The 72,089-nt window shown below is 40.4% G+C and overlaps 2 protein-coding genes across 2 annotated transcripts; both read left to right on the top strand.

The window, feature by feature from the left end:
- The first annotated feature begins 9,339 nt into the window (after positions 1-9,339).
- CD5L (CD5 molecule like) lies at positions 9,340-22,866 on the top strand. The gene is made up of 8 exons (XM_087419161.1): positions 9,340-9,438; positions 11,957-11,983; positions 14,833-15,153; positions 16,490-16,810; positions 18,080-18,400; positions 19,541-19,852; positions 20,386-20,706; positions 21,909-22,866. The coding sequence occupies exons 1-8, from the start codon at positions 9,411-9,413 to the stop codon at positions 21,920-21,922; spliced, it is 1,665 nt and encodes a 554-aa protein (XP_087275287.1). The 5' UTR covers positions 9,340-9,410; the 3' UTR covers positions 21,923-22,866.
- A 16,856-nt stretch (positions 22,867-39,722) lies between these two features.
- On the top strand, positions 39,723-53,358 carry FCRL1 (Fc receptor like 1). Its single transcript, XM_087441248.1, has 11 exons — positions 39,723-39,753; positions 43,709-43,729; positions 46,072-46,335; positions 47,518-47,805; positions 47,969-48,247; positions 48,588-48,704; positions 49,962-49,989; positions 51,024-51,106; positions 51,327-51,398; positions 51,991-52,022; positions 52,957-53,358. Exons 1-11 carry the CDS (start codon positions 39,723-39,725, stop codon positions 53,026-53,028), a joined length of 1,287 nt encoding a protein of 428 aa, XP_087297374.1. The 3' UTR covers positions 53,029-53,358.
- The last annotated feature ends 18,731 nt before the right edge of the window (positions 53,359-72,089 follow it).

Raw genomic sequence — 72,089 nt, forward strand, 5'->3', positions numbered from 1 at the left:
ACTTAATATTGTTAAAATGCCAATGCCACCCAAAGCAATCTACAGATTCAATGTAGTCCCTATCAGAATCCCAATGGCATTTTTTTTTATAATTTTATTTATTTTTTTTCCCCCCAAACCCCAGTAGATAGTTGTATGTTATAGCTGCACATCCGTCTAGTTGGTGTACGTGGGACCGGGCCTCAGCATGGCTGGAGAAGCCGTGTGTCGGTGAGCTCCCGGGGTTCCGAACCCAGGCCGCCAGTAGCGGAGCGTGCGCACTTAACCGCTAAGCCACGGGGCCGGCCCCCAATGGCATTTTTTACAGAAGTAGAAAAAACAATTCTAAAATTCATATGGAATCACAAAAGACCACAAATTGCCAAAGCAATTTTGAGAGAAGAATAAAACTTGAGGCATCCCACTTCCTAATTTCAAAATATATTATTAAAGCTACAGTAATTAAAACAGTGTAGTGCTGGCATTAGATAGACATATACACCAATGGAACAGAATAGGGAGGCCAGAAATAAGTCCACACATATACAGTCAATTATCTTGACAAGGGTGCCAAGAATACACAATGGGAAAAGGTTAGTCTCTTCAACAAATGGTGTTGGGAAAATTGGATATCCACATGCAAAAGAATGAAATTGGACACTTATCATAACTATACACAAAAATCAACTCAAAGTAGATGAAAGACTTAAATATAAGACTAAAACTGTAAAACTCCTAGAAGAAAACATAGGGGAAAATCTTCATGACATTGATCTTGGCAATGGTTTCATGGATATGATATCAAAAGCATTGGCAACAAAAACAAAAATAAGCAAGTGGGACTACATCAAGCTGAAAAGTTTCAGTACGACAAAGAAATCAGTCAGCAAAATGAAAAGTCAGCCAATGGAATGCGAGAAATTATTTGCAAACCATGTATTTGGTAAGGAGTTAACCTCCAAAATATAGAAGGTTAATTTCCTACAACTTAACAGTAAAAAAATCTAATAACCCAATTAAAACATGGTTTAAGAACTTGAATAGATATTTCTCCAAAGAAGACATGTAAATAACCAAGAAATATATAAAAAGATGATCAACATCACTAATGATGAGGGAAATGCAAATCAAAACCACAAAGAGATATCACCTCACAACTGTCAGGATGGCTATCATCAAAACAATAAAGACAACAAGTGTTGCTGAGAATGTAGAGAAACTGAACCTTTGTACAGTGTTGGTGGGAAGGCAAAATGGTGCAGGCACTATGGAAAACAGTATGGAGGTTCCTCAAAAAATTAAAAATAGAACTATCATTTAATCCAGCAATCCCACTTCTGAGAATATCATATCCAAGGAATTGAAGTTAATATCTCGAAGAGATATCTGCACTCCCATGTTCATAGCAGCATTATTTGCAATAGCCAAGATAACGGAAACAACCTAAATATCTATTGACAGATGGTTGGATAAAGAAAATGTGGTATATACATACAATGGAATATTGTTCAGCCTTAAAAAAGAAGGAAATCCTGCCCTTGCAACATCATGGATGGACCAGGAGAACATTATACTAAGTGAAATAGGCCAGACACAGGAGGACAAACACTGCATATCCCACTTTTACAAGGAATCCAAAATAGTCAAACTCATAGAACCAAAGAGTAAAATAGTGGTTACCAGGGGTTACGGGAAGGGGAAATAGAGAGGTGTCAGTCAAAGGGCACAATGTTTCAGTTATGCAAGATAAACAAGTTCTGGAGATCTACTATACAACATAGGACATATAGTTAGCAATATTGTATTGTGTACTTAAAATTTTGCTAAGAGGGTAAATCTTATGTTATGTGCTCTTACCACAAAAGAATAAATAAATAAATAAAGAGGGCAGGAGAAAATTTTTGGAGGTGACGGATGAGTTTATGGCCTTGATGTGAATGGTTTCACAGGTACATACTTATCTCCAAACTTATCAAAATGTATACATTAAGTATGTACAGCTTTTTGTATATCAGTCATACCTCAATAAAATAGTTGAAAAGATTTATAAGATAATATGTATTTCTTTTAATGATAAAATTTTTAAAAACTGCTAAAAATAATATGTCTCAAATAAACTTTCTTTCATTCTTTAAAACAAAAAAGATTGGTGTAAATACACAGAGGAGTCTGGAAGAAGTGGAATTCAGATAGGATGAAAACAGAAAGTATTATATCGATGAAACTGATTAGGGAGAAACACTATTTTCTTAGCAAGGAAAGACTGAAATTAAGCACTAGAAACTACTACAACATGTAACATGTCTCAATCCTCAAGAAGATCCCTATTTGCTCTTTTACTTTTTCTAACGTGCCCTTGTATTGAACAGTTAATTCTGGAGTAATCAGAACCGAGCTTTTTAAACATGAGAGTGACTGTCTCACATAAGGTCTAGATTTAGTATAAAGTCATCCAGGAAACCCATTTGGGGGCACAGGTGGGGCTTGGGCAATTAAAATTAATAGTCTATATACACCATGACCCAGTGGTGTCTATACCAAGAATTTGAGGATGGTTTGATATTGGAAAATATATTAACGTAATTCACCATATTAATAGGTTTAAGGAAATTAAATATGAATATTTTCACAGATGCTGAAAAAGTCTCTGATGAAATTCAACACCCGTTCTTCATAGAAATCTCCTGAGAAAATAGGGATTTATGGATACTCCTTTGATATGTTAAAATACATTTACCTAAATTCTAAGGCCAGGATCTTATTTAATGCGGAAACATTAGAGGTAATCTCACTAAAGTCAGAAACAAGGCAAGAATGCCCACTATTTCCACCTATTTAAAATTGTTCTGGAGGTATTATCCAATGTAGTTCAAATAGAGGAAACAGAGGTAAAAGAAGAAAATAAGAAACAAAATTATTGATATTTATAGATAAATTTATAGTGTATCTGGAAAACACTGGAGAATAAATAAAACTAACTCAAACAATAAAATCATTCAAGAAGGTAATAAGATATGAAATTAATCTGGAAATCAATAACACTTATATACTCAATGAAAATTTGTTAGAAGAAATAATAGATGAAAAAAACTTAAACAGCAATAAGAACATGAAATACTTAGGAATTAACAGGAAATGTTCAAAATCTATACGAACAAAAATCTAAAACACTCCTGAAGTCACAAAAGTAGACTTGAGCAAGTGGAAAGACATCCTTATATTTGGTTAGGCTGTCTCATCATTGAGCTAGACAAGCGGGTACTGAAGTTCATAGGAGGAGAAGGGAAGACTCTTGCTTACAGTAGAATGATAAATGCTAAGTGGCAAAAGTTCAGGGAGTGCCGGAGTTGGAAAATCGCCATTTTGTTATCCTGATGGTAAAGATTGTTTCAGGCAATCAATGGAGTAAATCTGGGATGAAATTTTGATATGGGGAGCAGAATACTTGCTTGGTCTTAAAGTGTCTCCTCATAAACTGCATATTAAGTGCAAGGGGAAAATGTTACTTTAGAGACAAGAAATTAGAAAACACTTTGACTGGATGATGAAAATTGACATCACCAGTGAAGGACAGATGAACATCATGAGCCTAAATGTGTGGTATCCTGAGGATGCAGCATCACTTTTGTAGTTTTCTGGCTGGGAATTCATGTGAAACAGCAGACAGATCCAAAACAAGAAATATTCTTAAAAAAAAAAAAAAGAGGTAAGTGAACAGTAGTTCCTTAAAAGTGGCCATGATATGAAACAGAAAAAAAAAAAAAAAAAGCTTTAGAATGTTCCAGATTGAAGGAGACTAAACAGACATAACAGTTAAATGACTATAGACTGCAACCCCCACTGGATCCTGGAGGGAAAAAGTGCTATAAAACACATTATTGGGTCTATTAACACAATTACAATACCAGCAATAGATGTGAGATAACTATCATCTCTTTATTCCATGTCCAATCTTTTTTTAAGAAGAGATGGCATATTTCAGCTGATAAAAGAGAAGTGAGGATCCTGAGAAAAAGAAACTGAGACCCCTGCACAGACAACGTGGAACAAACTATGTGGACATACAGAAGAGGATCCGTAGACACTGAAGAAGATACATCAGGACTGGATAGAACAGAAACAGTTCTCTTGGTCACACAGATGAAGGAAAATAATCATGTCTTTGGTGAGGAAGGATTGGAATTTAACAGTACAATCTCCCCTTGGCTAAGTAGTAAGCACACATGAGTAAACTGTGCATGTGACTCATTACGGAACTCTGATTTCACCATCAGGATAATGTGTTTCGTGGTGAGGCAGCATAGTGCAGTGATGTCCAGTAACCCCTGGGGCACTTCCCAATCTGGAACCAACTCCTCAGACAGCTCCTCTTGCTCTCTTCCCCTGGGCCCTGTACTGAACCATTTATTCTTATGTTACCAGAAAATAGGGGCTTTTTCACACGGGAGTGCCTTTCATAAGACTTAGGTTTAGGATCGGGGATGTCCAGGGAACTAGCTTTGGGGCACAGAAGAACTAACTAAGGCTAATTAGCATTAAGAGGTAAGCTGGCCTCCTCTGCTTGGTGCTTATCTAAGGAGTCATCCTGTAAACAACTTGCTTTGCTGTCACATTTGATTTCCCGTTTAAAAGAGGAACATGAAAGTGGCTTAACCAAGATTAAATTAGTTAAATATGTGTTTAATAAAAGGCAGAAATGAAAACTGATCATTCTAGCAAAAAAGGTATAAATCCTGTTCAATGAAACTATGCCAAATGGTCAAAGTATTTTTTGCCTAAGGTCACATGACTATTAAGTCTGAGTTGGAATTGTAGCAGGTCCACCTGCCTTCAAAGCAAATGCTCTTAGCCTCTGCACTGTAATGCCTCTTTGTAAGGGTGGTTCCAGGAAAGTCCAGAAAAACACAGGTTGAAGTTCCAGGGCAGAGCACACCGGGGACATAGTTTTACTGGACAGCCAGGGCCAATATTACTGCCAGCAGGACATGCACAGCCAGGCAGGATGCAGACAGGCCTACAGCGTTTCCTCCCTGTGGATTCCACTCCTTTGGCTCCCATCACTGGTCCTCTTTCCTCTTGGATTTCTCATTTCTGGTGCCTGAAGCATGAGAGGCCATTATGGCTTTGTCTTGCCCTGAGGGAAGCCACAGCCCAGGTGTCCTGCCTGTCCCTCAGCATGCACAAGGGCCCTCAGACTCACAGGGGTTGCTGCTGGTATTTTAACGAGTCTTTAGGATCTTTTTTCTGATCGTGTTTAGAATGTTTTTGAGACTCGATGACAAAAAAAAAATTAATAATAACCAACCATAAATAATGGAATATCTATGAAAAAGGCCATGTGAATAAACACCTGTAGTTATAGTCCATGTTCTCTGGGACAAACTATTCTGTCTTTAGGTTTTTCTCATGATCAGTTGGAAAAAAATAATTTCCTGTAGTATGTATATGTGGGTCTTGTTATTTCCTCAGGAACTCCGCAAAACAATTTTATTGTAAATGCCAGAAGACTGTGCTAGTGCTCCCTCAAGCCGCAGTCCTGGATCTATTCCTTATTTTGAGCTCCTTCTCCATCCTGGTCACTGTAGGGGAGGGAGACAGATAAACAAAGGAGAAAAACAGAAGGGAATCAATGGTGTTATTTACAGGTGTTTGCAGAGGTACGCAGAAAAGAGCAGCCAAACCCACCAGAATCCTGTTTTCTAGAACAATTATTACAGAAAGGCATCCCAAGAGATCCCTAGTCATTCTGGCAACCATCTCAGAATGTCAGTTCTTCCACCCAGGAAGCACACACACTGGTGACTCTCACCTGTGGGCTCAGTCCCACTCAGTTCCAAAGTCAATTCTATGTAAGATAGGTGTACATTAAAAACCTCATCCCACTAAAGGTGACTGGAACGAGTCTTCCTGGAAAAATAATCTATCCCATTGTTAGGGTGGTGGACCCCTGATTGACTCGGCACTCTATTAGCTCTTCATATCTTCCTCTGATTATGAAAACCCCAGATAGACAGAATACATATTTCCTAACAGTTTTTCCTCTTGGAGACCCTATGACCTCTATCCCCTGGCCCATACAAGACAATATGGACATAATTGACAAGAGATGGTGTTCTGATGGTTAAAAGACTCAGTGATGCTCTTTGGCTGCCAGTATAATCATTCATTCCTTCACAGAGTCAACAATCATTTATTGCCAACCAAACACTGGGAATAACTCAGGGGGAACAACTCAGATGGTTTCCTATTCTCATAGAGACCACTAATAATTGATATACTCAATTATTTGTCAGATGGGTTTCACCTTGATGCCAAACCAGCAGAACATGTAGCTCATCCTTCATTAGAGTACCCCACAGAGTGCCTTCTATGCTCTTATATGTTACATATTGATGTCCTCCAGACAATTATCTACTTCCACACAGCTTTGGACTTTCCCGCCTCCTGCATGCCACCCCATCTCCCTCATCTGGATAAGCCTCTTACTGATAACCTCTTCTCAATTCCCTAAACTTCTCAGCTTCTGAAACTTCCACCTTCACTCTCTTTCAATCCCCTGACTTGGGACTTGTTACTGTCCAGAACTTCTTTTCCTCTAAACTGTAAATATGCCTCTCCAAATCTCTGGACACTTTCCATCTCTTGAACTTTCTAACACTTTCCTTTCCCCCAGCCCGTCCTCAGTGAGATCCCCTTTCCTACAACTTATTTTTGTTTTCACTTTTTATCAGCCCATTTCCTCATCTTCTCTAAGTCTTGTAAGCCACTTGAGTTGCTCTCTCAGCTTGAATCCCTGGCTTTATTAATCTCCCAGCATACTTTCCTTACAAGTCTCCAACTCTGAATCAATCAGGCTGATAATCTCACACTCAACCCTCTGACTGCAGCTTGAGGGAACCTCACAACTGGGCACGTTGGTGCCACTTACAAATGCAGGTTTTCAACTCAGTGCTGAAAAATAGTCACATTACTTGTCTTTATCCAGGTCCCTGTTCCTCTCAGTGATTATTTCAGACCTCTACCACTTTTCAGAAGTTCCCTGTCCAACCCAGCCTCCCTGGCTCCTGTTAAGCAACTTATTCCCCGTTTTACCGCCAAAACACTGAGACTGTGAGGTGTAGTCTTCTACTTTCCACCTATCTTGCTGACATTTATCTTTATTCACTCTCTGTGATAGTTTTACCTTCCAGAAATCTGGGGATCATCTTAAACCACTAATTACCCCTCATGTCACATCCAAAGAGCAAAGTCTTCTTATAGATTCTACAATTAATTATCTCTCCTACTCATTTCCTCCCCTCAACACACCTCACCACCCTGTCAGTTCAGACCCTCCTCTGCACTCTCTGGACTGGTGCAGTGGTCTCTTCATGAGTCTCCCTGGCTCCAGAATTCCCCCATTCCTATTTCTCCTCCACACTGCAGTCAGAACACGCACTTTAAAATGCATAACATCCTACAGCGTCTTTTTGTGCCCTGGAAACAATGCCCTTCTGACTGAGAAAGCTGCCTTTTCCTTTTTTCATGTTCTTGACTCTGTCAACAAAATAATATATTGGGAGAAAGCTTTTGTCTTTATTTTTTCTGTCCTTTTCTTTCACTCGATTTCCACATGGGATGGGGAGAAATAGATCTTAATATTGAGGCCTGAGCTCTCTGATGAATTTGTCTGTCCACAGGCCACATGAAGTCTTCTCCTCTAAGTAAACTCAGTGCAGCAGGTCTGGCTCCTGAAGGCTGAAGGTAAATGCATAAGATCTTGGATCTCAGCTGCAATCTAATGTAGCTTCATCAACAATAATGCTGATATTTTGAGCCTTTTCTGGATTCTGTGTCTGTTACTGCATCATTTCAGAATCTGGAGAGGGAAGGATGTGAGTAATTTGCATTTACAAACCCATTTATAATAGACCCTCCATCAGCTGGATCCTGTTCATACCTTCGTATCATCCAGTGTCTGTACCTTTCAACAACAATAGCTCCTGACACCTGACCAACAAGCTGGCTGTGATTCAGCCATTCCAAAATACCTGTTGTTGCTTAAGTGGGGAATGCTGTTTCATTTGTCTGCATATGCATAGCAAAGCCTTTTCCCATTCTGATTCTCCATTCTACTTTTCCTTTAACTCCTGCTCAAATGTCATCATCTCTGTGAAGTCTCTGATTATCTCCAAGAAGAGGTGACCGTTTCCTCCACTGAGTTCCCAAAGTTTCTTATACTCTCTTCTCTTACAGTTGTTTTCACATGCCATTAAAATTATTAGACCATACCCTTCTAGTACGCCAAACTATCCCTTATTCCTCAATGTACTTCCTCCACCCATCACATTCACCTGGCACTCATGGCTGCTGAAAACTTTTTACTGAATACAATGATAAGCAAATAAGGAAATACAGGATTATAAATGAATGCCTATAATGAACCAAGCTTTATGAGGAGCGACCTGAATATAACAGAGAAGCTAAGACGTTTCATTGTAGAGGAAAAATTGCCCTGCTTGAAACAGTAGGGAGTGATGTTAGCATATGTGGTTGAGTACTCGAGTAGTCTGGAATTGAATAGCTCTGAAGCATAGCTATTCTTAATAGCAAGGCAGGGGGCCTGGGAATACTGAGGGTCTTGCTGCTTAATTTCTGTCCATGATATCTTAGACCTAAGAATGACTTGATTTCATTACCACAGGGACCTGTTCCTACTCAGCATCCAAAGATGGGCATTCACCAGGAAAAGCACTGAAAAAGAGCAGATCCTTATACTAGGCTCTCTGATTAGCAATGGAAAAGCTGATTTGAAGGAAATAAAGCCAGCCCTGGATGCAGACATTGACACCTTGACTCTGAATTGTGGTTGTGACACTGGATTATGGTGCCTCCAAAGGCAACTCTGGATTTATTCTATGGTCTCTGGTTTCTATATTCTCTAGGCACTTCCATCTGGAGTGAAGGAATCAAAATTGGCCTATTGCCCTCATGAACCATACATGGAAGTCAAGCATTGCCTGAACTTCCTAGCGTGAAATGGCCCCATTGTTGGTACCCACCTTTCCTTGTAGGAGCTCTTTCCCCTGTTTACATAGTGAAGGGACTGAAGCAGAAATGGATGGAGCTGAGATTACAGCAGAACCGAGTCATAACAACATAACATAAAAACTTGGGTTTGTTTTGTTGTTGTTTTCTTTTGCTTTCAGCATCTTTATGCCAGTTCCAGCCACCTCCCTTCCTCTGGTGATATGCTGAGTTCAGCAAGTCCAGCTCTATTAGTTCTGCCCCCTGAGCTGATTGGTTTCTGGTCATCTGGTAAGGCTTCTGCAGCAGACAGGATCTGTCTGCTTCCCTCCTCTCAGCACACTTGCAGCCAAAGCTGAATATTGCTGTTCTGGGGCCTCCTTCCAGCCTTAATTTTCAGCTCATCATCTTCAGCTGCCTGAGTCATGGCTTTACTAACGTCCTTGATCCTTGGTGAGTATCTCTGCCCCTGTTGGTTTAGGCTTCAGAGTACTCTGGAAGTTTGACCAGGAGAATCCTCTCCCTGCCCACCTGGTGCAGATTCAGTTATCTTGCAAGGAGATGTTTCTCTCTGCTCTGCCCTTTTTCTATATCTAGCAACTAAACCCAAAAAGTCACTTAATATATACCCAATTTATAATCAACTTTACCAGATTTTTTCTATTTCCCTATATTTCCATTGAACAAATTTATAATAGTTTATCCCATTTCCCTTTTTACACTAATTTCCCTAAATGTACTATTTATAAAAAGGCAAATAAATGGACCATGGGTAGCAGCAAGTATAGCAAGAAAAGGAAGTAGAACTGTAAGACAAACACCCTTATTGATCATATTGTTCAGTTTCCTCTCAAAAGTGTTTCATATGTTTCCTCCAGTTTTTATTACCTAGATTAATTTAGAGTAAGTGGGAATTTAGAGTCAAAGAGACCTGGGTTTCAATCCTTGTTCTTTGACTTCTTAGCTGTCTGAATTTTTAAGTTATCATCTTTCTCTGAAATCTTGTTCTCATCTATGAAATGAAGGTAATATGATGTTCCTCAGATGTTAGGAGTCTTTTCACAAGATAACTAACTTAGGGCATCTAACAATGACTGCTGTGTTCCTTCCCTAATCAATCACATCCATTTTTATCGTCTTGAGGATCCAGTGCATCACTGAAGCCCACATGCGTTGCTCAGTCGGGCACCTATGTGTTCCGTGTGGGGTGCTGGCCATATTCTTAAACATCTATCCATCCCCTGTATCACCTAACAGCTAGTCTCGCCCATCATGAATGTACTGTTGAATCTCCCAGGCTTACCTTCAGTCCCAGCTCCTTCATGAAGCCTTTCTGGTCTCTGTTACCCATAGTTATCTACTCTGCTACAGAGCTTTCAAGTCACTTTGGGGTTATATCGCTTCACATATCAGGCTTGACAAGTTCAGTTTCCTTTGCATGTACAAATGTTTTGTGTTTCTTTACTAGACATGTGGGGTGTTATGTATAACATAACCTTGAGTTTTAGATGGTTGCAGACAAGGTCTTACTGAGTCTGGCACTGGCCGCATCCTTAAGATTAAGGGCATGGGGTTAGTAAGAAATTATTTGGAAACCAAAAGAAGAAAATATTTCAGGAGAAGCCACTGAAATACTGTACTTGGATCTGCCTGAAAAGTTCTAGGCTGGAGGTGCAAAGATATTAGCTCCTCCAGAAATATCCTATAAATTGGGGTGGTGGGGGATGACGAGTTCTGCAGTTTAAAATGCCCAGGCCTCAAGGACCAGTGACAATCACAAGGCTCAGGACTCTACAGCACTAGGAGGGAGCCTAATGGACAGAGGAGTAGATTCATGTAGAAATCCTGTTGGAAGAAACTCTGTTTTGAAGATGTGCTAGCAGGTGCTTAAACCTGAAGGTTTGAAACTAAATGTAGAACTGCTTTCTGACCTGTTGACCAGGGGTCAGCAAACTACTGCCCACAAGCAAAGAATGGTTTTAACATTTTTAAATGGTAGAAAAAAAATCAAACGAAGAGTGATATTTTGTGACACATGAAAATTACATGAAGTCTAAATTTCAGTGTCCATAAATATAGGTTTATTGGAACATGGCCATGCTCATGCATTTACATATATATAGCTGCTCTCAAGCTACAATGGTGGGGTTGAGTAGCCATAACAGGGACCACATGGTCCATAAAGCCTAAAATATTTATGATCTGGCCCTTTACAGAAAAAGTTTGCTGGCCCTGATTTATTTATTTATTTATTTATTTATTTATTTATTTATTTATTTATTTATTTATTTTTGTGAGGAAGATCAGCCTTGAGCTAACATCCATGCTAATCCTCCTCTTTTTGTTGAGGAAGACCAGCTCTGAGCTAACATCTATTGCCAATCCTCCTCCTTTTTTTTTTCCCCACAAAGACCCAGTAGATAGTTGTATGTCATAGTTGCACATCCTTCTAGTTGCTGTTGCTGGCCCTGATTTAAATGTAATACCAGTGAACACAGACAAATCTTGCCCTTTTCCCCTACTCTCTGTGCTGCCCTCTATGACATCTTAATGTTCCCTCACCAGTGCATCCTCCTGGTGGCCTCCAGTATGCTTTCCCGTTGAGTCTAGAGGCTGTATCACCACACTTCTGCTTCAGGCAGTAATCACCAATCAGTCTAATTGACTAGAATAGAAAATCAAATCTATCCAAGCCTGGGGGTAGAGCCAATATCAAATGTAAAGGGAACATGATGGGTCAGTTAGCTGTGATAGGATTGGTGTTTGTGGTTCTTAGCCAGTGTCCACGTGTCCTCCGAGGCTGGTCATTCCAGAAGGAGAGGTCCCAACAGGAATGACTTTGGAGGCTATGTATCTACCACTCTAACTGTCCCATGAAGTTTGGCAAAGGCTTTCTAGAGAGTTATGTTTTTTGAACAAAGGCTTGGAAATTGACTACATAATCTCACTCACTTCCTTCTTTTTTCCTCAGCCATTTGCACCGGACTTGGCCTCATAGGTAAGATTTTTGGGGATCCTGAGAGGGAGGCCTCCAAGCTATGGAGAGCGGAAATTTTGAAGCTTCCTGGGCCATGGAGAGAAGCTCTGGTTGAAAACAGCCCCAGTAGATTTCCTTCCTGGTTTCCCAACCCCCCTACTCAGTCTTATGTGGGTGGATTTTCACCTCCAGAACCTAGAAGGAATTTGGGTGGTTTATCCTGCAAGTGGATCCCTCTCCACTTGGCCTCTGTGGCCCAAGACTCTTGGCCACCTCCAAGTATCAGATTGCTTTGTTTCAGGCTCAGAAGGTACCTTACCCCCTGGGGGCATATTTGGGAAATAAACTTCCTTTTGCCCTGCAGGGTTCTACCACTTCCAGGTCCCTCTGTCAGCCATAATGGCACCTTTGAACTAGAAATGTATCTGCTTCTGGGCAGCACAAGGCTTCATCAGCAGAATTCAGGCTGGATTTCAGCCACCACTGGCCATCTCTGCAAGGAGTCTTTGAGTAATGCACAAACTGCTCAACCAAGGAGAAAATGAGGCTGCACGGACAGAATGAATCTGTGGGAGAGGAAGACTATAATGGCCCAAACTCAAGGGAGTTGGTTATGGATTATCAGTTTCTTTTACATTATCCCTTCAGTTGACTCTGTCTCTTGATGGTAGAGGCTTTATCAGAGAGGGGAAGCTATAAACTCTGCTATGGATGTGGAGGATCCTACACCTTGCTGGGTGCAATTTGATTCCTTAAGGAGTGCTGCTTCTTGGTTCTCGGTCCAACACTCAGATTACTTGGTCTTTTTTCTCTGGCCTCCAGGGCTGTCCTTCACTGCTGGTTCAGGGGGACAACTGCTCTCTTTACAGCCTTCTCACATCCCAGGATGTTGCTGCTCCACCCCTGGGTCACTCTCTCAAGCCCTCAACTAATAAAGTAGGCTAAAGGCACTGCCTAGGACACAGCTGCCCTGATGAGCCTCTCTACTCTTCTCTCTAGCTTTCAAATCTTTTCTCAGCTCTTCTCTCTCCTCAAGCTGGATTTCTTTTATACTTATTATGTGTTTCTTTTTTACATATTTCTTCTTTCCTAGGAGGTGTTCTAGTCCTCCACTCCACAGAAGATGAAAACTCATTTAAAGCCAGAGTTTTATAGTTCAAAATAAAATAAAATAACCTGGGAATGCTCCTGATAGCTAATATTTCCTGGAGTACACAATAATCCCTATCCAAACTCTAACCTTAGTTACAATGACCCAACAGTTATTTCTAGGTGACTCCTCTTGAATTATATTTGTACTCTGGTATATACATCTTTAACTTAGATGTGCAAAAATGGAAACTTCTTTTAGTTTTTTATAGGTATATTTTAATTTCTATCTCTAGCCTCCATTCCTCATATTGCTTCCCCCAAAAAAAATTATGGAAGAAAAACAGAGAAACAAAACAAATGATCAAACTAAACATAAACTTCTCAGTGCAGTTTAAAATCAGCCAGGTCAGAGTTTTCTCCCTCAAGCTCTTCTTCTAGGGTTGATTCCAAATTCTAGGGAGTTTGTGCAGAGTTGAGACAAGGTAGGCAGTGGGAAATCTGGTCCTCAGAAGTCATAATTCATCCATGCAGGCATCTGGGTCAACTCATGTGGTCCATGTTGTCATACGTTATACTCTTTATATCCCAATAGACCACAGTCCACCAGACCAAATGTGGCCCCTCGAGGTGCACCAGACTTCTCTCAGTCAACTGACCCAATTCATGGAAGCCTGGCAAATTTAGCTCTTCAATATCATTACATCACTCTGGGGCTGCAGGAGACTTGGTGGGATTGCCTCAAGCCTATTAAATATAATCTCCTGAGGGCAACAATACTGACTATCTTGTTCATCACTGTTCCCCGAATTCATAAAACAATACCTGATATGTAGTATGTGTTCAACAAAAGTGTGATGTTTGATGGGCTCTTCCCTGGTCTCCCTACAGATCTATCTCTACTCTACTTCTTTTTCTTGGTGGAAGGGAGAGAATTTCTGTTAGTCTTTTTCACCCCCAGAGTTGTAGTCTGGAAGTAGTAACAAATCCTGGATTATTCAGAACATATCTGGAGGCCCTGTGGACTCCCCTCCTATCCTCAATGCCTAGAATTTTCTAGATTAAGTATTGGGGTTCTGAGGCTCTGAGGTTCTGACTCTTCCCTTGACCAGTGCTCTCTGTATTTGTTCTGAGTTGAGTTCTTGGAGGTTGGAAAATGTCATAGGAAGCACCAAGGATGGGTAGGAGTAGATCATTGATATTGGGACAGAGAGAGAGAAATAGAGTCAGGTTGTTCAGCCCAAATTATATCGAGACATTCTGCCTCCATCTGGCTGCCATGGGGAGAGACAACAGCACGAAGAAGAAAGAACACAAGAGCTATCATCTCTACACTCGTGTTCTAACCTGAGGCTCCCACTATCTGACAGTGTGACCATATGACCTTCACATTCATGAGGATCATTTTCCTCATCTGTGAAATCGTGGGGTGAACTTGATGATCCCTGTAGGTCCTTCCAATTCTGACCACCAGAGATTCTAAGAACTGCTGGATGTTCAACCAAACTCTTTCTCCTAATTTTCAAATTCAAAAGCCAGCAGTCACATCTAGGTGTCTTCAAGTGGAGTTCTTGGTAGGATACAATTAAGAGTATTGCAACCAGAACTCAGAGATGGGGTCCTGAAGCTCTTCTGTCTTTGCCTTTTGATACTTCCTTACTCATCCCCCAAGTTTTCACACCCTCTGTGAATTGTGAAAGAGTTCCAAGATGACTGAGTACATGCTTGAGTACTCTCTGGGCTCCTCCCAGATCTCCAGCCGATGTTCCATTTCTTTGCAGAAACTTCATTCAGAGTGCGACTGGTGGGAGGCCGCCACCGCTGTGAAGGGCGAGTGGAGGTGGAACAGAAAGGTGGCTGGGGTGCCGTGTGTGATGATGGCTGGGACCTGAAAGACGTGGCTGTGGTATGCCGAGAGCTGGGCTGTGGAGAAGCCAAGGGGACTCCCAGTGGTATTCTATACAAACCATCAACAGAAGAAGAGCAAAAAATCCTCATCCAAAACGTCAGTTGCACTGGGACAGAGGATACACTTTCTCAATGTGAGCATGAAGATGTTTTTAGTAGCTCATACAGTGAGGCTGCAGGGGCTTTGTGTGAAGGTGAGTATGCAGGGCTCAAGTGCTATCTGCCAATTGTTCATACCCCACATGACCACTGTTGTTTGTCTTTATTCTCCACCATGGACTTTCATACAAGGGCTAAATAGCCCCTCATCCTTCACATCTCTCACTTTCTCAATTGTGGGCCCTGGACACAAACATTATCCTCACCTAGAATCGTAATCCTTCTTGGGTGACCTAATGCTTTTTTCTTAGTTTCAAACTATATGAGAACCTGTTTTTCTTCTGTACACACATACAAACATGCACAGATTCATCAACCAGTAAATATTTGATAAATAGTGTAACCTGTATCTGGAGCTTGGGGTGGAGTTCTGGGAAAGAAATGAGCTTGCAAAGTATAAGGTATGCTCTTACAGTTCTCAAGGAGTCCAGCGTCTAGTTACGTAGAAAGAGATGCTCATAGGAAACCAACACAACACAACTATATATATATATATATATATATATATATATATATATATATATATATATATATGTATTATACACAAAAATATATGTATATATAGTGTTGTTGTATTCCTTTACTCTCTTCATGTATTTGCTTTCTATATATTAATAATTTCTCCCCTCTCTGTGTACACTTTAACCTCATTAGACTGTGATTTGGTTGAGAGACTGGTCCACATATTCTCTTTGCCAGCCCAGTTTGTTACCAAGGAAACAATCACTTCTGAGTTGGGTTCTTGGATGTGGGAAAATATCATAGGAAGCAGCAAGGATGGTAGGGGTAGATCATTGATATTGGGAGAGAGAGGGTCAGGCTGTTCAGGCCAAATTATAACAAGACACTCTGCCTCCATCCGGCTGCCATGGGCAGAGACAATATCATGAAGAAGAAAGAACAAAACCGATATTATCTCTACACTCGTGTTCTGACCTGAGCCTTCCACGATTTGACAGTGGGACCATAAGAACTTCATTTTCATGAGGATAACTTTCTTTATCTGTGAAATCGTGGGGTGGACATGACGATCCCTGTAGGTCTTTCCAATTCTGACCACCAGAGATTCTAAAAACGGCTAGGTGTTCAACGATGCTCTTTTTCCTAATTTTCAAACTCAAAAGCCAGCAGTCATATCTAGGTGTCCTGAAGTGGAGTTCTTGGTAGGGTACAATTAAGAGTATTGCAAAACCAGAACTCAGAGATGGGGTCCTGAAGCTCTTCTCTCCTTCCCTTTTGCTCCCTCCTTTCTCATGCCCCAAGTTTTCACACCCTCTGTGAATGGTGTAAGAGTTCCAAGATGACCGAGTACATGCTTGAGTACTCTCTGGGCTCCTCCCAAATCTCCAGCGATGTTCCATTTCTTTGCAGAACCTTCATTCAGAGTGCGACTGGTGGGAGGCCACCACCGCTGCGAAGGACGAGTGGAGGTGGTACAGAAAGGTGGCTGGGGTGCCGTGTGTGATGATGGCTGGGACCTGAATGACGTGGCCGTGGTATGCCGAGAGCTGGGCTGTGGAGAAGCCAAGGGGACACCCAGTGGTATTCTATATAAACCATCAAGAGAAGAAGAGCAAAAAATCCTCATCCAAGACGTCAGTTGCACTGGGACAGAGGATACATTGTCTCAATGTGAGAGGGAAGATAATTTTAGTTGCTCATACAGTGAGGCTGCAGGAGCTTTGTGTGAACGTGAGTATGCAGGGCTCAAGGGCTATCTACCAGCTGTTCATACCCTACATGACCACTCTTGTTCGTCTTTATTCTACACCATGGACTTTCTACAAGGGCTAATTGGCTCCCTGTCCTTCACATCTCGCACTTACTCAACTGTGGGCTCTGGAGACAAACATTATCCTCACCTAGAATCGTTACTCCTTCTTGGTTGAACTAATGCTTTTTTCTTTGTTTCAATCTATAGGAGAACCTGTTTTTCTTCTTTACACACATACGAGCACGCACAATCCATGAACCACTAAATATTTGTTAAATAGTGTACCCTATATCTGGAGCTTGGGGTGGAGTTATGGGGAAGAAATGAGCTTGCAAAGTGTAAGGTATGCTTTTACCATTCTCAGGGAGTCCACCGTCTAGTTACGTAGACAAGAGATGCTCATAGAGAACCAACACAACACAACTATATACATATATAGTGTTGTTGTATTCCTTTGCTCTCTTCACATATTTGCTTTCTATGTATTAATAATTTCTCCCCTCTCTGTGTACACTTTCTCCCTCATTAGACTGCGATTTGGTTGAGAGACTGGTCCACATCTTCTCTTGGCCAGCACAGTTTGTTAACAAGGAAACAATCACTTCTGAGTTGGGTTCTAGGATGTGGTAAAATATCATAGGATGCAGCAAGGAAGGTAGGGGTAGATCATTGATATTGGGAGAGAGAGGGTCAGGCTGTTCAGGCCAAATTATAACAAGACACTCTGCCTCCATCCGGCTGCCATGGGCAGAGACAATATCATGAAGAAGAAAGAACAAAACCGATATTATCTCTACACTCGTGTTCTGACCTGAGCCTTCCACGATTTGACAGTGGGACCATATGACCTTCACTTTCATGAGGATCATTTTCCTCATCTGTGAAATTGTGGGGTGGACTTGACGATCCCTGTAGGTCCTTCCATCTCTGACCACCAGAGATTCTAAAAACGGCTAGGTGTTCAACGATGCTCTTTCTCCTAATTTTCAAACTCAAAAGCCAGCAGTCATATCGAGGTGTCTTGAAGTGGAGTTCTTGGTAGGATACAATTAAGAGTATTGCAAGACCAGGACTCAGAGATGGGGTCCTGAAGCTCTTCTCTCCTTCCCTTTTGATCCCTCCGTTCTCACGCCCCAAGTTTTCACACCCTCTGTGAATGGTGGAACAGTTCCAAGATGTTTGAGTACCTGCTTGAGCACTCTCTGGGCTCCTCCTAGATCTCCAGCCGATGTTCCATTTCTTTGCAGAACCTTCATTCAGAGTGCGACTGGTGGGAGGCCGCCACCGCTGCGAAGGGCGGGTGGAGGTGGAACATGAAGGTGGCTGGGGTGCCGTGTGTGATGATGGCTGGGACATGAAAGACGTGGGTGTGGTATGCCGAGAGCTTGGCTGTGGAGAAGCCAAGGGGACACCCAGTGGTATTCTATATAAACCATCAACAGAAGAAGAGAAAAAAATCCTCATCCAAAAGGTCAATTGCAATGGGATGGAACATCAACTGTCTCAATGTGAGCTTCAAGATGCTTTGGATTGCTCATACAGTAAGGTTGCAAGAGCGTCGTGTGAAAGTAAGTATGGCAGGGCTCAAGGACTATCTGCCAACTCTTCATACCCCACATGACCACTCTTGTTTTTCTTTGTTCCCCACCAAGGACTTTCACACAAGGGCTAATTGGCTCCTTGTCCTTCACATCTCATGCTTACTCAACTGTGGGCTCTGGAGACAAACATTTTCCTCCCCTAGAATCGTGACTCCCGCTTGGTTGATCTAATGCTTTTTTCTTAGTTTCAATCTATATGAGAACCTGCTTTTCTTCTTTACGCACTTACAAACATTCAACAGATCCATCAACCTCTAAATACTTGTTAAATAGTGTACCCTATATCTGGAGGTTGTGGTGGAGTTATGGGAAAGAAATGTGCTTGCAAAGTATAAGGTATGCTTTTACAATTCTCAAGGAGTCCACCATCTAGTTAGGTAGACAAGAGATGCTCATAGGAAACCAACACAGCACAACTATATATATATATAATGTTGTTGTAGTCCTTTCCTCTCTTCGTATATGTATTATATGTATGTATTAATAATTTTTCTATGTATTAATAATTTCTATGTATTAATAATTTCTCCCCTCTCTGTGTACACTTTCTCCCTCATTAGAGTGTGATTTGATTGAGACACTGGTCCACCTCTTCTCTTTGTCAGTCCAGTGTGTTACCAAGGAAACAATCACTAAATCTTTGCGCCCTGACACTGAGGTCTCATTCCTATTTCTTAGAAAGATTGAGAGTGTGGAGTACTAACCTGGGATACTTGGGTGATAATGCTGAAATTGAGCCAAAAATTTTTGGTCTTGGACCCATCACGTATGTTATTATTGTATTTTATTATTGTTTTTTTAAATCTATGCAATGCCTCTACCTGCCTCTTATGAGGAACAAATGAGAATTTGAATGTGAAAATAATTTGGAAAATAACAGATTCCACAGAAATAATTAATGATTCCACTTGGAACTATGAAATAACATTCACTTCATTGATTCACTAATCCATTCTTTTAACAAGCATCTGTTAGTCAGTGCTGAGTACTCTAGTATACATTGCACTAAAGACAAAGAACAGAGAGATGTGTACATTGGGCATGTGTACATTTTCTGGGAAGTCTGTGATCTTGTAGGAAACAGACACTTTCTCTTTCTTTTCCCAGAGAGCGTTAGGCTGGCTGGTGGCCCTGGGCGCTGCAAGGGGCGAGTGGAGGTGAAGTACCACGGGCAGTGGGGCACAGTGTGCAAAACAGGTTGGAGCCTCTCAGACGCGAAGGTGGTGTGCCGTGAGCTGGATTGTGGGAGGGCCATACTGACCCATAGCTGCTGCAAGGAAAATATCCGGGGCCAAGGGCCCATCTGGTTGAGCAATGTGTCATGCTCAGGAAAAGAAGAACAGCTTCAGGACTGCCCTTCTGGGCTTTGGGGGAAGAACAACTGCACCCATGATGAGGACATGTGTGTCGAATGTGAAGGTAATGCCTATGAGCCAAGAGACTTGGTTCATTCATAAATTTGATTAAATGGAATTCCATTCAACCAATGTTTACAAGAACTACTCATGCATCAAGTGACCATGACAGAGTTACTTAATTGTGCCAATCATCAATTCTCTTGTTTTTAAAATAGAGAAGATAATATCTGCCTTAGTATCTGAAAATGCTTTAAACACTTTATCAAAGTGAACTATTGTTATATTGAATTCTATAGAATAGAGGCAAGGCACAACATTCCATGTACTTGTTGAATTCAGCTTTTAAAAACCACTAGATAGTCACTTATAAATATTAGATTTTTGTAAAATGGATGGGAAAATGAAAAGATCTTAGTTAGGGAATGGACCTGGACCACACGGATTGGAACCTAGAGAAGGGGCTATAATCACAGAAACACCAGAGGAGAGTTTCAAAAGTGCTGATGGGATTTGAATGAGGATGTGGGGGATGATCTTATTTTTTCTTCTTTCCATGCTTCTCTCCATCCCCTGACTTCCTCCTCTGCCCTGCAGAAATCTTTGACTTGAGGCTGGTAGGAGGAAACAACAGCTGCTCTGGGAGACTGCAGGTGCTGCACAAGGGCGAATGGGGCACTGTCTGTGATGATGGCTGGGGAGAAATGGAGGCCCAGGTGGTGTGCAAGCAACTGGGCTGTGGAGAGTCCCTTTTTCCATCTGTCAAAGCCCGGAGAAGCTTTGGCCCTGGGGTTGGCCGCATCTGGCTGGATGATGTTCATTGCTCAGGGGAGGAGAGGTCCCTGGAGCAGTGCAGGCACAGGTTCTGGGGATATCACAACTGCAACCACAAGGAAGATGTGGCTGTAATCTGTTCAGGTAAGTCTTGTAGATGGAGTTCATGAGGACTGGCGTGGAGGGCAGTGAGGAAGGGGTGGTGAGGGTGAACTCTGGGATGAGGGTAGCTCTACCAGTCCCATATAGCTGTCCACAGTAGTCACCTACTTTACGTGCGCTTCAAGGGATATAATCGAGGTGTTCTGGTAATGAATAGAATAATAATTTAAAAACCCATACCATACAGTTATTGAATGTGAGAGCAAGAGGGGTTTTGAAAATTATTGGATCAACATCCTTATATGAAACACGAAGAAAGTGAGAGTCAGAAAAAATAAGCGACTTGTGAAAAACATAAAAATTGCCGTCAAATGATAGAGTAGAACTAAAATGACCAGTCTTGACTTTTAACTGAGGGTTAGTTCTGTTAGAAGACCCCAACCCTCAAACCCTAATTTTAAACTATGGAAGATTGTTTCATGCCGTTCTATCTGTTGTCACTCCCCAGATTTTAAATTAATCTGTGGGCATGAGGCTGGGGTAGCGGGCTCTTTGGGAATGCCCATGAGACAGTCTTTTCAGAGAGGCCAGGATACCAGCCCTGAACTGTAGACCTCTTCAAGGAAGAAGCCTTCTCCCAACTTGAGCCAGGAAATGCAAGTGCAGCCCCTGGGTGGCTGACTCAAGAGAGCCACAGGTCTGAAGTCCAGCTTCGTAGTCAGGGTAGGAAGCTGGCTGTGCAGGGCTACTTGGTTAAACACCCAGCTATGGAACTAGGTCAGAGCTGATAGTTGACCAAGGATGTGAGGAGCAGCTAATACCCAGAAAAGGAGGGATTTAGTGACAGAAGACTAGAGTTTGAGCCCTGCTGTTGCTATTTTGAGGTTATGTAATCTTAGATAGTCACTTAACTGCTCAGGACCACAGTGTTTTCATCTGCAAAATAGGGAAACGCTTGTCTCATTTGTCTTGAAGAATTTTGTGATTGTGTGAGGATAAGATGCATTAATATATGTGAATACTGTTTGTGATTCACATGGAAGCTGGTGAATAAGTCCCTAGAATACTGCGCCAGATTCTGACTTGGCTCCCACTGCTGTGGAATGTGTGCGTGATTAGGCTCTGGGAGGGTCTCTTCCCTATTCTGGGATCCACTCTTCTTTCTTAGCCTCTTTGAGCTTGAATGAAATAACCCCTTTTTGGCATTTCCCTGTCCTTACTGTACATTCTTCTTCTCTTTACAGAAAAGCAGCCTTGATGCTTGACCTGACCCCTATGGGCCCTGAGTGTCCTTTACTTTCTCATGGGCCCTAATTGGCCCAGCATGAGCTCTGGTCCTGTAGGCTTTAGCCACAACTCCCTCAGCCCTTCAGCAGGAGTCTGAACACTGTGCCTAGGCCTTGCTCTCAGAGCCAAGCACCCCCATCATTGCCTGGAGATATGAGTTGTTGAATTCTCTCTTGCTGGAGAAGATGAGCTCCCAGTCACCCTCTCCTCACTACTGACCACTTGGCATTTATTCTGGCCTCTCCTGCCTCTTCCTAACCAGCTTTGGATCCCCAGGCCTGTTACTGTGACTAGTATAGGCCATTACCGAGGCTAGGTCTACGTCCGTAAGCAGACAATGAAAGGAATATCTGAAAGTAAATGTGGGTAGACAATTACAAGGAACTTGGGGGAAAGCTTAGAGTCTTTTTGAACTCTTTTTCTCAAGTTTCGGGTGATCACAGCAACTAATAACAGCTCATTACTCTCCTATTCCTTGGTGAGAGTAGACTCTTCTTTCCGGAGCAGAGTAGTATCCTGTAATCCTAGACTTTTTCATGACATTTGGAAAAAGATGTTGTGCTCCCTGAATGCCCACAACAAAATATCTTTTTTGGCCATGTGCATACAACTTGCAAACATAATTGGCATTTAACAAGAAGAATCTCACAAGTGCATTTTAATTTATCCAAGGAAAAATGTATTGGCTATGGGGCTGCCACTGGGAGAAGGGAAAGGAAGAGGCAGAAAGAGTTTGAGGATGTCCAAAGTTGTGCCTCATGCTAACCAGATAATATCATTCTCATTTTATCAACTCAGACTTTGGGATCTGCAAGTCTGAGGCAAGACAGAATGATACTAAGGAGAGAATCAAGACTTAATGCTAAAAATCGACAACTTTAGACTCTGTGGCTGAGTACCTGTAACATGCCTACATTAATGCTGTCTAATAAAGTAGATCTCACAGTCTCCACAGTTGCCGCTCTGTGTGATATGCTCTTTCTGCCCACAGGGAAGCAGGTGTGTCAGCTACGCAGCGACGGCCTTTTAGGCAGGATTAGGTAGAAGAGAACCTGCCAGGAGACACAACCATATGTTGGTTGTATAGTTCTCTAGTCTGGACGTAGAACTCTCTCACTGTCTGTTTTCTAGCATGGGAAAATAAGCAGAGAAATCTAACTTCATAGAAGAGAAGAAAATTCCTTAACAGACATTTGGGGATCTACTCTGTCTACTCAAAGAGATTTTGCTTTTCTCTGATCAGTTCTCACAGGTCTTCCAGATGTACCCCACAGACTAATATCCTGTTGCCCCTACCACATATTACCTGGAATCTAGAGGCCTGCTGAACTGCCTTGATTGAGTCATTGAAAAGCTTTTTTATCCTGAGAGAGTAGAACAGGGTTGGAATTTCACAAAAGAAAATTTGATATCCCCTTAAGTTCTATATTAAAATTTCTTTTGTAAAATTCTAACCCAGTAAAACCTCTGAGAACCAATCAGATAAAAGTAATAGCTCTTGGAGGAGATGGGGTGAATCCCACTCTGAAAGCAAGACCTGACAATAGCCTCATAGTGCTAGCAAGTCCAATATGATTACGTCATTGAAGGAGAGGAAATCGAGAAGCTGAAAGACAAAGTTAGCATGGGCTGGTTAGCACTGTCCATAGAAGACGATTTCCTGACTAAGAATATGGCTGTTTAATCTTGACAGCCAAAGATAAAATAGTACATCAGAGCTGAAGAGATTATTAGCATGGTGTCAGAGACTGCCGGTGCTCACAAATACTCATGTTTGCTTCTTCCTCCTGGTCATGCCACTAGTCTCTCCCAGGTTTCTCTTAGATGATACCCCAGCCATCTCTCCCGGCCCCTCCTTGGCAAGGCAGTCCAGTAAACTTGAGCTCTGCATTCAGGGGGAATATTGCCCACTGGGTAGGTTAGGGTTTGTGAGCTGGCATATGCCTTGTCCTCCAAGAGCCTCTCCTGTGACCCTCTCCCCACACTTGCCCAGGTCCGGATCCCAAATTGCCCTGAACTGCTCGGCATGTGCATGCGCAGTGTGCACCCTTTCAGCCATCCTGGGGCAGCCAGGGCCCTCCAGGCATGTGGAGCTGGGGCTCGGCCCCACCACCTGCATAGTCTCCAGTGTGGAGGGAACTCACCTCCCAAAAATCACCCTGAGGTGGCAACTACAAATTGGTGACAGACAGTCCCCATTTGGACTTGCTGCCTGAGGAGGTCCCGGGATTCTCCAGCAACCAGGGGTCCCAGGTGTCCCTTACTAGATGATACCCCAGCCAGCCTGCCTTGCCCTGCCCTGGCATGGCAGTTCAGTATCTTTCAGCTCTGCCTGCAGGGGGAGTATGCACTTTTGTGACGATTAGGGCTTGAAATTAGGCAGACGCCTAGTGTTCTCAAGATCCTGCTCCTGTGACCTGCTCTCTTCTGACCTGTGTTCTGTTCCAGGTCCCTGGCTACAGTGAACTGCACTGTATATGCACATGCTGTTTGTACCCCTTCAGCTGGCCTTGGGGTGCAGGGGCCCTTCAGGCCAGTGGTACTGGTGCCTGCCCCAACCACCTTCATAGTCTCCATTATGCAGGGGGCCCACCCAGTGAAGGTCACCCTAAGGTGGCAGCTGCAAATTGGCAACAGTCAGTCCCCATTTGGCCTTGATGCCTGATAGAGTTCCAGGCTTCTTTGGCAACCAGGGCTCCCAGGCGTCTATTTTCAGAAGATATCCCAGCCAGCCTTCTCAGCCTTGCCCTAGCAGGGCAGTCCAGCAACCTTGAGCCCTGCATTCCGGGGGAACATTGCCCATTGGGTAGGTTAGGGCTTGAGATTTTGCACACACTTTGTCCCCTGAGAGCCCCTCCAGTGACCCGGCCACTCCCCACACTTGCCAGGGTCCAGATTTCTAGCTACAATAAACTGCATGGCCCTCGCATGTGCAGTGTGCACCCCGCAGCTGGCCTTGGCCACCATGGTCCTCCAATCTTGTGGAGTTCGGGCCGGTCCCCAACCACCTGCATAGCCTCCAGGGTGGAGGGATCCCATTTGTCAAAAATCATTCTGAATCAGCAATTTTCAACTGGCCACATTCAGTCCGCATTTTGACTTGCTGCATGATGGGGTCCTGAGCTTCTCCAGCAACCAAGGCTCCTAGGTGTCTCTTATTGGCCAGCCTTCTGGGCCCCTCCTTGGCAAGGCAGTTGAATAACTTTCAGCTCTGCCTTCAGTGGGGAGTATTCCCCATTGGGTAGGTAGGGCTTGTGATTTGGCAGAAAGTTTTACCCAAACATCCCGGTCCTGTCACCCGGCATCTCCTGACAATTGCCCTGTTCCAAATACTTGGCTACCTTGAGCTGGCCGGGCCGCGCATGCACACTATCCACGCTGTTAATCAGCCTGCGGCAGCTGGATTCTTCAGGCCTGTGGAGCTGAGCCCTGGTCCTAAATACCTCCAGTCTTCAGTGTGGTGGGGGTAGCCCCCCCCGCCCCCGAAAATCACCCTAAGGTGGTTGCTACAAATTGGCAACAGTCAGTTCCCATTTGGACTTGCTGCCTGACGGGGTCCCAGGATTCTCCAGCTCCCAAGCTTTTATTAGATTATCATCATGGGCCTCAAGCCAGTCAGCGAGCCCGGCTCTGGCAAGGCAGGACAGACTCCTGCTGCTCTGTCTTCAGAAGGAATATGTGCCTTTGTGTAGATTAGCGTTTGGAATTAGGCTGATGCATTGTGTCTCCAATATCCTGCTCCTGTGAAAAGGCCTCTCCCAACCAGTGCTGTGTTCCAGGTCCCTGGAACTGTGCAGTAGGTGCACGCACAGTACACACACCTTCAGCCATCCTTGGGCGGTAAAGCCCTCCAGGCCTGTGGACCTGTGGCCCGGCCCCAACCACCTCCATAGTCTCCAGTGTGGAGGGGCCCACCTGTTGAAAATTGCCCCGATGCAGCAGCTGTAAATTGGTGACAGTCTATCTATTTGGACTTGCTACATGACAGTGTCCTGAGCTTCTTCAGCAACCACGGGTCCTAGGTGTCTCTTGCATGTAAGTGGGGCCATGAGGCCAGTTCTCATAATGAAAGTGATTTATGACAACTTCACATCAAGGCAGTTAATGACAATTTGCCTTCTCCATTCTGTTTCTCTCCCTATCTGCTGGCTTGTTAGAGAAGACCCCAAGGACGTAGGGGAAGGCAGCACCAGAAGATGGGAGGAGCCTGGATCTTTGAATGTCTAGATGGACCCTGAGTCTCTCACCCATACTCTGCTGACACTGTCATGCATAAGAAATAAACATTATTTGTATTATGCCACTGAGGTGTTGGGTGGTTTATTTACAGCAGTTAGCTTATATTACTAACACAGACATAGTTAGTTTTTAAAAAATCAATTGCATTGCTTCAAAGCTCACCATAAAACTTTCTGATGATTATTTGACTTCCTCAATAGCCTCTAAATATCGAATATTCCATGCTAATAATGAAATGTGAGACCTGGCCCACTCATAATTTTAGTTTTACTATACATTATTATATTTTATTTTAATATTGATTTTTGACAGTCTTCTGAGCCCTTTTGTTTCTCAAAACTATACCCAACACGTCCATGGAGAGTTCCTTGCAGGCATTTTAAGTGTGCATATTTTAAGACTTTGTTTTTTTTAAGAGCTGTTTTAGGTTCACAGCAAAATTGAGAGGAAGATACAGAGATTTCCCATATACCTCGTGCCCCCACACATGCATAGCCTCCCCATTATCAACATCCCCCACAAAAGTAGTACATTCGTTACAATCAATGAACCTACATTGACGTACCGTTATCCTCCAAATTCCATAGTTTACATTAGAGTTCACTCTTGGTGTTGTTCTATGGATTTGGGCAAATTTATGAACATGTATCTATGAATATAGTATTATACAGGGTAGTTCCACTACCCTAAAAATCCTCTGTGGTCTGCCTATTTATCCCTCACTCCCCCCTAACCCCTCACAGCCACTGATCCTTTCACTGTCTTCATAGTTTTACCTTTTCTAGAAAGTCATATAATTGGAATCATACAGTATAATACCTTCTCAAGTTGGCTTCTTTCATTTAGTAATATGCATTTAAGTTTCCTCCATGTCTTTTCATGGTTTGATAGCTCATTTCTTTTTAGTTCTGAATAATATTCTGTTGTCTGGATGTACCACAGTTTATTTGTCCATTCACCTACTGAAGGATGTCTTTGTTGCTTCCAAGTTTTGACAATCATGAATAAAGCTGCTATAAACATCTGTGTGCAGACTTTTGTGTGGATATAAGTTTTCAACTCCTTTGGGTAAATGCTAAGGTGCATTTTTCAACAACACAATCCTGCTCTCCTGGCCACAGTTGATTAGTACCAAGAGTGGGCATCTGTCCCAAGGTGAATCAGTCAGCCCTTCCCAGGTGATGGGAACTGTGATAGAAAGTAGATTAGTTTCTCCAAGTAACTATACTTGTAACAGGTTAACCCAGGAGCTATGTATGACCATTTTCCATATACCATGTGGATCAGAGAACGAGAGGAAGTTGTTCCACAGAGATACAGGAAATGAATGAAACAGATGCACAGAGAGGAACATAGATGAGAGACATAGTGAGAACCAAGACTGAATTTTCAATTTCTGGTTCTTGTCTTTTCCTGGAGTCCAACTGCATTCCTGGTCTTGGGTTCTGTGATAAACCACTGTATGTTTACAATATATATACATATTTTATATTTTAATGAATTATCTCATTGGTTTTTATAATTCTAACCAAAATAACCCTAACCAATTTTCTCATTTTAAATTAATAAAGTGATAATTTACCCATCTTGTGTAACGTTGGTTAGATAAGCCCATTTATTAGTAATGAATAACCCTCATTGCATAAAATCAAGTTTATGGATCTGAAAAGATAAGTACCAGGACTTATCACAGAGGTACCACTACAATACATTACCCTTGAGTGGTCCTGGTTGGATGGATGACCAATCAATCTGTTTATATAGGTGACGTTTATAGCTCATGCTCTTCTTACTAAAACACAGATGAATTGAGGTGACCTTATCAAGATGGCGACATAGGTCATTCCAGACTCAGTCTCACTCACAAGAAGACCAGCTGTCAACTACCCATAGATAAGATATCATTGTGAAAAACCCAGAGCCTGTGGATGAGGATGAAAAAACCCTGGGTCTCAGAGACTGAGAAGGACTGCATTAGAAAGGTAAGAGGAGTAATTTCACTTTAACTGCATTGCCCCTCCCCTAGGCTGGCACAGCACCATACCAAGAGGGCTCCTCTGGCCCTACGGTTTCTTCAGTACGAAAAGAGAGTCCAGGGTGGAAATCCAGCTCTCCAACATTGCAGGTTGCTTCCCAGGGGGTCACTCAAGTCTTGCCTCATGGGAATCACTGAGGGAATCTACAGGGTTTGACCACTGGGGATCAGATAGAGACTGGGAAGTGGGGTGAGCTTATAGCAACCAGTGCTTGGATATTGGCAGACTGCATTCCTGCTTGCAGTCACTCCCAAGTAGAGATCTTAACCAGTGGCTCTGCCCATCTGCAGAGCTGAGTCAATGGCCCTGTCTGGCCAGGAAGCTTAGTTGGAAGTTCTGCCTGATTTAGGGCCCCACACAATGAGCCATATCAGCTGTGGAGTCTGTTTTACAGCCCTGGCAAGGAACAAAATTTGAAGCCCCACCCAAATGGCCAGCATACCCTCTGGTCCAGCCCAACCAGGAGAACCCAGGCAGCCACAGAGCCATCCTACAGCCACACTTGAGCAGGGAGCCAAGCCAACAGTCCTGCCCAGCTGTTGAGCATAGGCTCTGGCCCTATGTAACTAGGGAGCCTAAATAGTGACCCTGGGCAGCCTCAGAGCCCAGACAGTAACCCAGCTAAATCACAGAGCATAGCCTGCAGCTCCACCAGACCAGGGAGCACTGAGAGTGATCCCTGCCATCTTCAGAGCACAATCTCCAGCCTCACCCAACTGCAGGATAAAGCTGGAGGCCCTGCCTGACCGGAGAGCTTGACCAGTGACCTCACCAAACAGCAGAGCACAGCCAGTGGCCTACCTGATTACAAAGCCCAGCCTGTGATCCTGCCTAATCACAGAGTCCAACCAATGGCACCTCTAGGCCAAGGAACACAGCCCTTGACCTCGCCCAATCAAAGGTGATTGTAGAGGCCAGTTAGTGGCCTGACCTGATTGTGGAGCACAGCCAGAAGCTCTGTTCGACCAGGGAGTCCACCTAGTGGCCCTGTTTGAAAGCAAAGCCTAACCAGCAGACCCACCCAACTGCAGAGCCCAGCCAGTGGCACCTCCCTGATCTCAGAGCACAGGCAGTGGCATTGCCAACTAGAGACCCCAGAAGCAAGCCCCACCTGCTAGCAGATGTTAGCAGCTCACGCATCCAGTATCTGAGCTGACTGAGGAATGTCTTTCCCTGCCAAAGTGAACCTTTAAAGTCTGTAAAAGGGGACTACTTACTCAAATATGCAGATAACAGTGCAAGGATAAAAGGTTCACAAGAATCAGGTAAACATGATACCACTGAAGGAATCTAATGAAGTCCCAATAACTGACTCTAAAGAAACAGAGATCTATGAACTGTCTGACAAAGAATTCAGAACAATCCTCTTAAAGAAGTTCACTGAACTACAAAAACACACAGATAGCCAACTAAATGAAATTAAGAAAACAATTCATGAACAAAATAACTTCAACAAAGAAATAGAAACCATAAAAAAAAATCCTAGAGCTGAAAAATACAATGACTACACTGAATAATTCAATAGAGAGCTTCAATAGTAGACTTGACCAAGTAGAAGAAAGAATCAGTGACCTCAAAGATAGATCCTTTGAAATTATCTAGTCAGAGGAGCAAAAAGAAAAAAGGACAAAAAAGAGAACAAACTAAGCCTAAATTTATCAGAAGGAAGAAAATAACAAAGAGTAGAACAAAAATAAATAAAATAGGAAATAGGAAGACAATAGAAAAGATTAATAAAACCGAGTGTTGGTTTTTTGAAAAGATAAACAAAATTGACAAACCTTTATGTAGACTAAGCAAGAAAAAAAGAGAGAGGACTCAAATAAAGAAAATTATAATTGAAAGAAGGGATAATACAATTGATACACATAAATACAAAGGATAATAAGAGACTATTATGAACAATTATATTCTAACAAATTGGCCAACCTAGAAGAAATGGATAAATTCCTCAAAACATACAACATACCAAGACTGAATTATGAAGAAATAGAAAATCTAAATACCAATAATGAATAAGGAGACTGAATCAATAATCAAAAACTTCCTGACAAAACCTCTCAAGACCATATGGTTTCACTGGTGAATTCTACCAAACATTTAAAGAATTAACTCCAATCCTTCTGAAACTCATCCAAAATATAGAAGAGGAGGGAACACTCCTCATTTTATGAGGCCAGCATTACCCAGACACTAAACGCAGAAAAGGACACCACAAGAAAAGAAAATCTTGAGAAAGAAGAACAAAGCTGGAGGCATCACACTTACTGATTTAAAACTATATTACTGAGCTATTGTAATCAAAACAGTATAGTACTGGCATAAAAAAAAAAAAAAAGACCAGTGGAGTAGAATCAAGAACTCAAAAATAAATCCATGCATATTCGATCAAATAATAGTTGACAAAGGGGCCAAGACTACCCAAAGCAGAAAGGATAGTCTCTTCAATAATTGGTGTTGGAAAACTGGGTATTCACATGCAAAATAATGAAACTGGACCTCTATCTTACACTACATGCAAAAATCAACTCAAAATGAATGAAAGACTTGAACTTAAGACCTGAAAGTGTAAAACTCCTAGAAGAAAACATGGGGGAAAATCTTCTTGACAGTAGTTTTAGCAATAAATTTTTGTATATGATACCAAAAGCACAAAGCACAAGCAACAAAAGCAAAAATAAGCAGGTAGGCCTACACAAGGCTAGGAACTTCTGCACAGCAAAAGGAATAATCAACAAAATGAAAAGACAACCTATGGAATGGAAGAAAATATCTGCAAACTATATATCTGATAGGGGACTGATACACAAAATGTATAAAGAATTTATACAACTCAATAGCAAAAAACACAATAATCCAATTAAAAATGGGCAAAGGATCCAAATAGATGTTTTTCCAAAGAACATATGCAAATTACCAACAGGCTCATGAAAAGATGCTCCACACCACTAATCATCAAGGAAATGCAAATCAAAACCACAATGAGATATCACCTCACATTTGTTGAACGGCTATTATCAAAAATACAAGAAATAACAAGTGCTGGCGAGGGTGTGGAGAAAAAGGAACTCTTGTACACTGATGGTTGGAAAGTAAATTGGTACAGCTACTATGGAAAACAGTGTGGAGGTTCCTCAAGGAAAATAAAAATAGAGCTACCATATGATCCAGCAATTCTTCTTCTAGGTGTGTCTCCAACGAAACTGAAATCACTATCTTAAAGAGACATCTGTACCTCCATGTTCATTGCAGCATTATTTACAACAACTAAGACAAGGAAACAACTGAAGCATCCACTAACCGATTATTACTAAAAAATGTGAGATACGTATATATACAAATATATACACAAAATGGAATATTATTTAGCTATAAAAAAAGAAACCCTACCATTTGCAGCAACATGGATGGACTTTGAGGGCATTATGCTAAGTGAAATAAGTCAGACGGAAAGACAAATACTGTATGTTCTCACTTATATGTGAAGCCTAAAAAAGATGAACTCATAGAAACAGGGAGTAGATTGGTGGTTTCCAGGCATGGGAGGGGATGAGGAGAATAGATGAAGGTACTTAAAGGGTACAAACTTCCAGGTATAAGATCAATAAGTTCTGGGGATATAATGTACAGCATGGTGACTGTAGTTAACAATACTATATTGTATACTTAAAAGTTTCTAAGAGAGTAGATTTTAAAAGTTCTTACCACATTAAAAAAATGGTAATTAAGTGAGGCGATGGATGTATTAATTAACCTTATTGTGGTAATCATTTCATAATATATACATGTATCAAATCATTACATTGTACACCTTTAACTTGCACAATGTTGTATGTCAGTTATATCTCAATAAATTTGAAAAAAATCTTAAAAAAACTCCAGATTAATTAAAGATCAATGAAAGTGGTTATAGAAGATAGGCAACTCTGACAGCCAATCATACGTTCTGCTTCTTATGTTGGAAACACTCTTCTTCGACTTTTCTACCTGGTGAACTTTCAATCATTCTTAAAGGCTCATTTCTCTTTCAAAATGTAACTTATATCAGTTCATAACCCTGTTTAAAGGCCTTTGAGAGCTTCCCATTGCACATAATTTAAATGCATACTTCTTTTTTGTCCTGAATGGCTGTGCATGATCTGGCCCCCATTTAAACTTCCAATCTCATTTCATGCTATTCTTTTCATCTAACAGCACATTCCAGCCATGTGGGCTTTCCTCAAACAAACCAAATTTGCTGAGCCTGGGGAAGTTGTCCAGAGGAATAGGTTTTGGGGGAGAGGAGCTATCAGGAGTTTTGTTTTGGTTGTTTTGAGTCTAAGATGCCTTTTATATTTCCATGTGGAGATGTTGAGTAAAAATTTAGGGGAGAGGTCTGGGCTTCAGACATAATCTGGGAAATCATTGCATACACAAGGTATTTAAAAACATGAGACTGGAGGACTTCAGTCACAAGAAAATGAGTGAGGACTGAAAAAAGAGATGAGATTCAAGAACTGAACCTCAGGGCACCACAACATTTAGCTTGAATTCCCCTGAAACAAGGATTTATGTGAAGATTTTCAACTGGATGGTAATCCCAGGAAACACTTGTGAGGGATTGAAGAAAATAAGTGGGAAAGGGAGATAATTCATCAAAGTGATTACTAATGAGCTGGTTACTGCTATGGGCAACTGGGTCTCCATCCCACTGGGAGTCTTCTAAGGAACTGTGTAGAAACCACTTCACAATTGTCTCCCCAAGGGATGGGGAAGCTGGGGTATTTATCTACTAACTCCTATATCCTATTGGATTGAAGTTGTTCCTGTTGGTGTTAAATCCTGTATACAGATTTGAGCAACCTCCTGAGAACCAGTGAAAGCCATAGGTAGAAAAGTCAAGAAATATGTGCACTTGAGATGGAAAGCTGTCAATGTGTACAAGAACTATCCACCACACATGTAGGACACAGTGAAGTAGGAGTAAACATGAGCCTGTGGTATCTTGGAAGCCAATTGAAGAAAGTGTTTCAAGAAGGAGACATAAATTAACTGTGCTGATAGGTCAAATAAGATGACTGAGAATTCACTACTGGGTTCTACATCATGGGGTCCACTGTCCATAGATGCAAAACAGAAATACTCCCCTTCGAGGTTCTGCTATCTTCCTAGGGCATTGCAAGGGCATAGGACACAAGTTGCTGCCTCATATAGAAGTCAGAGCCACCCACTTCCCTGGTTTTGTGGAATTTATCACCCTCTTTCTTCCATTTACTTCTCCCTTCCTTCCTTCTGCCATGGAAGGTTAATTTGAGTTATTCAGTGGAGTGGTTGAGGCAGAAGCCAAATGTGAATGGTTTGAGAAGGGAATGAAATTGAGGAAGGGGTAATAAAGCTAGTGATAAAAGAACTGGCTGTAATGATGACACTTTTAGCTACTCTACCTATGGGACTTTGCAAATAAGTGACTATTGTCCTCTGGCGCTGCCTTATGCTGTGTACCCAAATACTTCAGGTTGAGGTCTGTCTTGGTCATTTTTCTCCCCCTTAATGTTTTCTCTAAAACTGCCTTTGCATGAGTTTAGGGGAACATAATCCATAAATAATGGATTTTCTACCCTCCACCCTATCTCTCAGGTCTGGCTCTCTCCTTGTCTCATTCACTGTCCCAGAGAATATTAGGGGATTTTCTGTTTCACAGGGGGATTTGCAGCCCAGGCTCTCAAGAGCCTACTGTGTGCAATCAACCACCCCAACAGAGCTGCAGCAAGTGTGTGAAGTTAATGCTGTGAAGTCTTTGTTGGGCAGGAACCAAGGTGAGGCCAGGCAAGAAGGGCTTGTAGAAAGGAACCATGAGCTGTGGACCAAGGGACATTTCTTTCTGTCCCAGGTATTCTGAGGTCAATATACTTCCAGTATATAAGTGACTCAATATTGTGTCTGGGATGGTAAATATCTAACAGACAGATTAGAAGAAAAGTCTTTCATATAAGCCCCCGTGAGAAATTATCATCTCTTTTAGAAAATTCATTTGTTGAAGACATGGTTTATTCCCAAGTCTAGAGCATCTACCAGAATAAGGTGAGTACTGGAAAATAGTTCTGACTCTGATTTGTATCTGCTGTGCATTTCAGAGCTGGTGCCAACTGTGCAGGTGGCTGTGCATCCCAGAAATATTAGTCTTCAGTGCATGCTCATGTCCATGACATCTCTTGAACAGTCAGAAGGTGATATCCCTCCAACTATTTCCTGTCCAGGCTGCTCTCTCAGCCTCTTTCTAAGCAATATCTGAAGTGGTACCTACTCTTGACTGACTCAGCAGACCCAAGTGATACCATCATCCCTACTGTGTTGGTGGATGCTCGTATTCCAAGCTCTCATTGTAGATGATGTTCAGTGACAGCCTGGAAAGAGACTCTGCCTTGTTAACCCTCCAGAGGAGGAGAAAGGGAAACTGCAGTATCCAAGTCGCCTTTCTGCTGGACTCTGTCTCTTTGAGAAACTCTGCATGAATTGGGACCTGATAAATCTTATCTCTAGTAGTGACAAGACTTATCCACAAGTAGTTATCCCAGGGACACAGGAGGGGAGCCCTGTCAAGGTCAGAAAAGTAGGAAGGAAAACGTTGGAGGTAATCCCTGGTTATCTGATGACAGAGAGGGAAAATCTTTGAAAATATTAGTTTAGCAGGAAGGCTTTTCGAATTGCTGAAATTAAAGAGAATTGCTCCCAGTTTGCCTGGGACAGTATTGGTTGATGTCTGTTGAGGATCAGTTAATTTCTGTTAATAATTTTTAGTGAGCACTTTCACTCTCAAAAGTATCCTGGTTTGGATAATAAATTTTATGTTCATTTTAGCATTAAGGAATGGTTAATACTTGAGAATTGCATTTGAAAAGATGGAGATGTATAGAAAGTATGACATTATTGCCCAGAGCTTAACACTTTCTTTTCCCTCCAGAGCAAACACACAAAGGATCCAAAATGTGGATAAGGTGAATCTGATTCCTTGCCTGCTTCCTCCCCATGATCCTTTTCTCCCTTCCTTAGGTCTTTACCTCAGTATTTCTTCATCAGGACTACTCAGTAATCTATTCTGAGGGGAAGATGATCTAGATTGTGAGTATTCAATAGGATTGGACCACAATTCAATTTGGATCCATGAAGATTCTCTGAAAGTTGTGAGAATGTTCTCATCTCATGATTTGCTCCTGATGCAGGATCTCAGGTCCAGCATGCTCCTCAGAGATGCTTGGGAAACTAGATAATTCATTTTCACTCTTCCTCTAACTCATGCTTTCCCCTCCTAGTGTGTCTTTTCTTCTACTCTGAGGTGAAGGCATCACACCTTACGGAGGCTTGACACGCCATAATGGGAAAGGTATGTCTAATGGCCCAAGTCCAGGTGTTGTCTACCGACTAGCTGTGGCCAGAGTTAGAATGCATCTTCTTGCTGAGAGTCATGGTCTAGGGCAGCTCTGTCCAATAGATATGTAATAGGAGCCACATATATAATTTAAATTTCTTTAGTAGCCACACCGGAAAAAAGTAAAAAAGAAACAAGTGGAATTAATTTTAACAATATATTTTATTTAACTCAATATATCTGAAATATTATCATTTAACATGTAATCAATATAAAAAATTATTAATGAGGTACTTTACATTCTCTTTTTTTTTCTTATTAAGTTTTCAAATTCTGGCGTGTAATTTATACTTACAGTACATCTCAATTCGGACTAGCTGCATTTCAAGTACACAAAAGCCACGTGTGGTTAATGGCTATTGTATTAGCACATCCTCTTAAACATTTCCCCAATTAAGTACACTACTCTCCAATCCGATTCCTGCTTCAGATCTTCATCACGTCCAGGTCATCCTCTCACCAATTCACCTTCTATATGTTTAGTTGTGTCTTTCTCTGACCATCACCCTGGTCACCTAGAGCAGAGGTCACAAAGCTGTGGTGCTCAACAGAAATGCTTTATGTTTAAACAATTTTAAAAATTAGTCTCAAACATTTAAAAATTAGTAGATTTTACATGAAATTCTGGTTTCCTTGAGCAATCAGGTGATCTGGCAACATGTCCTTTTAACCTCATGGCAATGACCAACTGAAACAGAGTAGCAACTCCTCCCTTAGATGGGGAAGGCTTCCTCCAGCCCATCACAGCCCCACCTGGCCCAACTCACCATCTGAAGTGTCCATTCCCAAATTCTCAGTAGAGCGTATAAAGCCTTTAATGATTTATCCTCTATCTTTGTCTCTTCAGCCTCATTCCATGTCAGTACTTCCTCATATTTTGTCCCAACCACATCAAACTACAAATATCTTGGCAAAATGTCTCACTATTTCATGACTTTATGATTTTGTATGCTCTCTTTGCTCTGTTTAAAAATGTTCTTCCATACCTAGACGGCTAGCTGAACTCCTATTCATCCTTGGAAAGTCAGCTCAGACATCACAGCTCTGGAAAGCCTTGCTTAATTCCCATACCCCTTCTCCTTTCCTAATATAAATTCAATTAGATTCTCCCCTATGTTACTTCTGTACTTTTACCATTTCAGTCATTATGCTTATCACACCTTCCTGTGTTTTGTTTGCTTATACATCTTTCTTCTCTACTGTACTGTGAATTCTTGGCACTTAAGGGACACGTGTTTTTTATGTCTTTATACTCAACATGTTGTATAGTGCATGGTACATACTGCCATCTTCAGAGACCAACAGGTAACACCCTTTTCTTACTCATCCAAGTTTGGAACAAATTGAGAGTAACAGGAGTCATGCAGAAGGGATCAAACGTCAGCTTTCTCATCAATAAAAGTTACTTTGGAGGAAGTGGCTTAGCTGTGTGACCAAAGTGGGTTCTCTTATAACTCACCACTATACTAGGCAGATTTACCATCCCGGCCACAGGCTTCTGGACAATCATGAGCCTCTGCAGCAGGGGCAGACACCTGTTGTATGGCTGATGGCAGATTAGAGAATGCTGAGGCCTGGAAGCTCAAAGAGAGAACCCAGGTGGCACCAAGCCAAGCATGCTTAGTTGCTTCTCCTAAATAAGTCACATCTTCTTGATAATTTTCTTCCTGAGGTATGGATAGAAAATCTCTCCCTTTTATGGAAACATAAGGAGCAGAGGATATGTACTCCTAACACTGTATAGCAGAGATCAAATAAATAAATGAGTAATATTAATTTGAAGGTGAAATCAAAGTGATAATGCATGTTAGTACCCAGCCACAAACCTATGTGTAACTGTATTAGCTTTTGCTGTGGTAACAAACCACATCAATATCTCATGGCTTACAATGTAAACTTTTATTTCTTGCCCAGGCTAATTGAGGGCTGTAGGTCAATTGAGGTTTTGGTGGGCTCAGCTGGCCTCAGCTGGACTTGACTCTAGGTTGTGGGCTGCAATCAAGTTTCCTCTGCCTTCTCATTCTGGGAAGTGGTTTGAAGGAGCAGCCAAGCCAAACCATGCAACTGCAATTAAGTGTCTGCAGATGCAGCAAATACCTTGTACACTTAAATCCCACTGGCCAAAACATATCACATAGCCAAGCCAAAAGCCAGGGAATCAGGAACATCCCCTCCTCCCAAAAGATACTTGAGCAAGTCACCTGATAATGAGAAAGTACGTATAATTCTAAGAAGGCAGCCAATAGTTGGAAGCCGTAATCCAATCTATTACGGTGACTTGAAACAAGTTTCTTTTATTCTGCAGGCCACATTTTCTTCATTCCTAATATATGAGAATAAAGCTTCCTCCTTTTGACCACTTATCTGGGCACCATAAAATTGACACATAAAATTAACCATATTAGCTTCCCCTACAGAAGGCAAGCCCCAGCTTGTTAGATATGGCCAGGAAGCATTGTAAATCTTTTTCCTCTGCATTATGCTATGGTATTTCTTTCTCTAAACTCTTGCTTCTGAGTTCAGATCACCTCTGTGCCTTCGTTACTACTCCATGGAGCAAAAGGTGCTGATTTCCCAGTAGAAGTTCCAGATGCATTATCTTATGAAAATTCTTAACCTGATTTTGGACCCCAGTGACAAAATTCTTTTCACATTTCTCTCCTCCCCAGTGGTGTTCCCTTTCACTCACTGCCTCCTGAATCAGATCCTATCCCCATTTACCTCGTTAGAACCTTGGTGGATAGGTTCATGGTTTTTTATTTCATCACAGTATTTCATAAGTAATATACGTGTTACATTTCTTAGCATGGATGTATCATTTATTATGTTGTCAAAATAAAAATGTGAGAGCTTAATAAAAAATGTAGAGCCTTTAAACCCATAGGGAAGGAGAGGAGAGATATTTTAATCTGAAGAAATTGTGCAGGCAGCACAGTGTATGCAAAACCCTGGGTTTAGAGGCTCCACATTTCTTATTGAATTTTCTGCCTGGTTCCCAACAGTGCTCCCTCTTCCCTCCAGTTTTGCACATCACTGATCACTTGTTTCTTTTGTCAGTCTTCCTCTTCAGACTTGATATCTGGACTTGGATGTCATTACTGAATAGCATCTTCCCATGTTGCCTAAAACTTAGCTTTCACACATTATCTGGTTCTTTTTGATATCAGATACTCAAAGATTTAAAAAATGCTGAAAATTAAGATAGCTTATTCTCCTCTAATTCGTAATCTGAATTACATATAGACTTCAAGGGCCAAAAACAGGTAGTCCCAATGTGCTAAAGGAAGCAATGGGAGAGATTACAAATATCCTGATTTTGGGTGAAGGCAGAAGTAACATCACAAATGCCAGGGTTAGTAATAATAGTGAACTCTCTCCAAATGCCCAGAAGCCAATTTGCATATGCCTATTTCCTGTATTTAATTTTCAAACCGCCGCCAGACTGTGATTTCCTGCGATTTTGTTTTTCAGCCATTTCATGCTCACTTATTGGTATTCTGTGAAACTTTAAATACAGAAGCTAGTATCTCACGAAGAGCTTGACTGTGTACAAATCATCATATGCAACAACTCTCAGACACTACACATAACCTGGGTGGCAGCTCATCAATCCCTGGCTTAATGGCATGTTTGCATAGTGTGACTACAATAGAGGCTGCTGAGAAACAAAAGAATGTGTTGTTTGACATAGTCCAGGAGACATCCCTATCAAATATGAAAAGTATGCCATTTGAATTTCAGCAGGACTAGCCTGATACCACTCTCATCAAAGTCAGAAACTGCCTTTGGGAAACTTCCTTCAAGAAGCTCAGTTCTTGAAGAAGGACCTGATGTATTTCCTTCAAGTTGTGGAAATTGAACCAGACTATAAAATGGAGCACTTTTTATTTTTCAGCCTCCACAGGACAGGAAATAGAGACGGGTCATCTGAAGGCTCTTGTTCCTTTTTCTATTTCTGTAAACTTGTGCAGCAGAGTGACTTCTGACCCTGACTTCCTCAAATATCTGACAAGCCACCACCTCTTGACTACGAGGTGAATTCTTTTTTCAATGAGAGAACATCTCCAGTTGCAGTGCCCCACCTGGTCCTCATGCTGCTGAGGCTCTTGCTGTTGATCTGCGGTGAGTAGGACAACTCAGAGCAGGGTATGGGATTCCAACCACTGGGGCCCTGCCTCCTGAAGAGCTGTGGGACTCCTCAGGACTAAGTTTCTGCCTGGTGATGCTCAGGGATGCTGATATCTCTATTTCTAACTGAGGGCTCAGAGTCAGGCAGAAAGTGGGAAATACTGGAAAGCCAAATTTTTGAAGAAAACTTCCACTTCAGATTTTCTGTCATAGGAAGTGTTCACTGTCTGTCTTTCTTTCCAATATTAATTCTGTCTTTGTTCTTGGTGTTTTCAATAGTCACAGAGATAATTCATACCACAAATTTCCCTCTTAGTTCCTTGCCCTTCCTACTATCAGCATTATTTCCCTTTATCCCTTCTTGACTTCCCTAGTCCTACTGTCTAACCTTAGAATTTATCATCACTAACAACTGCTCCACTTTCAAAATCTTTGTTTTCAGCATCCCCACTGTGCCCTCCCACCCACAACTACATTGTATTTCCAGCTTACTTTCTCTAACACTCCATCTCCAACACGTCTTCAACTCCCCAGGATTACTTTTCCATCGCCAATTACTACACTCCGTGTCCTCACTTGTCACAGCATTCAGCTTAGATCCTGTAGTCCATCAAAATACTCCCTTGGATACACCTTCATCGCTCTTCCCCCATAGCACTCTTCTGATTAACACACTCTTCTGCGTGCTTCACACCCGTGCCTAAGCAGCTGAATGTGACTTTAAAACAAAAGGCCCAATCCTGTTGACTTATCTCCCATTAAATGTAGGACCACAAATCTCAGGTGACCATCAGCAGTGCCAGGCAATCCTCCCACACTTTCATAGTCAATGCTCTTCCATTCTTGGTGACCACTATTTCATACCTTCTTTTTTCTCCTCAAACTTCTCCCTTCTTACTCTCAATTTATAATCTTGCTTCCTATTTCACTGAGAAAATAAAAGTGATCAGAAGAAAATTGCCTCACTTTCCTACTGCCATGCCTCTCAACCTGCCTATCTTTGCATCCACACACTCTGCCTTTTCTCTCCCTATCATGAATATATTGTCCTTCATCCTATCATGAATATATTGTCATTCATCCTATCAAAGACAGAACGCTCCAGTTGTACATTGGGTCCCAGACTCTTGCTTTCTCAAAAACTTCGCTCCATCACCAAAAGTTTTCTCCATTCTGGGTTATTCCCTAAATATACAAACATGCTACAATATCTTTTATCTTAAAATAATAGAAATGTGACGTAGTGTTCTCCCCATTTGCTGCACCATTTCTCTTATCTCCTTTTATAAAATTTTCAGTGAGTTGCTACATTTACTTCATCTAATTCCACTTTTTCTTTTTTAAATTCATTTTTAACTTAATGATAGTAGGATTCACTTTTTTGATATACCATCTATGATTTTGACAAATATTTAGGGTCATGTGACCACTAACACACTCAAAATACAGAGCATTTACATCACTTCAAACACTTCCTCATGCCCTCAATTTCTTTATAGTCAGCTTCTCCCCCATTCCTAACCCTTGGCAACTGCTAAACTGTTCTAGGTCCTTATAGTTCTTCCTCATCCTTCCTTGAACCCACTTCATTCAGTCTTTCATTCCCACCACTCCATTGAAGCTGCTTTCGCTAATACCATCAACCACTTCCATGTTGCCTCATCCAGGATTCAATTTTCATTTCTTATTTTCTTCAGCCTCTCAGGAGTATTTGACACAACCAGTCCCTCTTCTGGAAATGCTTTTTCACTTGGCTTTGGAATACCATATTCTGCTTATTTTCTTTCTAACTCAATACCTGCTGCTTTTCTGACCTCAAAATGTTTGACTTTCCCAAGGTTGGTACCTAGACTTCTCTTCTCCATCCATAATCACTTTCCCAAGCTGTACAGTTTAGTTACCTTATGTGCCGCTTTAAGCTTAAACTGCTTAAACTCAAGCTTTTCTCCAGCTTTGATCTCTCCTTTGAACACCTTTCAGAGATTCAACTGCTATTCAGCTGTCTAATAGATATCTTAAATTCAACATGTCCAAACATATCTTTTGATCTTCCATGTGTACCACCACTACCACAAAACTTAAGCTACTTTTCCCCATCACAGCTTCATTTCCATAAATGTCACCACCATTCTTCCAGTTGCTGTAGCCAAAAATCTAAGAATCATACTTAATTCCTCTCTTTATTTTATACTTTATATCCAATCCATAAGTAATTCTTATGGATTCTACTTTCAAAATTTATACTGAAATCTGGCACTTCACACCACCAGTACTGCCTAACCTGAGCCATCATCCTCACTCTTCCAGACTAAATTCCTGTTAATGTTCTCCCTGCTTCTCTTGCATGACTATCGTCTTTTCTTCTCATAGTGTAAGAGTGATTTTATCAATGTAAATTAAGTCAGAACTGTCCATATCTCCCCATCACATCTCAAATAAAATCCAAAACTGTTACCAATTCTGCAAAGCTCTCCATGACTGGCTCCTGACTACTTCGAACACACCAATATCTACCACTGTCCCCCTACCTAGTCAGTTCCAGGTACACTTGCCTTCTCATTCCTCCTTGGACAAGCTCATTCCTTCTCAGGGTCTTTGCATTTGCTATTTCTCTGCCAGGGATGCTCTTTCTTAAATATTCAGAAGGGTTGCTCTCTAATTGCATTCAGGTTTCTACTCAATTGACATCTATCTAAACAGTCAAGACCATCCTAAGATACTCTGTAACTTATTTCGCTGCTTTATTTTTCTTATAGCACTGATAACTCTCTGAAACCATGTTATATATTTATTTTTTAATTGGCTTTCTACCACTATAATGTAAATTACTTGACAGCAAGACTGCCATTCATATTTACTCTTGTAACCCCAGTGCCAAGTATAATGTCTGGTGTATAGTAAGCACCCAAAATTATTTGTTGTATGGATGAATAAATAAAATGTGATTTTCACATTTTAGCTAGCCACCATTGATTCCCTTCTCCTACCTGAGGAAATAATTATTCAAATAAGCATTTAACCTAAAGGAAAACAGGCGTTTCAGACTAAAAATGGGATAGACTAGATAATAACAGTGAGATAATATTTAGTGAATGCTAAATAAATTCCAGGCACTATTCTAAACATTTTATGGATATCAATTTATTTAATCCTCACAAAAACTCTGTGAGGTAGGTCTATAATTATCTCCATTTTAGAGAAAAGGAAACTAAAGCACAGGGAGATGAAGTGTTTTTCCTAGGGTAACACAGCTTGGAAGAGGGAGAGCCAAGATTCAAATCTATGCCATCTGGCTGCAGACTCTCCATTTTCCCCAGATTTTTCCATTCTTGATCATTATGCCATAATATTATAGTCAAATCCTTGAGAGTTAAGAGAATCATTAGAGGAATCTGAATTCATTCTCTGGAACTAAGCCTCCTCTGATCTGAAGTTGGTAAATAAAGGGGCATCATGTCTTGAGCACCAGCCCTTCCACTCTCCTTGCCTGACTGTCGTTACCATGAGTCAGCCAGTCTAGTGCTGGATCATCAAGACTTTCGAGATGAGGGGATGGCAATCAGGGACGTGGAGAAGGGAGCTGCCAGGTTGTTATAGAACAAAGGCACCACCTCCTAACCATAAGTTAGAGAAGTTATTGGAAATCCCTTTCTGATGATAAAGATGAATTATGTGTTGTTTTGTGGGCAGATGTTTTGTGGGTGATGTGGAATGTGGGAAAAAGAACAGAGAGAAAGAAGGAAGGGAGAGGAAAATAAGGAGAGAGGGAGGGAAGAAGAGTAGAAGAGAAGGAAAGAGAGAGAAAGAGTAATGGAGAGAGGAAGGGAGAGACGTGGGGATGGCATGGGGGAAGGCAGATGTGTTGTTGGGAAAGCTCTTGGGGATGTTAAACTTTGTGTACATTTGGGATTTGCTGCTCTGTACTGATATCTGCTGAATTCTCTCCTAGCTCCACTCTGTGAACCAACTGGTGAGTTGCACTTCCCTTTCTTCTTCATGGTCAGTGGGTATCTTGTCACTTGAGCTAATGCAAGAGGCCTGTGGATGGCTGTCTGACGTCTGGTGACAGCCCCTGAGATATACAAATGACAGCAGCTCCCTTGGGCCCGAGCTGCTTGTGTTCACACCAGTTTCTGTACCTGACACATGCCTGCTCAGCTCAGGGGCACTTTTGCTCTGACCTTCTCAAAACCACAGTCCTTTTTCTGGGAAATCCCAGCTTAGGGAGGAAGATACTGTTTGCACAAGGAAGTCAGGGGGTGTCGAAGATTGACATTAGAAGCATCTCTGCCCTCCCAGCCCCAGGGGCTCCCAGGGTCCTGCTTATTCCCCAGCTGGGTACTCCACCAGGAGTGATGGAGGAAATGCTGAAGTCACACATCCATGGAGAACATGACACTCTATCCTCGGGCCATGTGCAAAACAAAGTGGTACTGCTGCCTCCTTCCTGTTTTCAGCCCTGCTCTGCAGCCACAACTATTACCCCGGTGCAATTTCTCTCTCTCCGACTCTGGTTTCTGCAAACTTACTTCATTGCTCTGATCCTGATTTAAAGTTTTACTTTTACCAGATGAAGAGAGGAGGAAATTTTCCCCCACAAGGAATCTTTCACTAAAGCGTGTTTAAATCTAGTCTATGGCAGAGCTGCTTTCTTGTACATACCAACCACAGGGTTAAAAGAGGTTATCCTTCCACCTCAAGAACACAGGCTGCATGTGCAACTAGGGAACACAGGATTAGGAATTCCCATGACTAGAGATATTTAGAATCAACTCAGCCTTCTGGGTTCCTTACCCGATGTTTGCCCAACTCTAACTCATGCCTTGTGTTAATGCCATGATGCATTGTACCTGGCCCAGCTTTTACCTCATAATTGCATGTGTCCAATCCTAGCCTAAGCAGAAATCCAAAGCCACATCCAGGATGAAGAAACAAAGCTTCTGTCACCAGGAATTTTCCAGATAGTCTCTGTGGCTGAGAATTATGTGAAACAAACTCTGGGCTGCAGGACCAAGCTCCAGACCCTTACAAACTACCCTTTCCAGTGTCCTACTTCAACCCCACCCCAACCTCATTCAGAAGAGTTGGTTACAGGTGCCTAATGCATATTTTATTCCTTTCTTTGCTCAGCCACCAAAGCTGAGGAGGTCCTCTGGGGACTTCTGCCTCTAGGTCCTCTGGGGACTACAGTTTTCCAAGGAGAGACAGTAACTCTGATGTACAGGGTATTCCATGGCTCAGCACAGAGCACAGAGCAACCATGTTACCATGGTTGAATTTACTTTTGAAAAGTTCCAGGGTAAAGCATTCCAATAGGAAGTCTTCGAGATTACAGATATTAGACCAGAAATCATCTCTCAGCGATCTAGAACACTTAGCATTTTCATCTGATGTGGAGAGAAAAAGGCTTTTCCTAGGAAAATCCTTAAAATTTCCCAAACAGCAGAGGCTCTGAAGAGTGGCTAGACAAATGCACAAGGAGCCAGTGCTACCAGGGCTTTGATGTTTCATGGGCTGCTGCTACTGGGGCAGATAAGGAGATGAGTTGAAAGCAGGACACAACTTGACCCATCTTTAACTCATACAGAAAAGAGCCCTATGACCAAAAAGGGATACATCCCTGAGGTGTAAGATGTGGATTGAATATGCTCCTTATGACAATGGCTTCTACAGAACTTTGTATAGAGGTCCCTGATGTGTGCATGCAGGGCATTTCCAGGCAAGTGCATGCCTGGTCCTTCCATTAGGAATAGCAGTAATAGGTACAGGCGAGAAATAATAAAGAAGAAATTGAGTTTCTCTAAGTCTTTCCCAGACTGATCGATCCTCTGGTTCTCATGTTCTGTTTTTGAAAAAGATAGTGTGGGTCTGAGATGTCAGAGGAAAGGGAACAGAAGAAAATAATCAATATAGCCTACAACAAGGATGAGTGAAATATATTCACTTTTCCTAAAACTTCAAGCATCGTCATCTCCAAGGCTAACCCCAGTGACAGTCATCAATAACCCTGCACTGTCTCCAAAAAAGGTCTTTTTAGTTCATGGATAAAACTACAAAGACTAAGAACCAAGTCAAAGGTAAGAGTTGCCTTGTGGAAGGAGGTGATGCTGTACAGGGGCAGGATGTGCTGGGGGTGAGCAGACGGCGAAGAAAAGCCCAGGGGCCACTTCAGGGGACAATATGAGGGGTGGTCTGTGTGTCCAAACAACTGGTTCTTTGAGTCTTGTCTTAAATGCTGAGAACACAAAGTGCCTCTTACCAGAAACTCTGACCCCCGTTGCCCTGTAATATGTGTTTAATCCTTTTCTCTAGTGGTGTTTCTGAGAGCCAGCCCTTCTCAGCCCATAGAGGGGAACTCAATGACTCTGACTTGTAAGATCCAGCATGCTCCACTGAAGTCAGACGCCCAGTTCTGCTTCTTTAAAGATGGTCAGACCCTGGGGCAGGGCTGGAACAGCTTCCCGGAGTTCCAGATCGCCACCATGTGGAAGGAAAACTCAGGGTCCTACTGGTGTGGAGCAAAGACAGCATCATCCAAAGCGATATGGAGCCAGAGTATCCAGATAGACGTGCAGAGTGAGTGCCAGTGGGGCCCTTTCCTGGGGTGGGCTGAGAAGGGCAGAGGCACAAGGCCGGTCTTCCCTGACTGTTTTATTCTGCTCCTGAAGGAATAGGAGTTGTTTGAAGGATATATCTGAGCTTCTCTCTTTATCGGAGTCCTTAAGGGATCTTCCCTTATCCTTGCTGTTCCCATTCAAGCAAACAGAAGAATGTTTAGGAAACCCTTACTATGTGTCTTCACTGTGCTGGAGAGTGTGGGGGAAATAGCTGCATAATACATGGTCCCTGGTTACGAGAAGCTGAGGCTCAACTGGCACCCTAAACAACTAGGGCGAAATATGTGGTGTGTAGGGTTGACTATTAATAGAAACCCCAGAGAAGGGGGAAATCTGACTGAGGTGGTAAGAGAAGGCTTTGTGGGGAGGGGCTTAGGGAGGAGAAGTTGGGAACTGATTTTGAAAGGTAAAAAGAAAAAAAGGAGTTTTGTGATTCTGAACCATGTTATTCCATGTCAGTGTTGCCACTTCTGACATCCTCTCCCCTTCTCAGACAAAGATGTATCCATTGTGCCATAAAGCAAATGTCTAATGCTTCTAGAAGGCTGGGCTTTCCCAGACTCACTCAAAACTCAACACTGGTGAACTTGGACCACCACAAAGAAACCACTGGACAGTTCATATGCTGCAGGCCCTGTTCTGGAGCTTCACACATGTTGTTCAACTGAACCTTCACAACTATAGGAGATAACTGCCATTATCATTTCCATTTTACAGATGGGAAATTGAGTCTCAGAGAAGTTCAGTAATTTGATCAAGCACACGTAGTAAGAGTTGGAACCAGCATTCAAACCCAGGCAGTTTGATTTGTAAACTGGACTTGTAACCATTATACTACCGTGCCTTGAAAAATGAGTTTGAGAGATCAGGGTTCTGGGAATCACATTGTCCTAGGCAGGGAGGTGATGCTGCATCCTCTATAGTAATATTATGGTATCTTTCTTACCCTACCACTATCAACCCAACCAATACCAATTCCACATCAGCAGAACTCCCCTCTGCCGCACCTCACCCCTGCCATTAAACTATATAGATTATTGACTTTATCTGAGGCCTTTGCTTTTGGGACTGTCACGCCTACTCTAGGTCCCTGAAACTCTCCCTACTCAGGGCCCTCCTATGTCATCTTGTGTTCCTGCAGGAGTTCCTGTCAGTAATGTGAGCTTGGAGATACAACCTCCAGGGGGACATGTGATGGAGGGAGAGAAGCTGATTCTTGTCTGCTTGGTTGCTGGGGGCACAGGAGACATCACTTTCTTCTGGTACAAAGGGGCCCTGGGTTTAAACCTGGAAACAAAGACTCGGCGTTCACTGACAGCGAAGTTTGAGATCCCTACGGTGACGGAGAGTGATGCTGAGCAATATTACTGTGCAGCTGACAATGGCTATGGCCCCAGTCTCAGTGGGCTAGTGAGAATCACTGTCAGAAGTAAGTTCCACTACCTTCAGCTCAGCCAGCAGGTCGCAAACTGGGTTCCATGTTCTCCTGGGGCACCCTGAGGAAGTTCAATGGGGCTGAGCCTCTGTGGGCAGGGATTATGAGTCTGTCACATCATCAGAGACCCTCTCTGACAGTCCACTATCTCTGTCAGTTCCAGTGTCTCGCCCTGTCCTCACCCTCAGGGCTCCCAGGGCCCAGGCTGTTGTGGGAGACGTGGTGGAGCTTCACTGTGAGGCCCAGAGAGGCTCTCCCCCGATCTTGTACAAGTTTTATCATGAAGATGTCACCCTGGGGAGCAGCTCGGCTTCTTCTGGAGGAGGAGTGTCCTTCAACCTCTCTCTGACAGCAGAACACTCTGGAAACTACTCCTGCGAGGCCAACAATGGCCTGGGGGCCCAGCGCAGTGAGGTGGTGCCACTCAACATCACAGGTATAGCTCAGGCTATGGAACTGTCTTGGTTAATATCTCTTGTCTAGTATCCTGGGAGAGTTTTGCTGACCCAAAATGTTTTTGGTAGTGTGCTACCAAAGATGAGGCTTCAGGGGGTGGTACTGTTCCGGGAGGTGTATCTGGGGCATGGAGGACATGAAGGCTGGGTGCCTCCCTTCTTTAATCCATGTGATAAGATGCAAGTGTCTAGATAAATAAATCCCATCCCATCCCTCCCTCTGGGAAGAGCAGACCTTGGCCTCAACCCACACTCAAGATGTCTGCTCTCCAAACCCTAACCCTTCTCCTTGGGAGCTCATGTACAGATCTTTCCCCTCAGTGCCTACAGAGGACAGAAAAGAGCTTCTAACTTCAGGAGTCATTGAGGGGCTACTTGGCATCCTTTGTCCCACCACTATCGCCCTATTATTTTGCTGCTGGCTCAAGAGAAAAATCGGTTAGTATTTATTGGGATTGGTATTTTGTTACTATGACCTTTGTTTTCACTGAAATAGGCTAGATTTGTGACAAGTATACTGTAAATGATGAATATATCCTGTTACCCACTCTACCTACAGATCTGCTCACAACCCCCAGCATGAGAATGGCACCTATTAAAGTAGTGCGGTGTTTTTAGTAAAGTTCTTCATCCTTCATGTGTTATCAGTCGAGGCTCAGCCTATATCTTGTGCTTCTGTGATTTAATTTTTATGCAAAAATGAAACTCTATTTAAAATAACTAATCAGCCGCTGGAGGAGAAGTACAGTTAGCAATTTCAGCTATACTGACCATCTCCCAGTTAAAGTCAATGCATCAATTCTTTTCTATTTATTAACGTAACATTTGTTTACAACACCATATAGATTTCAAGTGTATATCATTATAATTTGACTTCTATATACACTACAACACGTTCACCACCAAAAGTCTAGTTTCCATCCATTACCATACAAATGCCCCCCTTTACCACTTTTGCCCTCCCCCGCAATGCCTTAATTCTTGTTTGCCTTAGAGTATTGTCACATGGTTTTTCTTCTCCCTAAAATGCTCATCGACACATCCACACATTCTACTCAATGCTAGATCTTTCTCACTTTTCAGTGTAAACATCGTTTTCTCCAAGAGGCTTCACCTGGCCGCACTGCCTACGATTCTCTTCTATTATTTTTCATCAGAGTACCGAGTTATTTAGATTCATACTTTGTCACAATTGGTAATTACATATTTATTTGTATGTTTAATCTTGGTCTCCTTTTCTCCATTGAACAAGATGAAGATGGGGGCAAGAGAAGACAATGTGAGTTCTCAGTTAAATTCCAAGCTTTTACTGCATCTTTGGGTACCTCACCCATCTATAATGTTGATGGGGGACTGCATGCTTCTGAGAAGTCTTGTTGTGATAAGATTAGGTGGTGTGGTTGTAAAACCAAAAGGAAAAAATATAATAGGTGTAAGAGTTCAGAAGTGTGGATTCATGTCTTAGCTCTGGTATAAACTGTGTTTGGGAAGCTAGCTTAACTATTCTGGACCTGAGTCTCTTCATCTACAAAATGAAAGATCTGCCTAAATGACAACCAGAATGTTCTCTGGGCACACAATGGCATCTTGCTATGGACATGCTGGCACGAGGAACATTCCTCGCACAAGGGCTATATGAAAGCACTGAGAAAGAGTTCCTCCATTGACATGTGCGCTCATTTGTTTGACTTGCAGGAAGACGTTCAGCCAGGGATCCACCAGGGTGAGTCCTCTGCTTTTTCTGTGTTCACTGACAATGTAGAATAGTCTATTTAAAAAAATTTGAATTGACCTCTCTCATGAGCTTTTTTCATATTTTATTATATCCAAAACTGCCACTCCAGAGTCCTCCCACTTATAACTTTGAACGTTCACTTGCTATTCCTCTTCTTTTATATAATTAATTTAAATCTTCTTTTAAAGTAATTAATTTAAATCATTCATCATTCTTCCTAATTTATCTCCTTCGCTAAATATGCAGAATAAGAAAGTTACATTTCTTTGACCTGTTTCATGCATTCATTCAATCAATTAACCAATATCTGAGGGCCTGGAAGTCACTCTGTTGAGTACTGAAAGACATGAAAATATGGAAATACGTGGAGAGTCTTAGAGTAGTTAAGATGTATATGCATTTCTGTAATACAGGCCAGAGAGGCATAAACATAAAGAAAAATTGTTGATGAAGTTCTTTAGAAGTTTAGAGGAGGAAAAGATATTTTAAATACTTCCATCTGGGAATAACCAATGTTTAGCTGATATATTTTTATAGTGTATTATTGTTTATGCCAACAAAAAAAACAGATTTTTTTTTTCCAAATCAGGGTAGCTTTCTTTCAGTGGTACATATACAAGCAAGACCGTTTTCTCCTCAAGCTGCTTCTTCTGCCTAGCAACCTGTTTTCCATCTGGGGTGAATCAGTATTTCTTTATTCAGTATTTACTGAGCACCTATGATGTGAATGGAACTATTCCGGGTGTGGGCAATACCACAGTGAGCCAGTCAGTTAAGGACTTGACACTCAGGAAATACATAATCTAGTGATACTCTGCAATGCCCTACTCAGCCCAGGTATAGGGCTGTGGCTTGTACTATGCAGTTGTGCTGATTGCTGATTTTCCTGTAAATTAGTATTCTGCTCAGGACTTTCTATCAGGCGTCTCTCCTTTAGTGTCTTATTCATAATCCCAGTCAGCAATGTCTGGGACATCTGGGATGCTATCCCAGACAGATAGCATGTGTTTCTGTGTTTGCAGGAGCGCTCCCAGCCCTGTACCCCAACAACCCACCTACCTCAACTCACCTGACCCAGTGCAACAACAACCTATATACCAAAATGGTGAGGCTTCCCAAACGACCTGGGCAGAGTAGGTAGAGAAAGCTGAGGAAGGGGCAATGCGGCGATGTCTGCTAGGCAAGTCTGACCCTGCTGTGCCCCAGCCACTTCTGCAAATAGGTGGCTCATCTGTCTTCATAGCTGTGATAGGTGGTAAGTATGCAGTAAGTTCAATGGCAAGACGAAGGGACTGTGTCATGATGCTTCCTTTTTTCTCTTGCAGTGAATGTTGTAAGTGGGGATGAGGTTTATTCTTTGGTGTACCAAATGCAGCAGGAACTGCAATCAGCAGTAGGTGAGACATGAGGGAATGAATTTGTCTCTGACTTTTGCCTTTCCTGGAACCAAGAGGATAATCAGTGGCTGTGTATGGCAGTATGGCAGCGTTCTTCCTCACTGTTGCTTCTTCCCTTGGAGCTGACCATGAGCATTGCTGTGCCTATCTGAAGACTGGCCTTTGACTGGAAGCTGCCTCCAGGAGAGCCCAGTGCTGATGCTAACTTGTCTCCTGCGTATCTTCCCAGTCAGATGGCAGCATTGGAGATGGTGGCTTCTGCCTGCCCTCTCTGAGTAGGCCTATGTACTCCCTGTAGCACTCCATCACAGCTGCCTAGTTGCTGCTGTTGCCCCATCCCGTACATGCTAGGCCCAAAATTGCTGAGAGGTATAAATACCGGGAGGGACCTACTTACCTTCCCACCCCCAGGCTGCCAATTTTCCTCTGTATAGTACAGGAATCATATTTGTGATAGGGAGAAAAGCAAGACAGAATGGAATTAAATCCATAGGAAATAGACAGAAGAGGAAGAAGCCTTTACTAACGCTAATTTAGTGAAGGTGTTTATAAGTGGAATCTGACAGCATGTACCATACCTTTTCCTCCACAGTAGAACCCCCAAGGACACGTAATGAGGATAAGGTAAGTTGGAATCCCTATTGTTCTTTCCTGCATGTTCTTCCTCTCTTTCTTCTGGGGACTGGTTCTCAAACTTTTAAAATTGTGGCCACTTAGGAAAAACAAAAGATACAATGGTCTATCTTCTCCCTTATCTCCCCTCATAATAGGGATAAAAACATTTGGTTATAACAGTAAAGTGTCACTGTACAAGGAAATTTTGAAAGTTACATATACATTTACTTTAGCAATGGACATATGGATGATTTGCAGTTAAACTGTAGTGCGTGCCTAGTCTAACAGTTCTATTTACTTGAAAATCTTTATCATGAAATACTGTTGAACCATACACATATCACTGTGCTCTAAGGCTAACCCAACAACCTGTAGAAAACTAAATTACTATTAAACGAAGCTAAACCAATAGTGATTTGTGTCATTAAAACTCAGCAATTTGTAAACCTTGAACAATTCAACACATCACTGATGATACAAAAATCCCTTCAGAATATTGCAGGAATTCCAACTGTCCAAGTGTTCAAGGACAATAGGTGCTTTGTGATTTTGTCTAGTGTGGTGTGGCAGCTAGATGACTCAGGACAGAATTCATGTCCTTGGTCAACTGCAGTGACATGCTAAATTTAGTTTATGAATACAAAATTTTGACATCCTTAAAAAATGACAGCCTCTGGAACTAACAATGGCCCATTCGAATGAGAAAAGGCCTTGTAAGTTTTGACCAGCTTGCAGCTCATCAGGAGCACTTCTGTAGCTGACCAGTGGAATGTAGCCCTTTGAAAATGCTAGCCTAGGGTCAGAGTCTTCCGAGAGGCTCCAATTTATATGCTGTGTGGCACACTGTGATAGGATGCATCCAGGCTGATTGGGGAAGAGAACCTGTGGGAGGCATGTTCTTGTCTTCTCTGCTCTGTTCCTATCCATGTGCCTTTGCTTCTAGGACCCCTCAGCCATATATTCTTGGCTGAAGAAGGCGAACGATACAGATTTGGATTATGAAGATGCTATGTAAAGTTATGGAAGGTTCTGCTCTTTGGAAACCATCCATGACCCCATGCCTGAGAACCAATATGTTCTTCAGAGATCCTGGGGGAGTCAGCTGTCCAGTACACCTCATTCAGGTGCTTTCCTCCATGAGAATATTTCTGCAACTACTGTGAAGTGAAGTTGGCTCAAGCCCTGAAGAACTCACCCAGGAGAACCAACACAAATGCAGAAATGGGAAGGACTTTGTTACCAGAACTGGATTCCTACTGGATCTTTTAGGCATAGGTCAAATTGTGCTCTAACCTCTTTTTATAAGAGGAAACAGGATAGGATAAAAATAACTGTGGATCTTGGGGTAGAGGGACAGTGACTCTTAGAGTGCATGGACCCAAGGTTAGTGCTTTTGTGGGACTGCTCCATACAGAGAGCTGTGTCCATCATTTTGTTCAAGTGCTTCCTCTGCTCAGACAGTACAGAACTCCAGCCCTGCCACTTACTTTAATCATACTGTTTCTGTATAAAATATGACTCAGTGCATTTGGGGTCACCGTTACCAAAATAGAATTAAAATCAAGTTACATAAAAAGTTACTGTGGTTACACTTAATTTTAGGGACATATTTTGTATGTACAGGCTAATCTAGATGCGCTCACATCTATGGGAGATACAATCTTTGCAAGTTTCACCACATCCAAAGTTCTGTATTTGTTGCAGCCTCTAGAAGCTTTATGAATATAACTTTTCTTCCTTTATTCACAAACTTTTTGAAAATTAAGTAATATGGTCTGGAGTTTGTATTTTAATTTTAAAACAATCATACATTCTTCTAAATTAAAACAATTTAAAAGTATACGATGAAAAATTTAAGTCTTCCCTATAATCCAACACCACAAGTAGTACCCATTGTTAAAAACTTAGCATTGTTAAAATCTTAGCTTTGCATATATTTTCCTATTTTTGTGCAAACACTTATACATAAATACATGTAAATATATACATATTTAGAAATATACCTATATAACAAAATATCACGAAATAGTTTCAAGTCTGTATATAGATCTATTGTACTATTTTAAAAGGTTTGTAATATTCTGTTACATAGATAATCATAATATATATTTTTCTTTTTTTATTTTTGTAAAATATATAATATAAAATGTACCATTTTAACCATTTTTCAATTTATAAAATTATATTTCTATTATATTAGCAGTGAACAATTGGAAATTATGAAAATAATGCCACTTATAATAATAGCAAATATATAAAATATTTAGGTATAAATTTGACAGAAGAGGTGTAAGAACTGTATACAGAAAATTACAAAACATACTTGGGATAACATAAATATCTGAATATCTTGCATTCATAATTTGGATGACTCAAAATTGTTGAGATACCAACCCTATGCAAATTCATCTTTAAAGTCAATGCAATCCCAATCAAAATCCCAGTGGACTTTATTTTAGAAATTAACAATTTGTTTCTATGGAAATACAAAATGTTTGCTTTTTTTCTTTAATTTTATTTATTTTTTTTAAACTGCGGTAACATTGTATAAATTTCAGTTGTACATCATTATACTTCTATTTATGCATAGATTACATCATGTTCTCATGCTCATCACCCAAATGCAAATTACAATCCATCCCCACACACATATGCCTAATTACCCCTTTCACCCTTCTTCCTCTGGTAACCGCCAATCCGATCTCTGTCTCTATGTGTTTGTTGTTGTTTTTATATACTACTTAATGAGTGAGATCATATGGTATTTGACCTTCTCCCTCTGACTTTTTTCACTTAGCCTAATACCCTCAATGACTATCTATGTTGTTACAAATGGCCAGATTTCGTCGTTTCTTACGGCTGAGTAGTATTCCATTGTGTATATATACCACATCTTCTTTATTCATTCATCCCTTGATGGGCACTTAGGTTGCTTCCAAGTCTTGGCTATTGTGAATAATGCTGCAATGAACACAGGGGGCCATGTATTTTTATACATTGGTATTTTCACATTCTTTGTTGATAAATACCCAGTAGTGGAATAGCTGGATCGTATGGTAGTTCTACCCTTAATTTTTTGAGGAATCTCGATACTGTTTTCCATACTGGTTGCAACAGTTTGCACTCCCACTAGCAGTGTGTGAGAGTTCCTTTCTCTCCACATCGTCTCCAACATTTATTGTTTCCTTTCTTGTTAATTATAGCCATTCTGACGGGCGTGAGGTGATATCTCATTGTAGTTTTGATTTGCATTTCCCTGATAGTTAATGATTTTAAACATCTTTTCATGTGTCTGTTGGCCATCTGTATATCTTCTTTGGAGAAATGTCTGTTTAGGTCTTTTGCCCATTTTTTAATTGGGTTGTTAGTTTTTTGTTGCTGAGATGAATGAGTTCTTTATATATTTTGGATATTAACTCCTTATCAAATGTATAGTTTGCAAATATCTTCTCCCAATTGTTAGGTTGTCTTTTTGTTTTGTTGATGGTTTCCTTTGCTGTGCAGAAGCTTTTTAGTTTGATGTAGTCCCATTTGTTTATTTTTTCTATTGTTCCTTTGCCCGGTCAGACGTGGTGCTTGAAAATATGTTGCTAAGACTGATGTCGATGTCATATATTTTCTTGCAGAATTTTCATGATTTCAGGTCTTACATTCAAGTTTTGAATCCATTTTGAGTTAATTTTTGTGCATAGGGTAAGGTAATGATCTGTTTTCATTTTTTTGGATGTGGCTGTCCAGTTTTCCCAACACCACTTGTTGAAGAGACTTTCCTTTCTCCATTGTATATTCTTGGCTCCTTTGTCAAAGATTAGCTGTCCATAGATGTGCGGGTTTATTTCTGGGCTTTCGGTTCTATTCCACTGAGCTGTGTGTCTGTTTTTGTGCCAGTACCATGCTGTTTTGATTACTATAGCTTTGTAGTATATTTTGAGATCAGGGATTCTGATACCTCCAGCTTTGTTCTTTTTTCTCAGGATTCCTTTGTCTGTTTGGGGTCTTTTGTTGTTCCATGTAAATTTTAGGATTCTTTGTTCTATTCCTGTGAAAATTGGTGTTGGAATTTTGGTAGGGATTGCACTGAATCTATAGACTCTTTTAGGAAGTATGGACATCTTAACTCTGTTAATCCTTCCAATCCAAGAGCGTGGAATATCTTTCCACTTCTTTGTGTCTTCTTCAGTTTCTTTCAGGAATGTTTTATAGTTTTCAGTGTACAGATCTTTTACCTCTTTGGTTAAATTTGATTAAGTTAAAATACCTAGTTATTCCCTATTTTATTCTTTTAGTTGCAATTGTAAATGGGTTTTTATTGTTAATTTCTCTGTCTGCTACTTCTTTGTTGTATAGAAAGGGAACTGAGTTTCGTATGTTGATTTTGTATCCTGCAACTTTACCGTATTTGTTTATTACTTCTAAAAGATTTTTGGTGGATTCTCTAGGGTTTTCTGTATATAAAATCATGTGATATGTAAATGGTAACAGTTTTATTTCATCATTTCCAATTTGGATACATTTTGTTTCTTTTTCTTGCCTGATTGCTCTGGTTAGGACTTCCAATAATATGTTAAATAGGAGAGGTGAGAGTGGGCATCCTTGTCTGGTTGCTGTTCTTAGAGGGATAGCTTTCAGTTTTTCACCATTGAGGATGATAGTAGCTGTGGGTTTGTCATATATGGCCTTTATTACGTTGAAGTACTTTCCTTCTATACCCATTTTATTCAGAGTTTTTATCATAAATGAATGCTGTATCTTGTCAAATGCTTTCTCTGCATCTATTGAGATGATCATGTGATTTTTATTCTTCATTTTATTAATGTGGTGGATTATGCTGATTGATTTGCGAATGTTGAACCATTCCTGCATCCCTGGAATAAATCTCACATGATCATGGTGTTTAATCTTTATAATGTATTGTTGTATGCCATTTGCTAGTATTTTGTTGAGGATTTTTGCATCGATGTTCATCAGTGATATAGGCCTGTAATTTTCTTTTTTTTGTTGTCCTTGTCTGGTTTTGATATCGTGGTAATGTTGGCTTTGTAGAATGAGTTAGGGAGCTTCCCCTCTTCTTCAATTTTTTGGAAGACTTTGAGAAGGATAGGTATTAAGTCTTCTTTGAATGTTTGGTAGAATTCGCCAGGGAAGCAGTCTGGTCCTGGACTTTTATTTTTTGGGAGGTTTTGATTACTGTTTCAATCTCCTTACTGGTGATTGGTCTATTTGAGTTCTCTATTTCTTCTCCATTCAGTTTTGGTAGGTTGTATGATTCTAAGAATTTATCCATTTCTTCTAGATTGTCCAATTTGTTGGCATATAGCTTTTCATTTTATTCTCCTATAACCTTTTGTATTTCTGAGGTGTCTATTGTAATTTCTCCTCTTTCATTTCTCGTTTTACTTATTTGAGACTTCTCTCTTTTTTTCTTGGTGAGTCTAGCTAAAAGTTTGTCAATTTTGTTGATCTTTTCAAAGAACCAGCTCTCGGTTTTATTAATTTTTCTTTTGTTTTTTTTTTAGTCTCTATTTCATTTATTTCTGCTCTGATTTTTATTATTTCCCTTCTTCTACTGATTTTGGCTTTGTTTGTTCTTCTTTTTCCAGTTCCTTTAGGTGCGCTGTTAGATTGTTTATTTGAGATTTTTCTTGTTTGCTGAGGTAGACCTGTATTGATATAAACTTCCCACTTAGAACCGCTTTTGCTGTATCCCATAAATTCTGGCATGTCGTATTTTAATTTTCATTTGTCTCCAGGTATTTTTTGATTTCTCCTTTGATTTCTTCGTTGACCCAATTGTTGTTCAGTAGCATTTTTTTTTAATCTCCACATATTTGTGGCTTTTCTGATTTTCTTCCTATAATTGATTTCTAGTTTCATACCATTGTGGTCAGAAAAGATTCTTGGTATTATTTCAGTCTTCTTAAATTTATGGAGACTTGTTTTGTGGCCTAATATGTGGTCAATCCTGGAGAATATTCCCTGTGCTTTTGAAAAGAATGTGTATTCTTTGGTTTTTGGATGGAATGTGCTCTCTATATATACTAGGTCCCTCTGTTCTAGTGTGTCATTTAACGCCAATGTTTCCTTATTGATCTTCTGTTTGGATGGTCTATCCATTGGTGTAAGTGGAGTGTTAAAGTCCCCTACTATTATTTTGTTACTGTCTATTTCTCCTTTTATGTCTGTTAACAATTGCTTTCTATATTTAGGTGCTCTTACATTGTGTGCATAGATATTTACAAGTGTTATATCCTCTTGTTGGATTCTTCCCTTAATCATTATATAGTGCCTTTCTTTGTCTCTTGTTACAGTTTTTGTTTTAAAATCTGTTTTATCTGATATGAGTATTGCTACTCCAGCTTTCTTTTCATTGCCATTTGCATGGAGTATCTTTTTCCATCCCTTCACTTTTAGTTTGTGTGTGTCTTTAGGTCTGAAGTGTGTCTCTTGTATGCAGCATATATATGGGTCTTGTTTTTTAATCCAATCAGCCACCCTATGCCTTTTAACTGGAGCATTTAGTCCATTGACATTTAAAGTAGCTATTGATAAGTATATACTTACTGCCATTTTTTAACTTTTTTTCTCGGTGTTTTGGTAGTTCTTCTCTCTTCCTTTCTTCTTCTCTTGCTCTCTTCCCTTGTGGTTTGATGCCTTTCTTTAGTATTATGTTTGGGTTCCTTTCTCTTAGTTTTTTTGTGTATTTATTGTAGATTTCTGGTTTGTGGTTAGGATGGGGTTCATATATAGTAACCTACATACATAGCAATCTGTATTAAGTTAGTGGTCTCTTAGTTTGACCTCTATCTGAAAGCTCTACTCTTTAAGTCCTCTCCTACCACATTTTATGTTTTTGATATCATATCTAACCTCTTTTTTGTGCATTTCTATCCATTACCCTCTTATCATGGAAATAAATAATTTTTCCTATTTGTGGTCTTCTCTTTTAGGGAATAATTCCCTAAATAATTCCCTTTAGCATTTCTTGTAGTAGTGGTTTCTTGGTGAAAAACTCCTGTAATTTTTCTTGTTTGGGAAACTTTTTATCGCTCCTTCATTTTGAATGATAACCTTGCCAGGTAGAGTATTCTTGCCTGTAGGTTTTTTCCTTTTAGCACTTTAAATATATTGTACCACTGTCTTCTAGCCTGTAAGGTTTCTGCTGAGAAGTCAGCTGATAGACTTATGGGGTTTTCTTTCTATGTAACTTGCTCTTGAGTTTCTATGTAACTTTCTCTTGAGGCTTTTAGGATTCTCTCTTTACCTTTTTTTTTTTTTTTTTTGTGAGGAGATCAGCCCTGTGCTAACATCCGCCAATCCTCCTCTTTTTTTTTTTTTTTTTTTTTTTTTTTTGCTGAGGAAGACAGCCCTGGGCTAACATCTGTGCCCATCTTCCTCCACTTTATATGGGACGCCGCCACAGCATGGCTTGCCAAGCAGTGGCTCGGTGCATGCCCGGGATCTGAACCAGCGAACCCCGGGCCGCCACAGCGGAGCGCGCGCACTTAACCGCTTGCGCCACCGGGCTGGCCCCTCTTTATCTTTAATTCTGGACATTTTGATTATGATGTGTCTTGGTGTGGGCCTCTTTCAGTTTATCTTGTTTGGTGTGCTCTGTGCTTCCTGTATCTGGATGTCTGTTTCCTTCCTTAGGTTAGGGAAGTTTTCAGCTATTATTTCTTCAAATAGATTCTCTGCCCCTTTGTCTCGTTCTTCTCCTTCTGGAGCGCCTATAACACGGATGTTAGTGTGCTTGATGTTGTCCCAGAGGTCCCTTAGACTGTCTTCACTCTTTTTAATTCTTTTTTCTTATACCTGTTCAGCTTGGGTGATTTCTTCTAGTCTTTTGTCCAGCTTGCAGATCTGTTCTTCTGTATCCTCTACTCTGCTTTTGAGTCCCTCTAGTGAATTTTTCATTTCCAGTATTGTATTCTTCATTTCTGATTGGTTCTTTCTTATCTTCCATCTCTTTGTTGACATTCTCACTTAGTTCATCCATTCTTCTCCCAAGATCAGTGAGTATCCTTAACACTCTTTGTTTGAACTCTCTGTCGGGTAGGTTGCTCTTTTCTGTTTCATTTAATTCCTTTTCTTTGGTTTTGTCCTGTTCCCTTACTTGGAACATATTCCTTTACCTTCTCATTTTGCCTCTTTCCCTGTGCTTGTGTCTACATATTAGGTAGGTCAGCTACGTCTCCTGCTCTTGGAGAGGTGACCTTATGTAAGTGATGCCTTATGAGGCCCTGCAGTGTGCTTCCCTCAGTTCTGAATCTTCCAGGAGTGACCCTTACGTGGGCTACATGTGTCCTTCTGTTGTGGCGTGGTTGCTCTCCCTGTAGGTGCCCAGGGAAGCTGAGCTATGCCTCTGGCCAGCTGTTGTAATTGTTGTGGGCCCTTCAGTCTCTTTATCGGGTGTGGGGAGCTCCAGCACAGTTGGCTGCAAGTTCTAATAGCACATTCCTGTTGCAGTATTTCTATTAAGCGTTAGGCCCTCAGCGTGGCTGGTTGTTAGGCTCAGGGGATTACAATTGCTATAAGCCTCCAGCCTTTAAGTCTCTTGTCAGCTCTCTGAGGATTGCATCTGGGTGGGGCAGGCTTATGTCATGGGAGAACCCAATTGTTTCAGGTTTTGGAAGGTGGGTCCAGCCCCCATGTGTGTCTTTGAGAAGCACAAGTCTTCTGCAGCTGACAATCCCCACTGCTCACAGGTCCATATGCACAGTCAACACAGTCCTGCCTGGTGTGTGTGACCCGACCTCCTGAAGTGGACCCAGTCTCTCGAAGGCTGGAGCTCCACACACTCCACCACTGCCCCACACTCTCTACCTGCTTCTTGCATACGCCCTGCCTCACAGAGGTGGACTTGCCTCCCCAGGCCACAGGTAATCCAGGCAATTCAGTTAGTAGGCCCACAAGTTGCCTGAGGGCTTGTTGTTGAATGGGGCCAGTCCCTAGGGCAGGCTGCCTGCCCTGGCTGAGCTGGTTTAAATCCGTACTCTAGTGGGTGGGGCAGAGCCTGGGCTAGCAGGCCACAGGGTGAACTACAATGGCATCTGCCAGTGTCTATGTCAGCACATTCACACCAGGCCACTACAATGGCTACCGCCAATGTCCCAGTCTTTGGAGAGGTCACACCTCTCACCAAGATGCACTCAGTGCCTATCAGGTGAGTCTCTTTTCACCAAAGGACTGTGCATCTTTCTTTCTGGTGATTTTAGGTTGCTTTCTGAAATGGGTGAATTTTTGTGGGCCCTTTAAGAGCTGACTTTAATTTCTTTGTGAACCAGCTTTTCTGGGGCTATTCCCCAATGTTGTTAGTAGCAAGCAAAGTCAGATATTAGGCCACTCATTTCAATTGTGCTGGGCCCAAAAAATTCCTATAGTGGGAGCACTTCCCGGCTCAGGTCCCCCACTCCTCCAGGGAAGGCTGCATACCTTTGGGCTGCTCCCGGGTTGCCACGAAGCATTCTGGCTTGTGAAGGTGGCATTTTTTTCTCTCCAGAAAGGAGGTTCTGCCTTTTCCACCTCAATTAGGATTGTTGTTTATTGCAGGGGTTCCTCTTATCCAGTTTTCAGTTCTCTCTCAGGGGTAATTTTTCCAAGAATAGCTGTAAATTGGCTGCGTCCATGGGAGGAGGTGAGTTCAGAGTCTGCTTACGCTGCCATCTTGACTTCTCCTCCCATTTTAACCATTTTTAAGTGTCCAATTCAATGCCATTCAATACTATCTCAATTTAATTTAATCCTCTCAACCACTGATGGACATTAAGGTGGTTTCCAAAAATTTTGCTTTATAAAAGCAAAGATAAAATAAAAGTATTTATACAAACATATTTATACATTCCTGCTAATTCATCTGGATGATAAATTTGTAAGTCTGGGATTACTACATTTTAGGTTACACACATGAGACATTTTTGTTAAATACTCTTAAATTACTCTCCAGTAAGGTTGTATCAATTCACACGTTCACCAACAGTGTACAAGAGAATCAATTTGTGGTAGAAAAGTATCATTGTTATTTCAATTATAATTTTTAAAATTACTAATGCAGTTGAGCATTGGGCATCTTTCCATAAATTCATTGTGAATTTGTAGTTCTTCTAAGAGTTTCCTATGTTTACTCTTTGCCCATTTTCTATGTGTCCATTTGTCTTTTTCTTATAGGTTCATTGGAACTATTTATTGAGTTATAATTTGTATACAGTGAAATGCACAGATTTTATGTGCACAGTTTTATTTCCATAAATTTGATAAATGCATGCACCCAAGTAATCCAGACTCCTATCATGATATATAATATTTCCATCACTCCAGAAAGATACCTCATATCCCCTCCCATTCAATTCCTGCCCCTCTAGAAAGAACTACTGAATATTGTCTTTTAACTGTTTCTCCATTGTATGTGATGCAAATGTTTTGTCTAATCTTTCACTTCACTTTTTAATTACAGTGAATTTTAAAATATAGAGTTAGTTTTTGTGCAGCTAAATTTCAATTTTTTCCTTCTAAGGTTTGAATTTCTTTTCTTTTGGTCATCTTCTATGAGACCACATTACTATGCTATAAAAATATTCTTATATTTTCTTATAATGCTTTCATAATTTTGTTTTATATTCACCCAACCTATCAGGTATATGTTTGGTATGAGGTAAGAATCTAACTTTACCTGTTTTGGTGTTTATATTATGTTTTTATTTTTTGGAATTTTAAAGAAATTATGTGAGATAGAGATCTAACTTTATTTTTTCAAACAGATAAAAATTTTCCACTATTAATTATTAAATAGTCTGTTCTTTTTTCTTTTATTTCCATGCTACCTTATCTCATCCAAATATAACGTCTGATTTGAGCTTTCTGTTTAATACTACAGGTGTCTCTAACACTCTTCCTGTTGAACATATATTTTTCAACCACGTTAGCCTCAGTGTTCCTCAAACACATCAAATATACTCCCAACTCAGGAACTCTGTACTTGCTATTTCCTGTGCCTTGAATGATCTTCCTCCTGATATCCTTACTCTCTTATTTCCTTTAGTTGCATTTTCTGCTTTGAGTTTCTGTTTCTGGCCCAAGAAAATTTTTAACTTTTTTCTGTAGAAGAAAATGTAGATTTTCATATTTTATATTTTGTCTGCCACTGCTATGGACTCGTACCTCAAGGAGGGCCTTAAAAGATGAAATTGGAGCACCATGTGCTCTGAAAAGCTTGAACTTCTTAGTATGATCAAACTTTTACCTTAATACTTGCATTAAACCTCTCCATTGCTTCTTACTATCCTTACTTCTTAAACAATTTCTTTCTTTTTTCTCCCAGCCTTATTGAGATATAATTGACATATAACAATGAGTAAGTTTAAGATGTAAAACTTGATGATTTGATAGGAGTATATATTGTAAAATGGTTACCAGAATAAGGTTACTTAACACCTTCATTACCATGCATAATTACCTTTTTCTGTGTGTGGGGTAAGAACATATAAGATCTACTTTCTTAGGAACTTTCAAGTACATAATACAGGAATGTTAACTGTAGTTGCATGCTGTGTATTAGATCTCAAGAACTTATTCATCTTATATCTGGAAGTTTGTACCCTTTGACCAACATTTTCCCATTTCCCCCAATCCCCAGCCCCTGGAAACTGCCATTCTCCTCCCTATTTCTACTGTTCAACATTTTTAGATCCCACATGTAAGTAAGATTATATGGTATTTGTCTTTCTTTGACTTATTTCACTTAGCATAATGCCCTCAAGGTCCATTCATGTTGTCACAAATGCCAGGATTTCCTTCTTTGTCATAGCTGAATAATATTCCATTGTGTGTACACACACACACACACACACACACACACACCATGTTTTCTTTATCCATTCACTTGTCAATAGACACTTAGGCTATTTCCATGTCTTGGCTATTGCAAATAATGCTGCGATGAATATGGGGATGCAGATATCTCTTTGAAAAAGCGATTTCTTTCAGATATATACTTGGAAGTGGGATTGCTAGTTCATATGGTTCTTCTCTTTTTGATTTATTGAGGAACCCCACATGGTTTTCCATAGTAGCTGTACCAGTTTACATTACCATCAACAGTGTTCAAGGGTTTTCTTTTCTCCACATCCTGGCCAGCACTTATTTTCTCTTGCCTTTTTGATAATAAACATTCTAACAGTTGTGAGGTGACATCTCGTGGTTTTGATTTGCATTTCCCTGATGACTAGTAATGTTGAGCATCTTTTCATGAACCTATTGGCCATTCATACATCTTCTATTGAAAAATGTCTATTCAGGTCCCTTACCCATTTTTTAATTGGATTATTTGATTTTGCTATTGAGTTGTATGAGCTTTTTATATATTTTGGATATTAACCCTTTATCAGATATACAGTTTGTAAATATTTTTTCCCATTCCATAGTTTGCCTTTTCATTTTGTTGATTTTTTCATTAGTTGTGCAGAGCTTTTTAGTTTGATGTGGTGCCACTTGTTTATTTTTGCTTTTGTTCTTTGTGCTTTTGGTGTCATATCCAAAAAGTTGTTGCCAAGACTAATGTCAAGGTGTTTTTCTTTGTTTTATTCTAGGAGTTTTAAGATCTCAGGTCTTACCTTTAAGTCTTTAATCCATTTCGAGTTAATTGTTGTGAGTTGTGTAAGACAGGGGTCCAGTTTCATTATTTTGCATGTGACTATCCAGTTTTCACAACATCATTTAGTGAAGACACTGTACCTTCTCCATCAAGTATTCTTGGCTCTCTTGTCAAATATTAGTTGACCATATATACATGGGTTTATTTCTAGGGTCTCAATTCTGTAACATTGGCTTAAGTGTCTGTTTTAATGCCAGTATTACATTATTTTTATTATGATAGCTTTGCAATATAGTTTGAAATTAGAAAGTGTGATGTCTCCAGCTTTGTTCTTCTTTCTCGAGATTGCTTTAGCTATTTGAGGTCTTTTGTGGCTCTGTATAAATTTTAGGATTTTTTTTTTTCTATTTCTGTGAAAAAACATTGTTGGAATTTTGATAGGGATTGCATTGAATCTATAGATGGCCTGGTAGTATAAATATTTCAACAATATTAATTCTTCTGATCCATGAACATAGAATATCTTTCCTCTTATTTGTATCTTCTTAATGTCTTACGTCAAAGTCTTACTGTTTTCAGTATACATATCTTTTATCTCATTGGTTAAATTTATTCCTAAGTATTATGTTGTTTTTGATGCTATAATACATGGGATTGTTTTCTTTATTTCTTTTCAGATAATTCGTTGCTGGTGTATAGAAATACAACTGATTAATTTTATTGAGGTAACATTGGTTTAGAACATTATATAAATTTCAGGTGTGTATCATTACATTTCGACTTCTGCAAACACAACATGGTGTCCATCACCAAAAGTCTAGTTTCCATCCATCACCATACAAATGTGCCCTTTTATCCCTTTCACCCTTTCCCTACTCCTCTTCCCCTCTGGCAACCACTAATCTGTTCTCTGTATTTGTGTTTGTTTGTTGTTTTTCATTTTTTTTTTGTTTTTTTAACCTTCCACATGTGAGTGAAATCATTTGGTATTTGCCTTTCTTCGTTGAACATATTTTGCTTTGCATAATACCCATGGTCCTTCCATGTTGTCACAAATGGCAGGATTTCAATCTTTTTTATGGCTAAGTAGTATTCCATTGTATATATATATACCACACCTTCTTTGTATATTCATCAGTTGATGGGCACTTAGAATAGTTCTAAGTCTTGGCTATTGTCAATAATGCTGCAATAAACATAGGGATGCATATATCTTTTTGAATCAGTGTTTTCATGTCCTTTGGATAAATACTCAGAAATGGCATAGTTGGATTATATGGTAGTTCTATTCTTAATTTTTTGAAGGATCTCCATACAGTTTCCCATAGTGGCTGCACCAGTTTACATTCCCACAGTGTAGGAGGGTTATTTTTTCTCCACATCCTCTCCAACACTTCTTATTTCTTGTCTTTTTAGTAATAACCATTCTGACAGGTGTGAGGTGATATCTCATTGTGGTTTTGATTTGCATTTTCCTAATAATTAGTGAGGTTGAATGTTTTCTCATGTGCCCATTGGCCATCTGTATATCTTCCTTGGAAAAATATCTATTCAGATCCCCTAACCATTTTTTAATTGGGTTGTTCATTTTGTTGTTGTTGAGGTGTATGAGTTCTTTATATATTTTGGATATTAACCTTTTATCAGCTATATGGTTTGAAAATGTCTTCTCCCAATTGATAGGTTGTCTTTTCATTTTATTGATAGTTTCCTTTTCTGTGCAGAAGGTTTTCAGTTTGATGTATCCCCATTTGTTTATTTTTTCTTTTGTTTCTCTTGCCTGAGGAGGCATATCCAAAAAGATACTGCTAAGACAGATGTCAAAGAACGTATTGCCTATGTTTTCTTTAAGGAGTTTTATGGCTTCAGGTCTTACATTCAAATTTTTAATTCATTTTAAGTTAATTTTTGTGTATGGTTTAGGATAGTGGTCTACTTTCATTCTTTTGAATGTAGCTGTCCAGTTTTCCCAACTGCATTTATCGAAGAGACATTCTTTTCTCCATTGCATGTTCTTGGCTCCTTTGTCCAAACTTAGCTGTCCATAAATGTGTGGGTCTATTTGTGGGCTTTCATTTCAACATAATTGAAAGTCTATGTGTCTGTTTTTCTGTGAGTACCATGCTGTATTGATTACTATAAATCTGTAGTATACTTTGAAAGTATGATACCTCCAGCTTTGTTCTTTTTTTCTCAGGTTTCCTTTGACTATTCCAGGTCTTTTGTTGTTGCATATAAATTTTAGGGTTCTTGGTTGTATTTTCATGAAAAATGTCATTGACCTTTTTATAAGGATTACATGGAATACATAGATTGCTTTAAGTAATATGGACTTTTAGCTATATTAATTTATCCCATTCATGGACGTGGTATAACTTTCCATTCTTTTGTGTCTTCTACAATTTCTTTCCAGAATGTCTTATTTTTTTTTTTTCAGTGTACAGGCCTTTCACCTTATTAGTTAAATTTATTCCTAGGTATTTTATTATTTTTGTTGCACTTGTAAATTGGATTGCATTCTCAATTTCTCTTTCTGCTAGTTCATTGTTAGTGTATAGAAATGCAACTGATTTTTTGTATGTTGATTTTGTACTCTGCAACTTTACTATATTTGTTTATTATCTCTAATAGTTTTTTGGTGGATTCTTTAGGCTTTTCTATGTATAAAACCATGTCATCTGCAAACAGTGACAGTTTTACCTCCTCCTTTCCAAATTGAATACCTTTTATTTCTTTTTCTTGCCTAATTGCTCTGGCTAGGATTTCCAATACTATGTTGAATAACAGTGGCAAAAGTGAGCATCCTTGTCTTGTTCCTGTTCCTAGAGGGATAGCTTTCAGTTTTTCACCATTGAATATGATGTTATCTGTGGGTTTTTCATATATGGCCTTTATTATGTTGAGTTACTTTTCATCTATACCCATTTTATTGAGAGTTTTTATCAAAAGTAGATGCTGAATCTTGTCAAATACTTTCTCTGAATCTACTGAGATGATCTTGTGATTTTTATTCTTCATTTTGTTAATGTAGTGTACAATACGGATTGATTTGTAGATGTTGAACCATGCTTGCATTCCTGGAATAAATCCTACTTGATTGTGATATATGATCTTTTTAACATATTATTGTACTTGTTTTGCTAGTATTTTGTTGAGGAGTTTTGCATTTATGTTTATCAGCAATATTGACCTATAATTTTCCTTTTTTGTCTTGTTGCTGTCTGATTTTGGTGTAAGGGTAATATTAGCCTTGTAAATAAGTTAGCAAGTGTCCTCTCCTCTTCAATTTTTTGGAAGAGTTTGAGAAAGATAGGTATTAAATTTTATTTGAGTGTGTGGTAGAATTCACAAGAGAAGCCATCTGGTTCTGGACTTTTGTTTTTGGGGAAGTTTTTGATTGCCGTTTCAATCACCTTATTAGTGATCAGTGTATTCAGATTCTCTATTTCTTCTTCATTCAGTTTTGGAAGATTGTATGATTCTAAGAATGTATCCATTTATTCTAGGTTATTCAATTTGCTGGCATATAGCTTTTCATAGTATTCTCTTATAGTCCTTTGTATTTCTGTGATATCTGTTGTAATTCTTCTCTTTCATTTTTAATTTTATTTATTTGAGCCTTCTCTATTTTTTTTCTTAGTGAGTCTAGCTAACGGTTTGTCAATTGTGTTTATCTTTTCAAAGACCCATCTCTTAGTTTCATTGATCTTTTCTATTGTTTTTTTAAGTTTCTACTTCATTTATTTCCACTCTGATTTTTGTTATTTTCATCCTTATACCGACTTTGGGCTTCGTTTGTTCTTCTTTTTTCTAGTTCCATTGGATGCAATGTTAGATTGTATATTTGAGATTTTTCTTGTTTCTTGAGATAGGCCTGTATTGTTATAAGCTTCCCTCATAGTATCTTCTTTGATACTCTAGTCTTCCTTATAAGGTTCCCTGCCTTTTCTGCATCCCATACATTTTGGTATGTCATGTTTTCATTTTCATTTGCCTCCAGATATTTTTTGATTTATTCTTTGATTTCTTTGTTGATCCTATAGTTTTTCAGTAGCTTGCTGTTTAGTTTACATGTATTTGTGACTTTTCCAGCTTTCTTTTTGTAGTTGATTTCTGGTTCATCCTGTTGTAGTCAGAAAAGATACTTGAAATGATTTTAATCTTCTTAAATTTATTGACACTTGTTTTGTTACCCAACATATGGTCTATTTTGACAATATTCCATGTGCACTTGAGAAGAATGTATATTCTACTGCTTTCGGATGGAATGTTCTATATATATCTATTAAGTCCTTCTGGTCTAATTTTTCATTGAAGACTGTTGTTTCCTTGTTGACTTTCTGTCTGGATGATCTATTCATTGATGTAAATGGGATATTAAAGTCTTCTACTTCTATTGTGTTGCTGTCAATTTCTCCTTTTAGGCCTGTTAATAATTGCTTTATACATTTTGATACTCTATGTCTTCTTTAAGGATTGTCCCCTTTATAATTATGTAATGTCCATCTTTGTCTCTTGTTATTTTTTTTGTTGAAGTTTAGTTTGTGTGATATAATGGCTAAACATACTTTTTTTTGGCTGCCATTTTCTTGGAATATCATCTTCCATCCTGTCACTTCGAGCCTATGTTTGTCTTACGTGGGTTTTCTGGAGGCAGCATATTGTTGGGTCTTGTTTTTTAATCCATCCAACCACTCTGTGTATTTTGATTGGTGAATTCAATCTAGTTACATTTAGGGTAATTATTGATACATGAGGACTTAATACTACCGTTTTATCTTTTGTTTTCTGGTGGCTCAGTATTTCCATTGTTGCTGTCTGCCATTTCAATTTGGTGTTTTTTTGTGATGTTTTTCTCAGTTTCCTCTTTTTTTATGTTTTGTGTCTCTGCTCTGAATTTTTGTTTTGTGATTACCATGAGGTTTGTATAAGAGATCACGTAGACAAGATAGGCCTTTGTCTGCTGATAGTATCTTATCTTCACTTGCCTATGCAGGTTCTATCCTTTTCTTCTTCCTTTCCATGCTTTTGTTGTCACAAATTATCCCCTTTTGTATTGTGAGTTTGTTACCAAATTGAAGTGGTTATTTTTAATGTTTTTTTTTCTTTTAACCTTTATGTTATAATCCATTGTTTACTAATCTATTCTGATATAGAGTTGCAATTTTTCTGATTCTGTCTGTCTATTTATCATCTTGCTCAAAGCTTTATATACCTTTGCCTTTTTGTTTCAGGTAGGACAGCTCCTTTCTTTTTTTTTTTTTTAATTTTTTGTTTATTGCAGTAACATTGGTTTATAACATTGTAAAAGTTTCAGGTGTACATCATTGTATTTCTATTTCTGCATATCTTGTAAGGCAAATCTAGTGGCAATGAACTCTCCCAGCTTTTGTTTCTCTGGGAAACACTATTTCTCCTTCATATTTGAAAGATAACTTTGTTGGACAGAGTATTCTTGGCTGACAGCTTTCATTTTTCAATATTTTGAACATATTGTTCCATTCTCTTGGTCTGTAGAGTTTCTGCAGAGAAAGCTGCTGACAGACTAATGGGATTTCTCTTGTAAATTATTGTTTTTTTCCCTGGCTATCTTTAATAAATTTTCTTTGTCATTGACTTTGGACAGTATTATTATCATGTGTCTTGGAGAAGGTCTTATTTTTTTGAGATAACTGAGTATTCTATTAGCTTAATGGATTTGTATATCCAGTTCCTTCTCCAAGTTTGGAAAGTTCTCAGCTATTATTTCTTTAAATAAGCTCTTCACCCTCCTCTTCTCCTTCTGGGATACTCTTTATTCTTATGTTGCCCTTTCTATTGGAGTTGGATAATTCTTGTATAATTTCTACATTAAAAAAATATCTTAATTCTCTCTCCTATTCTACTTGCATCATTTCTAGGTCTATCTTTGAGCTCCCTAATTCTCTTTTCCATATAGTCTGCTCTATTTCCAATGTTTTCCAATGCATTCTTCACCTCCTCTTTTGAGTTCTTCAGCTCCAGAATTTCTGTTTGGATCTTTTTGAGAGTTTTAACTTCTTTGGTAAAGTATTCCTTCTGTTCATTGATTTTATTCCCGAGCTCATTGAACTTCCCTTCTGAGTTTTCTTGTAGTTCATTGAGTTTCTTCATGATAGCTGTTTTGAATTCTTTATCAGTTAGATCACAGTCTTCCATGACTTTATATTTGCTCTCTGGAGAATTGTTATTTTCTTTTTGAGATGCCATGTTACTGTGGCCTTTTTGTGGTGCTTGCTGAGTTATTCCTCTGCTGGCACGTTTGTGGTAACAAATACTTTTCTTATTTAGGTATAGCTTTGTTTGTTTTGATTCTAACTATTCAACTGGTTGAAGATTAGAGGCCTTTCTTTTATTTTTCAGTAGGTGGCACTATAGCACTAGTTTTTGGTTTCTCTTACTTGGGCTGCCTCTGGTTATATCTGAGGATAGCAAGTTCCACACTCCACCACCTCTATTCAGGGTGTCATTGATATTCTGATTATTGCTGCCTGCACCTCTGGGAGTCACTGATGCCTTGCTGTTGCCGGTGTCACTGTAGTCTCTGGCTTGACTGTGAGGGGTTCAGGAATGGCTGATGCCTCCACCACACCCAGGATCACCTGGGTCAGAAGCCCTGCTGCTGTGCTGTGGGGAGGAGGAGAGTGGTGAGGGAGCTGGATTCGTGGGGTACTGCCCCTGCTGTTTTCTGTTACCTTGTGGCCACAGGTGCTGCTGTGGTTGGGACCTCAGAGTCATATGAGCACCTCTGCTGCTGCTACCAGGCTCTGAGCAGTAGCTAGAGGGCCCAGAATTATGGGGCTCTGCCTTTACAATGCTTGGCTCCCTGTGGCTGCATTTGCTGCCACAACTGGCTGGCCAGAGTCGGACATGCACCTCCACTGCTGCCCACTGGGTTCTCTGGTGCTGGGGGTGGCTGGCTTAGCTGCCATAGCTGGGGGTCTAGAGTCCTGGGCACCACTTCTGCTGTTCCCTCGTTTTGCCTCTTCTATGTGCTCCAATCCACCCACCTTCATATGTACTGATGGGAGATGTCTCCAGTGTCATGGTGTGTTGGGCAAGGCAGCCTTGGTTGGGTTATGAATGTTTTACTTGCTGTAGATTGAAGTAGAGAGACAAAGGGATCCTCTCACACCACCATGTTGATGACATTGGAGCACAATTGGCTTTCATGTGTTGTTTTTGTATCCTAAAACTCAAATAAATTTGTTTATTATTTTAAACAATTTTTTGGTGGAGTCTTTAGAGTTTTCCATATATAAGATCATGTTATCTGCAAACAGACAATTTTATTTCTTCCTTTCTGATTCTTTTTCTTGTCTAATTTCTCTGGGTAGGACTTTCAGTACTATGTTGAATAGGAATGGTGCGAGTGGGCACTCTTACTTGTTCCTGATTTTTGAGGAAAAGCTTTCAGCTTTTCACCATTAAGTATGATATTAACTGTGGGCTTCTCATATATGGCACTTAAT

This window comes from Ceratotherium simum, chromosome 2, assembly GCF_057802395.1.
Source record: "Ceratotherium simum simum isolate JZ-2026a chromosome 2, ASM5780239v1, whole genome shotgun sequence".
Taxonomy (NCBI): domain Eukaryota; kingdom Metazoa; phylum Chordata; class Mammalia; order Perissodactyla; family Rhinocerotidae; genus Ceratotherium; species Ceratotherium simum.

What these genes read in the sequence shown, in the direction of transcription:
- CD5L (XM_087419161.1), top strand. Translation starts at nt 9,411, where the DNA reads ATGGCTTTACTAACGTCCTTGATCCTTG. An exon ending in TGCAAGAGCGTCGTGTGAAA is followed by an intron (nt 18,401 to 19,540) that starts GTAAGTATGGCA and finishes TTCTTTTCCCAG; the next exon opens with AGAGCGTTAGGCTGGCTGGT. An exon ending in CATGTGTGTCGAATGTGAAG is followed by an intron (nt 19,853 to 20,385) that starts GTAATGCCTATG and finishes TCTGCCCTGCAG; the next exon opens with AAATCTTTGACTTGAGGCTG.
- FCRL1 (XM_087441248.1), top strand. Translation starts at nt 39,723, where the DNA reads ATGCTGCTGAGGCTCTTGCTGTTGATCTGCG. An exon ending in GCTCTTGCTGTTGATCTGCG is followed by an intron (nt 39,754 to 43,708) that starts GTGAGTAGGACA and finishes ATTCTCTCCTAG; the next exon opens with CTCCACTCTGTGAACCAACT. An exon ending in GGTGCCACTCAACATCACAG is followed by an intron (nt 48,248 to 48,587) that starts GTATAGCTCAGG and finishes CTTTCCCCTCAG; the next exon opens with TGCCTACAGAGGACAGAAAA.